General features: G+C 39.3%; 3 protein-coding genes across 6 annotated transcripts in view; 1 reads left to right on the top strand and 2 right to left on the bottom strand.

Annotated features, from left to right (window-relative positions):
* LOC135583125 (uncharacterized) overlaps positions 1-474 on the top strand; it is a 5,810-nt gene extending 5,336 nt beyond the window's left edge. For both annotated transcript variants that reach the window (XM_065172963.1, XM_065172964.1), the window contains one exon: positions 1-474. This exon is cut by the window's left edge and continues 72 nt beyond it. In XM_065172963.1, coding sequence (XP_065029035.1) covers positions 1-215 — 215 coding nt within the window. In that variant the 3' untranslated portion in view covers positions 216-474.
* A 31,446-nt stretch (positions 475-31,920) lies between these two features.
* Positions 31,921-37,096, bottom strand: LOC135652740 (uncharacterized). 2 transcript variants are annotated; one of them, XM_065173940.1, is made up of 10 exons: positions 36,810-37,096; positions 36,031-36,167; positions 35,769-35,942; positions 35,253-35,489; positions 35,067-35,167; positions 34,926-34,998; positions 34,577-34,645; positions 34,357-34,464; positions 32,629-32,754; positions 31,921-32,174 (listed from the first exon to the last, which is right to left on the bottom strand). In XM_065173940.1, exons 1-10 carry the CDS (start codon positions 36,964-36,966, stop codon positions 31,980-31,982), a joined length of 1,377 nt encoding a protein of 458 aa, XP_065030012.1. In that variant the 5' UTR covers positions 36,967-37,096; the 3' UTR covers positions 31,921-31,979. The 2 variants fall into 2 exon arrangements, with proteins under 2 accessions (XP_065030012.1, XP_065030013.1); XM_065173941.1 differs by lacking the exon at positions 34,577-34,645.
* Positions 37,097-38,157: 1,061 nt separating this feature from the next.
* Positions 38,158-41,130, bottom strand: LOC103971246 (protein BUNDLE SHEATH DEFECTIVE 2, chloroplastic). Of its 2 annotated transcripts, XM_009385222.3 has the most exons (5): positions 40,896-41,129; positions 40,797-40,826; positions 40,658-40,727; positions 39,375-39,471; positions 38,158-38,381 (listed from the first exon to the last, which is right to left on the bottom strand). In XM_009385222.3, the coding sequence occupies exons 1-5, from the start codon at positions 41,055-41,057 to the stop codon at positions 38,294-38,296; spliced, it is 447 nt and encodes a 148-aa protein (XP_009383497.1). In that variant the 5' UTR covers positions 41,058-41,129; the 3' UTR covers positions 38,158-38,293. The 2 variants fall into 2 exon arrangements, with proteins under 2 accessions (XP_009383497.1, XP_009383498.1); XM_009385223.3 differs by lacking the exon at positions 40,797-40,826 and having other exon boundaries at positions 40,896-41,130.
* Positions 41,131-64,455: the final 23,325 nt, after the last annotated feature.

Below are 64,455 nucleotides of genomic sequence, written 5' to 3' on the forward strand. Positions count from 1 at the left end.
CTCGTCATCCCTCACGCTTCAAGCTGTGGACAGCTATGATCGGATGTGCTCTTGCAATGCTTTTGGAGATTTACGACTTCCCTCCTTTTCATGGATATGTAGATGCTCATGCTCTCTGGCATGCCACCACCATTCCCCTCACATACCTCTGGTGGAGCTTTATCAAGGATGATGCTAAATTCAGGACATCCACTCTTGTGAAAAAGGTCAAGTAAGTTCTTTCTGGCCGCCGCCTCATACATGAACCTCAAACACTGGACCTCATCAGTTGTCGAATTGTAATGGTCTCTGTTTCTCCACGAGAAATTTAATTCTAATTATCTTAGTGGACTTCTTTCTTGTTTATTTCTATAAATTTTGTGTTATTGTTGAAATGAAGTGCATTGTTCATTTACTTTCCAAGCTAGTGCTGAATGACTTTGTCCTCTTTTATGTTTTTGATTTTAATTGACTTATTCTGTTTATTTCTATGAATACTGTCCTCTTGTTGAAATGAAGTACATTGTTCATTTCCTTTTGAAATTAGTGCTGAATGACTTGGTTCTCTTTTATATTTTGCAAGATAAAATGGCAGGGAAGAACTCAATTTTGCATAAACACCAACCATGCATCAATACAAATTCTACTCTATTAGATAGAATCAGCAGAGAGCTTACACTGATTACATACTTGAAAGAAAGCTTCAGAAGGGAAAATGACACTGCTATGCTTTATACACATCTAGATTAATGTGATTGCAAAGTTAAAATACACACTTGTAAATGTATCTGTGGGAAAATATCTAAATATACACCAGTCAAGCTTCGTTCCGTAATTGACATATAATACAAACGATGTTAGCTTTCTGTGTATTGTCTGAATTGGATTCATCAATTGATACTTGGATTTGTAAGGGGGAAGAAAAGAAAAGGGTGGTCACAGCTACAAGTGTGGAAAAGGGTCAGAAATATATAAAAATGGTGTATCCTGTGCACGGGTTCGCGTCGATATGGAGTCTTGCGGAGGGGAGGGTTAACATATGCAGTCTTGCTTTTGTAGGAGTATATCCCAGTGTTGGGATATGATTTGTTTGCTAACTTTAGATATCAGGATTTGTTATGGTTCTCAAATATCCCAACCAACCAACCCATGCATGCATGAATTGGTTAGTCCCATGCATGCATGAATTGGTTAGTCTTAAACGAGTCGCGAAGTGAATAACGAACATACCTTAAAAGAGCGGAGTCAAAGGGCTCAAAAATCACTAATTTGTGGAAAGTCATCTAACCAGTTCAATTGCAATCATACGTATAAAGCGATCGAACAGGTCCAATCGACAATGAGGGGTTTCATGCAATATTAACAACGCAATCAGTATCAGTCCATTCCATCGTCTACAATCGTTTTGTTTTGTGTTGTGCCCATGGAAATACTCCCTTTTATCTAAAAAAGATAGGTATTATGTCATTTTATTTTATTATATCGTGTTAGAGAAAAATATTATTAACATCTTGGTCAATTCAACGTAGTCCGAATCCATATGTATAGGATTGTCCGAAGTACCTCCACGGTGGAAATGACGAGCTTATAAAGTGTCACCTTCATGAAGACCGAGATCAAAGAAATTTTTTTGATATAATCCCTCCGATGCTCAAGTTAGTAACCCGAGGTATACGAGTGTGAGTAATTTCCAATTATCCTTTTACTTTGTGTTAAAGATCAACTCTTATATCTAGTCAAGACAAGAAGAAAGCTTGCGATTATCTTTCTGATCATAAATGATAAGAAGGAAGTTTGTGATTATCTTTTTAGTTATAAATGACAAGAAGGAAGTTGGTGATTGTTTTTTTTGGTCATAAATGATAAGAAGGAATCTTCGTCTTCTCCTCTCTTTAGGCATCATGTGGTGGTGATGTGTCATATGATTAGTCGACAATGTATCTCCTATCATTTGTTCCCTCCCTCCCTCCAAGGCGTACTGCGGGGCTCTTTCGAGAGGGGCTCAAAGTGCGACATTTAGTTCATCCGACACAAGAGCATTTGAGATTTTCTTTCGTGAGTTAGGTTTTTTCTGACTCGTGTGCCTTGGGCATATTTTGCCCTACGTTTTTGCTATGATAGATTCCTCCTCATGCGGTTCGGGTTGTCCCGACTCACACACCTTGAGCATATTTGGTTTTGCGCCTTTGTCGTGACGAATTTCTCTTGACACAGATCAGATTTTTTTGACTAATGTACCTCAGGCACATTTGTCCTTGCGCCTCCACCGTGATGTATTTCTTTTTATGCAGGTTATATTTTCTTAACTTATTCACCTCGAGCACATTCGACATTGTGCCTTCATTGTAGTGGATTTCATTGTAGCACATTCGACATTGAGCACATTTGGCCTTGCACTTTTGTCATGATGAATTTCTCTTCATATGAGTTAGGTTTTTTCGACTCGTGTCTCGAGTACATTTGGCCTTATGCCTCTATCGTGATAGATTTCAATGCTTTTTGAGTCATTCATTTTGCACGTTTTGGATCCTTTGTTTGACACATTATAAATCTTTTATCCGATGTTTTTCTAATCCTTAATTCAATGGCGTCCCTTTGGAAGGGACACTTGTCTCAATCGTGAGAGGAGATAGATCAGCTTCCTCCCTATAAATCCCTCTTCACCTTACGGGTGAGGTTCATTCCTCCATTAAAACCTCTAGAGACTCTTTAGAAATCTTCTCTGCTTCGTTCTAGTTTCCTATATGGTAAGTTGGTCCTCGAGTCTCTTGTAGTCTCGGCGGTTCAGCAACAAATTGGTCTTCTGTCATTCTGCTCTTCTATCTCCTCAAGTTGAGATGTCTCTCCTTTCTCATATAAGTTCCTCTCGATCTATTAGCCACCAGACGATCGAGGTCCATGCTTTAACTTTAGACAACTTAAGGGTGGAGGAAGTTATGACCACCCCTTCGTTGGGGGAGGTAGTTCCGATGAACCCGAAAGTTATTCGGGACTTAGAGTCTAGAGAAAGCTCACATGACTATGATTCAGTAGTGAGTGCATCACTTTTAGATAACTTGCGAGTCAAGTATTCTATCCTAACAAAGTTCGACTTACAAGTCCCCTAACCCAGTCAATGTCCATTTGACCCTACGCCGATGCCTATTTGCTTGTCCTGTGATACCCTTGATGCAGGAGTTCATTTTTCCCTCTACTTAGTGATAGTGTCTTACATACAATAGTGAAAAATATCATACTTGGAAATCTAGACAGAGCATCATATGCGTAGCGAAATAATAGAAAAATAAAATCCTAGATTTCTTAAAGAAAAAGGTTTTATCATCTTATGAAGATTGATGCGTAAAACCGAAAACGTAAAGTGAAAACCACGTGTGTCAAGATAGATTTGTTATCTAGGGAGATCGTATATCCCTGTAAAATCCCAAATCCATAGAAGTGGATGAAGGAGGTCAACTACACTCCTCTCTAGCATTGATTCACACGGTAGATGCTGTTAGGATCAAGAGCGGCACTAAGAGGGGGGGTGAATTAGTGCAGCGAAAAATTTTAAAAATTTACATTTTGATTAAAACCGATTCCGATGAAAATCATTTCGTAAGGAGTTTAACTTGAAAGCGTATGTGACTGTAGAGAAGGCAGTAAGAAGGTAATGTAGCTTGTAGTAATGAAACTTGCACAAATTGAAAAGCAAACCATAATTCAGAGTGGTTCGGTTTTTGTGACCTACATCCACTTTCGGATTCCTCCTCCATCGAGGTCACCTGTGTCTACTAAAGACCTTCCTTCAATAGGCGAAGACCAACCACCTCTTACAGTGCTTTCTCCTTTTCACGGGTTTAGGAGAGAACCCTTACAAGTCTCACACATCTCTTGAATGATCTCAAAACTTAGAAAGGGAGGAGGAGAACTCTAGCACTTGTTTACAACATTTTTACACACCAACAACTCAAGATTATCTCAATGCTTTCATGCCCTTTCATGCAGAAAAGGATGAGGTTTTTATAGGCCCAAATGGCTTAAAAAATGGAGCTAATAAGTGTCTAATCTCGGATTTCCGGGGTCCTAGCGGTACCACCGCCATTACTGGGCGGTACCATCGCTTGACATTGGGCGATACCACCACTTGACAGAGCTCGGAGACCGAGCTCTGGCGGTACCACCGCCTAACAGGGGTGGTACCACCGCTGGCAGCAATAACTGCTGGCGGTACCATCGCCCAGAAATCCTGGGGGGCACTGCTTTCCAAACGGTGTCACCACCGGCCAAGAATTCAGGGGCTGAATTAAGTGCTCAATTCGACCCAATTCAGCCCTGTTAAGGGCCCAGTTGGCCCCTAATTAAGTTAGTGGGATCACCTCCTAATCCTAAATTAATTTATACTCTAACTATGATAACTAAGACAAAATTACAGTGCTGCTTGTTCCGGTGCGTTAATTGCTCTTCCGGTGAGCTTCCGACGTACTTCCGGCGAACATCCGACGAACTTTCGGCAATGTTCTGGTGGACTCCCGGTAAGCTCCTGGACTTTACAATGATTTTCTCGGCAAGTTTTGATGAGCTTCTTTGGCAAGCTCCTGGACTTCTCGGTTGGTTCCGGCAGAACTTCCGACAAACGTTCGGACTTCCATCGAACTCTCGAACTCCCAATGAGATCTCGATCTTGACTCTGGCACAAACCCTACTTTATGTCTTGCTGCTATTGTAGTTAATCCTGCACACTTTTCTTAACATATAAATTAGGCCAAACAATTTACAATTGACTTCATCATCAAAATTCGAGATTCAACAATCTCTCCCTTTTTTATGATGACAATCAATTGATAACGAAGTTAACCTTAACTCTCCCTATCTATAAGCCATACTAGAGAAAAGACATTCTTGAATTCAAGGCCTTTGAATTCAAGAAACAAACCGGTAAGATAAGTTTATTAAACTTATCAACATGCACATCATGATTTCTATCATGATCTAATATTCTCAAAATGATGTCAAGGCATGATATCCATTTTCAAGTATGATATTTCAAATATGAAAGATGACAAGATAGCAATTCATCATTCTATGGTAAGATATTAATTGTAAAATAGCAAATTAAGTTCTAGATATCTTACCATAATGAAGAAAATTTTTCAAGCAAACATTTCAAGTATATATGATGAAATACATTGCATGCATTTGTCATCAATTTACCACATTTTGGTATTATTTCTCCCCCTTTGTCATCAACAAAAAGGAGAACGATTCAACAATGCAAGTGTGGTAGAAATTCATGCCACATTTCAATTTGTATTTGACGATACTAATCATATCATTCAAAAGTTCTCACATTAAAAGTTATAAACATTTAAAGAGATAGCTTCCATTAACTTCTCCCCATTTTTATCATCAAAACTTTGCATGAAGAAGAGAAGTAAGGAGGAAATCTATTAAGAACGAATTTTGTAAAATTATTTGAATCAAGTCAAAAACGATAACAAAGTTTCATTAAATCATGCTTCAATTTTCATAAGGATCAAGATATTCATGTGAAATCAACTCCTCACTCTTGTAAGTGTTCATCTCATAAAAAAAATAAAAATTCTTCCTTCATTAAGAAATAATTCATGTGAAAGAATCATCATATGAAGGATAAAAGAAATTCTATGAATAAACCTTCATAATGAGAGGAACATCACATCAAATTCATTTCTCATTAAAAATTCACAAGAGATAAATCCTTGAGAGATGCATTTGTCAATGAAATCCATGGAGTGATTGAGTGTATCAAAAATCATTAAGTGATAGAGCAAGGGTATGAAGTAAACTTGATATCAAGGAAGATAAAAATGAAATAAGTTCATGAAAGCTCCATTTATGAGATACAAAAATATAGTTCGGAAAAGATATACATCAAATTCATGCATTTGGACAAATTAACATTCCTAACTCTCTTATAATAAAATCATATTATTCTCCACTTAAAGTTTTGTAAAGATATCGGCTAATTGATATTTTGTATCAATAAACTCTAGGATTACATCATGATTATTAACATGATCTCGTATAAAGAGATGCCTAATATCAATATGTTTAGTTCTAGAGTGTTGAATGAGATTTTTTGTTAAACATATTGCACTTGTGTTATCACATTTTATGAGAATGTTTTTAAGATGAATCTTATAATTCTCTAAAGTATTTTTCATCCACACAACTTCGGTTGCAATGTACTCAGCTTCGGTTGTAGATAGTGCAACCGAGTTTTGTTTCTTGGAAGACCAAGAAACAAGTGCGTGTCCTAAAAATTGACATGTTCCGGATATACTTTTTCTATCTAATCTATATATAGCAAAATCCGCATCCGCATCCGCATATGCAATTAGTTCAAAGTTCTCAGATTTTGGATACCATAATCCTAGATTTATGGTACCTTTAAGATATCTAAGAATTCTCTTAACTATTTTAAGATGAGATATCTTAGGATTAGATTAAAACCTAGCACAAAGACCTACAGTAAACATGATATCTGGTCTAGTTATAGTGAGGTATAGTAAACTTCCTAACATACCCCTATAAGCTTTTTGATCAAAACTTTCTCCACTTTCATAAATGTCTAACTTAGTGGAGATACTCACGAGAGTATTGAGAGCCTTTGAGCTATCTATATTAAATCTTTTTAGCAAATCTAAAGCATATTTTGTTTGACTAAGAAAAATACCACTACTTAGTTGTTTGATTTGTAAGCCTAAAAAGAAAGTTAATTCCTCCATTAAACTCATTTCAAATTCAAGACTCATACTTTTATCAAATGATTCACAAAAAGATTCATTCATGAAACCGAAAATAATATCATCAACATAAATTTGAATAATAAGAAAATTATTTTTAAAATTTTTGATAAATAATATAGTATCGACCTTGCCTTTAGAGAAATTATTATGAATTAAAAATGAGCTAAGTCTCTCATACCAAGCCCTTGGGGCTTGTTTCAATCTATAGAGAGCTTTAGTCAATTTAAACACATGATTAGGAAAATCATCATTCTCAAATCCGGGCGGTTGTTCAACATAAACTTCTTCGGAAATAAAGCCACTAAGAAAAGCACTTTTAACATCCATTTGAAATAATTTAAAATTATTACTACTAGTATAAGCAAGGAGCATTCTTATGGCTTCTAATCGAGCCATAGGAGCGAAGGTTTCTTCGTAATCAATACCTTCTTCTTGGTTTAAACCTTTGGCCACTAATCTAGTCTTGTTTCTAACCACAAATTTATCTTGCTTGTTTCTAAAGACCCATTTAGTACCAATAACTAAATGGTCATTTGGCCTAGGAACAAGCTTCCACACCTCATTTTTCTTAAATTGATTTAACTCATCTTGCATTGCGATGACCCATGAATCATCTTTCAAGGCCTCCTCAATGCATTTAGGTTTAATTTGGGAGAGAAAAGTAGTGTTTGCACAAAAATTCTTAAGAGAGAAACGAGTTCGAACCCCTTTAGATGTATCTCCTATGATTAGCCTCTTAGGATGAGCATCTACATACTTCCAATTCTTGGGTAAAAATGTTTCGGAAGTAGATGCATCCAAGTTGCTAGATGGAGAAAGGGTTTCATTTAAATTCAAGGCATCAAAATTAACATCATCATCAAAATTATTTTTCTTAACTTCGGAAACTTCATTAAAAACAATATGAATAGATTCTTCTATAATCAAAGTTCTTTTATTAAAGATACGAAATGCTTTAGAAATAGAAGAATAGTCAAGAAAAATTCCTTCATCGGATTTAGCATCAAATTTTCCTAAGGCATCTTTTTCATTCAAGATAAAACACTTACACCCAAAAACTTTAAAATATAAAATATTTGGTTTTTTTGTTGTTCCACAACTCATAAGGAGTTTTGGTCAGTAAGGGTCTTACTAGAACTCTATTCATGACATAGCATGCCATGTTTACGGCTTCGGCCCAAAAATATTTGGGTAGGCTATGTTCATTTAACATGGTTCTTGTCATTTCTTGTAAATTTCTATTCTTTCTTTCTACTACTCCATTTTGTTGAGGATTTCTTGGAGTAGAAAAGTTATGGTTATATCCATTAGATTTATAAAATTCTTGGAAATCACAGTTTTGAAATTCACCACCATGATCACTTCGAATTGACGAAATCATAAAATCATTTTCATTTTGAACAAGTTTACAAAACTTAGAGAAATACCTAAAGCATTCACTTTTGTGTGTCAAAAAATAAGTCCATATGTATCTACTATAATTATCCATGATGATAAATGCGTATTTGCTACCTCCTAAGCTTGATGTAGAAATTGGTTCGAACAAGTCCATATGGATCAATTGCAAAGGTCTAGAGGTGCTTATTTGGTTCTTAGGTTTGAAGCTACCTTTTATTTGTTTTCCTAGTTGACATACATCACATACATTATCTTTGACGAACTTGATACAAGGAATTCCTTTTATAAGTTCTTTAGATGAAATTTATGAGATTAGTTTCATGCTACCATGACCTAATCTCCTATGCTAAAGCCAAGCATCGTCATTTAAAACCGAAAAACATATTTCATTACAAAGATCATTAATGTCAATAGTGTATACATTATTTTATTTTAGAGCAATCATATATGTGTTTTTATATGGTTTTTCTATAATACAAGCATTAGATTCATCTAACAATATATCCTTTATCATACAATTGACTAATGCTCAAAAGGTTATGCTTTTAAGCCATCAACTAACAATACATCTTCAATAAAAAAGTTGGATGTGTTACCTATAGTTCCTTTGCCAATGATTTTACTCTTATTGTTGTCTCCGAAGATGACATATCCTTCGTCTAGGCTAGTGAGCTTAGAGAATTGAGATGGATCTCCGATCATATGCCTTGAGCATCCACTATCAAGGTACCATCTCTTGCTCTTAGCTTGTGATGGTATACGTTTCTACAAAAGAGGATGATTTTTAGATACTCATTTGACCTTGGGTGCCTTAAAATCAATCAGCGTAACTTATCATTTTGCATGGAATCCTTTACGGTTCCTTTAGGAACCCAAATCAATTTGTGTGGACTACACTTCTTAAATGGATAATGATAAGCTATATGTCCAAGTTTGCAACAAAAGTTGTATTTGTTTTGGGGAGAAATATGCAAGATAGGGCCTTTAACAAAGGTGGTTAGATTTTGGTAAGAGCTACTCACAAATCCGATTTAACTTCTTTTATGAACGTGACCCTTATTGGCAAAGATCATGTTCAAGGACTTGATACCAATCTCAAATTTTTCTAAGATTTCTTTGAGTAGCAAGTTTTCCTTTCTAAGTGTTTTTACTTCATGACATTTAATACATGGAGCTAAACTATCATTATGCTCAACTTTTAATCTATTGTAATCACTAACAAGAGAATCATGCTTCTTTTTTAATAATTTATATTTTTTACTAATTGATTTGCATTCATCAAATAAATCATGAAAAGCATTTAATAGTTCATCAAATAATAAATTTACATAAATTGAACTTGTTATCTCATCTCTAATGGCCATTAGTGCATATTGAGTAACTTGCTCGGTGTTGGTTGGCTCCTCCTCTTCGGATGCACTTGAATCATCCCATGTTGCTTTGAGAGCCTTCTTTTTTGGTGTCATCTTCTTAGATTAGGGACATTCGCTCTTGTAGTATCCCGGCTTCTTACATTCATAGCATATTACTTAGATCTTTCTTGGGTTCAAATTTATTTTTAGTGTCATTTTTAAATTTATTCATTCTTATGAATTTTTTAAATTTCGTTGTTATAAGTGCCAAGTCTTCATCAAAGTCCTCATCATTTGAGTTTTCTTTTAAGTGATCTTCTTGGGTTCTTAGTGTCATATCCTTCCTATTCTTTAGAAGGGTGTCCTTAAGCTTTCATGAGCTTTACAAGTCATCTTATAGGTCATTAATGACCCAATTAGTTTTTTGAGAGGAAAATTATTTAAATCTTTGGCCTCTTGAATGGTCATGACTTTAGGGTCTCAACACTTTGGAAGGGATCTTAAAACTTTATTAACGAGTTCAAAATATGAAAAACCTTTACCAAGTCCTTTTAGACCATTGACAACATCCGTAAATCGGGTGTACATATCTCCAATGGTCTCACTCGGTTTCATCCGAAATAACTCATAAGTGTGCACTAAAAGATTAATTTTTGACTCCTTCACTCTACTAGTGCCTTCGTGAGTCACTTCAAGTGTGTGCTAAATATTAAAAGTCATTTCACAAATCGACACTCACGTGAGTGATGGTCATAGGTGCCCAGCAAGCCAATCATAGGTTAATTTTTGACTCCTAAGCCAATCATCCGTAAATCGGGTGTACATATCTCCAATGGTCTCACTCGGTTTCATCCGAAATAACTCATAAGTGTGCACTAAAAGATTAATTTTTGACTCCTTCACTCTACTAGTGCCTTCGTGAGTCACTTCAACTTGTGCTAGTCATAGGTGCCCAGCAAGCCAATCACGTGAGTGATGGCACGTGTGACTTGATACAGAATTTTTTTGCTTATTATATTTTGGCGTATATCACTTTATAACTATTGCATATATATATATATATATATATATATATATATATATATATATATATATATATATATATATATATATATATATATATATATATATATATATATATATATTGTAATGTCCTTGGATTTGTGCAACGGGAATCGGATCGTGATGAGATCACGATAATGAGATCGATTCACCTTTAAACACATATCCTAAATAATCCCGATCATAGGTTACTCGAGAGGGACATCGTGATAACCGAACAGACTGGTGTGCTATATACCCGTCCATATGATGGATGCAGCTGGTCTCATAGCTGCTCGTGTAGGGACACTAGGGATACAGTACAAGTGCTCATTGGAGAATGAGTTTACTGATTGACCTGCTTACGGAATGCTGGATGGTTGATGATTGTTGGGAAATCTTGGGGGCGACATCATATGCAAAGCGGAAGAACAAGAAAACAAAATCCTCGATTCCCAAAGAGATGTTGTCGTCGTGCGAAGATTGGTGCGCAAAATCCGCGAAACTTAAAACTGCGTATAGAGTAGATTGTGTTACCTAGGGAGATCGTATATCCCTGTTTCCTTGCAGATCCTTAGGAGAGGGTGAAGGAGGTCAAGCGTCCTCCTCTCTAGCGGTGATCCACACAGCAGGGCTGCGGCGACGCTCCTCAAAACTCCAAGCCTGCTCTGAGGTGGAGAGGGGGAGGAGAATAGGATAAGGCAAGCAAAGGCTCTAGCCTATGAGGCTCTGAATCCCTCCTATTTATAGAGGTCCCCTGTCAAACCCTAATGGGTCATTCCCTAGTGGGTATTGGATCTACATCTAATAAGACAAGGGCTCTGTCGAATATCTCATATCCGAACCTCTACTTATCGCAATGCCTATCATATATGTGTGACCCTCTAGGCCCAATATCGAGCTGGCCGTGAGTCATACCTGTCAGAACTCCTTCTAACTCAGTGAATTATTATCTCTGTAATAATTTACTTGACTCATCGACTACGGACGTACTAGGCCACTACGCCGTAGTCCCCAGACGATACAGGGGAATCCAATCCATTGGACCTGTCTGTCCTCAGTTACCATATACCTATAGTCCCTCATCCCTCTAATATCCCAGAGACCGTATATCGAGCATGGTGCTGTCAGACCCATACGGTTTCTACTCGAGTCTCGCTCTAATCGGATTCTCCCGGAGAACTCTTTATCTCTCAACCCGAATGACCCTGGCTAGGGATTTGTTTGAGCAAGAACACATGGGATATTCCTCTCATAACGCCGAGAGTGGATGATCCTCTATCAACACTCAATAATCCTCGTAAAGTCGACTACCACTCCCAATGACCAGCTGTACTAGATCTGGGACAGCCAAACCTATAAATATGGTATCAAAGAGTGGAGCACTCATACAGGACATCCTTGGTGTCTCAAGTCTAAGGACCAAATACACCACTAGGACTACGAAATCGTTGTCTGACAATAAGGCATCATCAACCATCCAACATTCCGTAAGCGGATCAATCAGTGAACTCATTCTCCAATAAGCACCTGTACTGTATCCCTAGTGTCCCTACACGAGCAGCTATGAGACCAGCTGCATCCATCATATGGACGGGTATACAGCACACCAGTCTGTCCGGTTATCACGATGTCCCTCTCGAGTAACCTATGACCGGGATTATTTAGGATATGTGTTTCAAGATGAATCGATCTCATTATCGTGATCTCATCACGATCCGATTCCCATTGCACAAATCCAAGGACATCACAATATATATATGCATATATGCAATAGTTATAAAGTGATATACGCTAAAATATAATAAGCAAAAAGATTATGTATCAAGTCACACGAGCCATCACTCACGTGATTGGCTTGCTGGGCACCTATGACTAGCAATGATGCCTTATTGTCAGATAGCGATTCCGTAATCCTAGTGGTATATCTGGTCCTTAGACTTGAGACACCAAGGATGTCCTGTATGAGTGCTCCACTCTTTGATACCAGACTTATAGGTTTGGCTGTCCTAGATCTAGTACAACTGGTCATTAGGAGTAGTAGTCGACCTTACGAGGGCTATTGAGTGTCGATAGAGGATCATCCACTCTCGGCATCATAAGAGGAATATCCCATGTGTTCTTGCTCAGACAAATCCCTGGCCAAGGTCATTCGAGTTGAGAGAGAAAGGTTTCTCTAGGAGAATCCGATTAGAGCGAGACTCGAGTAGAAACCGTATGGGTCTGACAGCACCGTGCTCAATATACGGTCTCTGGGATATTAGATGGATGAGGGACTATAGGTACACGGTAACTGAGGACAGACAGGTCCAATGGGTTGGATTCCCCTGTATCGTCTGGGGACTACAGCGTAGTGGCCTAGTACGTCCATAGTCGATGAGTCGAGTGAATTATTACAGAGATAATAATTCACTGAGTTAGAAAGAGTTCTGACAGGTATGACTCACGGCTAGCTCGATATTGGGCCTAGAGGGTCACACACATATGATAGGCATTGCGATGAGTAGAGGTTCGGATATGAGATATCTGACGGAGCTCTTGTCTTATTGGATATCCAATAAGCCCCTAAATTATTGGATCCCATGGACGAGATCCAATAAGAGCCCATGAGAGATTATTGGATAGAGATCCACTAATCTAAAAGGCTTGGGTTATTAGATGCAGATCCAATACCCACTAGGCGAGGATCCATTAGGTTTTGACAGGGGACCTCTATAAATAGGAATGATTCAGAGCCTCATAGGCTAGAGCCTTTGCTTGCCTCTCCTATTCTCCTCCCCCTCTCCACCTCAGAGCAGGCATGGAGTTTTGAGGAGCGTCGTCGCAGCCCTACTATGTGGATCACCGTTAGAGAGGAGGACGCTTGACCTCCTTCACCCTCTCCTAAAGATCTGCAAGGAAATAGGTATATACGATCTCCCTAGGTAACACAATCTACTATATACGTAGTTTTTTAAGTTTCGCGGATTTTGCTCACCAATCTTCGCACGATGACGAACATCTCTTTGGGAATCAGGGATTTTGTTTTCTTGTTCTTCCGCTACGCATGTGATGTCGCCCCCAAGATTTCTCAAGAAGTGGTATTAGAGCCAGGTTGTTCGTGCGTATGATTGGTTTTGAACTGCGTGTGTTCTGTTTAGGAAGAATTTTGACGTCAAAATCGTTGACGCAATAGAGAGAAAGGGCAGTAACAGTTGCTGTCCTCGATCTACGTGCGTGTAATGCAGCCGCAAGCAAGCGGCACAGGGGCTGCGTTTGCAGTAGTCAGTCGGCGGCCTGCTTGCAGTAGGCTTGCTGCCGGCGGGGCTGGCAGCCCGTGGGCAGAGGCGTCGCTGGGTAGTGGCGACTGCCACCGCTGCTCCCGCGGGCGAAACCCACCCGCAGGGGCGGCCGGTCGACGGGACAGCATCGCTTGCGGAGGCGGCGACGCCCGTAGGGGCGCCCACCTGTTGGGTCAGCACCACCTGCGGGCGCTGCCCGCGGGGGCGCCCACCTGCAAGGGCAGAGCCGCCAGCGGGCGTGCCGTCTGCAGGCGAGGGCAGCGCCTCGCCCTTTGCCGCACAGCCTACCGCCGGTGAATTTGAGAAATTGCAGTTTTATGTTTTGTCTAAATTACGAAAATACCCCTATAAATTCATAAATTCCCTATATGTCCCTGATTTCATAAAATACTAATTAATTAAAATGTTTAGTTGATTATTATTTTTATCATTATCTAGTAGTCCTACATGATGATGATTATTTATACATATGATGTATGATGTGTGGACGGATGATCATGGACCGTGTGATGTGTGTACTTATGATTGTTATTATCGAAGTCTACGAGCCTCCATTATATTTCTCGTTTATTGTCGGGCCTGCGTGCCTATGATTAAGTTGTAATCACATGAGGAGGCGCAGTGGGAGTGTGGATGCGATAGTGGGACCCACGAGACGGACGATCGCGATGCATGAAGATGCATCAAGATGTCGACGGAACCGACGAGGACGAGATGGACAAACACAGGGCATGGAGATGCACCGTTGCACACATAGATCTTGATATGAGTGATTAGGCCTACTGGCTCGGGCCTAATCACATTAGGTTGTGGTCCATGATCATCTGGTGTGATTGCTTATACACATACTAGATATATATATATATTTGCATGCGATGTAGATATATATTAAATATGTATATGTGTGACATGTCATATTAGGAGACCAAATCATAGAAACATCTCTCTCGAATATTAAGTTGGTAAACGTGAGGCAATTAGATTGACCCATGTGGACTTCCATCATTATAAGTAGGAATTGATTCCCGGTGTAGGTTGAGTTGGTCGAGTCCCTCGAGACTCACCTATATCGTGATTCGCTATCTTGCTTACGACATAGAGATGTCACCGGTGACCTAAGGGCATGGTATGCTTGGTCGAGTCCCTCGAGAGTATATCATCAAATCAGACTTATCTTGTAACGAAGGTGTTGACTTAACTGAGCATCATGGTTGGTCGAGTCCCTCGAGGCCATGGTGATTCGGAGGCCGAATAGGACGGGAATCACAAGGAGTTATGATCGGCAAGAGTTACCTACCTTTTATGCTTATTGTGATTGGTCGAGTCCCTCGAGGTTACACTAAGACGCTGATTGGATCCTGATCCCCACTATAAGTTTGCCGGAGACTTCCGTTTCATGTGCTGAGGGTGTCGCGTGACTCGTTAGTAAAATAGTGGGAGCATATTAAGATAGAAGTCCATATCTTGATAGTTTATTTCTTGCAAAATCTGCATGTTATTCATTTTTGCTGCATCATTATTTTCAGAAAATATCGCTTTCAAATCCCTTACGTGACATACTTGATGTCAACCCCCTCACTGGTCCAAATTATACGGATTGGCTCCGTAACTTGAGAATTGTTCTCACGATGGAGAAAATCGTGTACGTCCTTGATATAGTGATGCCTACGCCCGAAGAAGGGGCAAGCGAGGATGAGATCGCTCGCTACGTGAAGTACATTGATGACTCCACTCTTGCTCAGTGCTATATGTTGGGCTCTATGACTCCTGAGTTATAGAGACAACATGAAAAGATGGATGCCAGATCCATTCTCCTATATGCTTGCAAATTGTTTGAGGAACAGGGAAGGACTCAGCGATATGAGATATCCAAGAGCCTCTTTCGCGTTAGGATGACTTAGGGGACACCGGTTCATAACCATGTCCTAAAGATGATTGAGTGGATAGAGAAACTCACAGGTCAAGGAATGGTCCTAGAGGATAACTTGTGTGTAGACATTGTACTTCAATCTCTACCAGATTCTTTTTCACAGCTCATAATGAATTTTAATATGAACAAGCTTGATGTGACTCTACCATAGCTCCTCAATATGTTGAGGGAGGTAGAGAGTACTATTAAGAAAGAGAAGTCAGTTCTCTATACTGGTGAGACCAGAAAGAAAATGAAAGTAGAAAGGTCCCTTAAGAAGGGAAAGGGCAAGGGCAGACCAGGTAAAGCAAAGGTTGCTAAGAAAGACCCAACAAAGGACAAAGGCCAGTGCTTCCACTGTGGTAAATATGGGCACTGGAAGAGGAACTGCAAAGAGTACCTTGCAGAAAAGGCGAAATAGAAGCTTGGAGAAGCTTCAGTTACATTCATGATCAATCTCCAATTGTCAAATTTTTGTGATAGTGCATTGGTATTGGATACCAGTATTGCTTATCACATCTACAATTTATTGTAAATTCTAGCAAAGCCAATGGGAGATTGGCGAGAGGAATATTGCATAAAGGTTTGTTTATGCTAGACACTACTTCACATATCATGAATGTAAGTGTCTAAGAGGAAACGAGATTAGGTGAACAGTGCATACTTATGACATTGTAGGCTAGGTCACATCTATGAGGGAATGATTCAAAAGTTGCTAAATGATGGATATCTAGATCCATTCGACTATATGTCATATGCAACTTGCGAGCCTTGCCTTCGTGGAAAACTGACCAACTCTCCATTTAGTGGAACTGAAGAGAGAACCACTGAGCTGTTGGAACTCATACATAGTGATGTATGTGGACCCATGTTAACTCATGTCATTGGTGGTTACTCCTACTTCATTACCTTTACTGATGATTTCTTAATGTATGGATATGTGTACTTAATGAAGTACAAGTCCGAGGCTTTTGAGAAATTCAGAGATTATAAGAATGAGGTGGAGAACCAGACTAGAAAGAGTATCAAAACTCTTCGATCAGATCGAGGAGGTGAGTACTTAAGTACATAGTTTACTCAGTTTCTCAAGGACCAAGGGATATTATCCCAATGGACATCTCCTTATACACCTTAGCTCAATGGTGTCTCTGGAAGGAGGAATCGTATGCTATTAGATATGGTACGGTCCATGATGAGTTTCGCTGACCTACCCATCTTATTCTAGAGATATGCCCTAGAGACCGCAGCTTATCTTCTGAACAGAGTTCCAACTAAGTCGGTAATGTCTACACCATATGAGATATGGAAAGGGAAGAAGTCTGATCTTAAGGTTGTTAAGATTTGGGGCTGCCCTGCCCACGTTAAAAGACACAACCCCGATAAGTTAGAATCAAGGACAGAGCGATACAAATTTGTGGGATACCCCAAGGAAACTTGTGGGTATTATTTCTATCATCTCGAGGACCAAAAGGTCTTTGTAGCTAAGAGAGCAGTGTTCCTTGAGAAGGAACACATTCTTGGCGTAGACAGTGGGAGAATGATAGAGTTGAGCAAGGTTGGAGAACCAAGCTCAAGCACCACTCTACAGCCCGAGTCTGTTCAGGTACCTAATACACAAGTTTTAATTTTACGTAGGTCTGATAGAGTATCTCATCCTCCTAAGAGATATGTGGGACATATTAGAGGAGATGATGTTAAGGATATTGATCCTCAGACCTACGAGGAGGCTATTATGAGTATAGACTCCGGGAACTGGCAAGAAGCCATGAATTCTGAGATGGATTCTATATACTCCAATAATGTTTTGAACCTAGTTGATGCGCCCGAAGGTATTGTACCCATCGGTTGCAAGTGGATCTTTAAGAAAAAGATCGGAGTAGACGGAAAGGTAGAGACCTATAAAGCAAGGCTAGTGACTAAGGGGTATCGTCAAAGGTAAGGTGTTGACTACGACGAAACCTTCTCACTCGTAGCAATGCTAAATTTCATCAGAATTCTATTGGCTATTACAGCACACTATGATTATGAGATCTGGCAGATGGATGTGAAAACCGCATTCCTTAATGGGAACCTTAAGGAGGAGGTGTATATGATGCAACATGAGGGATTCGTGTCCAAGAACTACCCAAATAAGGTGTGTAGGTTGCTTAGATCCATTTATGGACTAAAACAAGCTTCCCGAAGTTGGAACATAAGATTTGATGAGGCAATCAGATCTTATGACTTCGTTAAGAACGAAGATGAGCCTTGTGTGTACAGGAAGGTAAGTGAGAGTGCCATCACCTTTTTGGTGTTATATGTGGATGACATCCTGATCATTGGGAATGACGTAGGAATGCTATTAACAATAAAGGCTTGGTTATCTAGACACTTCTCCATGAAAGACTTAGGGGAAGCATCCTATATCTTGGGGATTAGAATCTATAGAGATAGATCCAAGAGGATGCTTGGCTTGTCCTAGTCCAGGTACATAAAAACCATTGTCAAATGGTTTAGCATGGAAAATTCTAAGAGAGGTCTCATACCGATGAGATATGGGATATCGCTTTCTACGAGTATGTCCCCAAAGACTCCAGAAGAAAGGGCGAACATGGATATGATATCTTATGTGTCAACAATAGGGTCTATCATGTATGTTATGCTATGTACTAGGCCTGATATAGCGCATGCTCTGAGTGTCACGAACAGGTATCAAGCGGATCCAGGTTTGGAGCATTGGAAAGCAGTAAAGTGTATCCTTAAGTACTTGAGAAGAACTAAGGATCTTTTACTAGTATATTGAGGTAGTAGCCTTAAGGTTGAAGGCTACACAGACTCAAGTTTTCAGTCTGATGTCGATGATAGCAAGGCAAATTCAGGGTATGTGTACACCTTGAATGAAGGAGCAGTGTACTGGAAGAGTTCCAAGCAAGATACTACTGCTGACTCGACCACAGAGGTGGAGTACATTGCTGCATCAGATGCAGCAAAGGAGGGAGTCTGGGTGAAGAAGTTCATCACAGTTTTGGGAGTTATGCCGGATAGCGAGAAGCCGACTTCCTTATATTGCGACAACTATGGGGCGATTACTCAAATAAGAGAACCCGGGTCTCATCAGAAGTGTTCTGTGGAGGTTCCAACTTATCAGAGTGATCGTAACCCAAGGAGATGTAGCAGTGGAAAGAGTTCCATCCGAAGATAACATTGCAGATCCACTAACAAAGCCGTTGTCTCAGATTGTCTTTGAGCGTCATAGGGGTCTGATGGGGATCAGACACATAAGTGATTGTCTTTAGGTCAAGTGGGAGATTGCTAGTCATAGGTGCTTAGCAAGCCAATCACGTGAGTGATGGCACGTGTGACTTGATACAGAATCTTTTTGCTTATTATATTTTAGTGTATATCACTTTATAACTATTGTATATATATATATATATATATATATATATATATATATATATATATATATATATATATATATATATATATATATATTGTGATGTCCTTGGATTTGTGCAATGGGAATCGGATCGTGATGAGATCACGATAATGAGATCGATTCACCTTTAAACACATATCCTAAATAATCCCGGTCATAGGTTACTCGAGAGGGACATCGTGATAACCGGACAGATTGGTGTGCTGTATACCCGTCCATATGATGGATGCAGCTGGTCTCATAGCTGCTCATGTAGGGACACTAGGGATACAATACAGGTGCTCATTAGAGAATGAGTTCACTGATTGATCCGCTTACGGAATGCTGGATGGTTGATGATACCTTATTGTCAGACAGCGATTCCGTAGTCCTAGTGGTATATCTGGTCCTTAGACTTGAGACACCAAGGATGTCCTGTATGAGTGCTCCACTCTTTGATACCAGACTTATAGGTTTGGCTATCCCAGATCTAGTACAACTGGTCATTAGTAGTGGTAGTCGACCTTACGAGGGCTATTGAGTGTCCATAGAGGATCATCCACTCTCGACGTCATGAGAGGAATATCCCATGTGTTCTTGCTCAAACAAATCCCTGGCCATGGTCATTCGGGTTGAGAGAGAAAGGTTTCTCCAGGAGAATCCGATTAGAGCGAGACTCGGGTAGAAACCGTATGGGTCTGATAGCACCATGCTCGATATACGGTCTCTAGGATATTAGATGGACGAGGGACTATAGGTACACGGTAATTGAGAACATATAGGTCTAATGGATTGGGTTCCCTTGTATCGTCTGGGGACTATGGCGTAGTGGCCTAGTACGTCCGTAGTCGATGAGTCGAGTGAATTATGACAGAGATAATAATTCACTGAGTTAGAAAGAGTTCTGATAGGTATGACTCACGGCCAGCTCGATATTGGGCCTAGAGGGTCACACACATATGGTAGGCATTGCGATGAGTAGAGGTTCGGATATGAGATCTAATAAGCCCCTGAATTATTGGATCCCATGGACGAGATCCAATAAGAGCCCATGAGAGATTATTGGATGGAGATCCACTAATCTAAAAGGCTTGGGTTATTAGATGCAGATCTAATACCCACTAGGCAAGGATCCATTAGGTTTTGACAGGGGACCTCTATAAATAGGAGGGATTCGTAGCCTCATAGGCTAGAGCCTTTGCTTGCCTCTCCTATTCTCCTCCCCCTCTCCACCTCAAAGCAGACCTGGAGTTTTAAGGAGCGTCGTCGCAGCCCTACTGTGTGGATCACCACTAGAGAGGAGGACGCTTGAGCTCCTTCACCCTCTCCTAAAGATCTGCAAGGAAACAGGGATATACGATCTCCCTAGGTAACACAATCTACTCTATACGCAGTTTTTTAAGTTTCGCGGATTTTGCGCACCAATCTTCGCACGACGACGAACATCTCTTTGGGAATCGGGGATTTTGTTTTCTTGTTCTTCCGCTGCGCATGTGATGTCGCCCCCAAGATTACCCAACAACTTGTTTTTATCTAATACACAAAACAAGGCATTCATAGTATTGGCATTTAAAGTAAAAGTCTTCTTCTCCATCTCATTCCAATCGTTCATTGGAAGAGAAGACTTTTGAAAACCATTTTCAACAATGTTCTAAAGCTCAAAATCCATTGAAATTAGGAAGATCTTCATTCTAGTCTTCCAATATGTGTAGTCTGTCCCATTAAATATGGGCGGACGTGTAATTTAATGACCCTCTTGGTTGCCGACAAATGTCATCTCTCTTGGGTTTTAAACCAAACGAGAGTGAACCTTACTCTGATACCAATTATTATGATCAAGAGTGGCACTAAGAGGGGGGGTGAATTAGTGCAGCAGAAAACTTTTACGATTTCAAATGTCTACGTTTCAATTAAAACCGATTCTGACGAAAATTGTTTCATAAGGAGTTTAACTTAAAAGTGTATGTGAGTGTAGAGAAGGCAGTAAGAAGGTAATGTAGCTTGCAGTAATGAAACTTGCACAAATTGAAAAGCAAACCAGAATTTAGAGTGGTTCGGTCTTTGTGACCTACATCTACTTTCGGATTCCTCCTCCGTCGAGGTCACCGACGTCCACTAAAGACCTTCCTTCAATAGGCGAAGACCAACCACCTCTTACAACGCTTTCTCCTTTTCACGGGTTTAGGAAAGAACCTTTACAAGTCTCACACCTCTCTTAAATGATCTCAAAACTTAGAAAGGGAGGAGGAGAACTCTAGCACTTATTTACAACACTTTTACACCCCAACAACTCAAGATTATCTCAATGTTTTTGTGTCATTTCATGCAGAAAAGGGTGGAGTTTTTATAGGCCCCAATAGCTTCAAAAATGGAGCCAAAAAGTACTTGACAGGGGCGGTACCACCACTGGCAGTAATAACTGCCGGTGGTACCACCACCCAAAAATCCTGGGGGGCACTACTTTCCAGGCGGTGCCACCACCGGTCAGGAATTCAGGGGCTGAATTTGGTGCTCAATTCGGCCCAATTCAGCCCTGTTAAGGGCCCAGTTAGCTCCTAATTGAGTTAGTGTGATCACCTCGTAATCCTAACTTAATTTACGCTCTAACTATGATAACTAAGATATAATTATAATACTGTTTGTTTCGGTGCATTAATTGCTCTTCCGACGAGCTTCCAACGTACTTTCGGCGAACATCCGACTAACTTTCAGCAATGTTCCGATGGACTCCCAATAAGCTCCTGGACTTTACGATGATCTTCTTGGCGAGTTCCGATGAGCTTCTTTGGCAAGCTCCTAGACTTCTCGGTTGGTTCTGGCAAAACTTCCGACAAACGTCCGGACTTCCATCGAACTCTCGAACTCCCAATGAGATCTCAATCTTGACTCCGGCACAAACCTTGCTTTATGTCTTACTGCTATCGTAGTTAATCCTGTATACTTTTCTCAACATATAAATTAGATCAAACAATTTACAATTGACTTCATCATCAAAATCCGAGATTCAACAGATGCGGTGAAGACACTCCTCAAATTGCCGCTTAATCTTCCTCTCCACATGTACCATATGATAAAGAAGGGGTCGACCCTTCTTGTTGTCCACATGCCCCAAACTGGGGTTGTCGATTGAAGAGGAGAGGGAGAGAGGAGAATAGGAGGTGACAACCAAAAAGGGTTTGGCCTATGCTCCTTTGGTTCCCTCATATTTATAGAGGTCCATGTCAACTTGACCAGAATAGATCTTACCATATTGGGTACTGGATCTCCATCCAACTACTCAAGTATCTTAGATTAATGGATCTCTACCCATTAATCTCTTATTGGTTCTGATAGGATCTTATTTATAAGATCCAATAATTCATGGGCTTACTGCATATTTAATAAGATAGGGCTCCAATGGATATCTCATATCCGAACCTCTACTCGTCACAACACCTATCATATGTGTGTGATCCTCTAGGCCCAATATCGAGCTGGTCATGAGTCATATCTACAAAAACTCTTTCTGACTCAGTGAATTATCATTCGCTCAACTCATGACTACGAACGTACTGTTGAATCTCGTATTTTGATGATGAAACCACTTGATATGTGTTTATGATTTAAACTGTATTTTGAGCGATGCAGGTCTACTCGATCAGGTTTAGACAGTTGACGCAGGAGGAATTGACGTTGCGCCGGAAGAGATCACGTCAGGATATTGGATGGCTGAATGCTTCGGACGTCGGGCATCGGACCAAGGAGAGCGAAATTATGCCAAGGATATCGGGGTTGCAGAGGTCAACCGCCGATTGGGCAACAAGCCGCAAGAGAGGACGATGCACCGAAGAATCAGACGAAGCGCCAACTAATGACGTGTCGGGCAACAGAATGTCAATTCGCGTTGTAATAATTGTCTAGATCGGAGTTGAGTTTTGGTTTGTGTGTGCAGGATTAACTACGATAACGATGAAGACATAAAGCGAAACAAAGTGCTGGAGTCAAGCGCGAAGGATTCGTTGGGAGTTTTGAGAGTTCGACGGAAGTCCGAAGGTTTGTCGGGAATATTGCCGGAACTAGCCGAGAATGAGTAGGGAGCTTGCCGAAGGGTTTTTCGGAAGCTCGCCGGAAGGTTCGTTGGAAGTTCGCGGAGCTCACCGAGAAAGATCAGAGCTTACTGAAGAAGCTCGTTGGAACTCGCCAAGATCAAATCGTGAAGTCTAGGAGCTTGCCGGGAGTCCGCAGAATGGTTTCTGAGAGTTTATCGGAAGACCGTCGAAAGTTCGCCGGAAGCTCGCCGGAAGAAGTCTTGACTTACGGACTTTGTAATAGCTTAGAAAATGTCTCTTAATTAGTAGTTAGCGTGTTAATTAGGGTTAGGATTAGGTGTTAATCCTATAACCCAAGTAGGGGCCAATTGGGCCCGAGTTCGGACTAGTTTGGGCTAAGTTTGGAGCCCAACCAGTGAGCTGAATTGGCCTAGGCGGTGGCACCGCTTGGCTGGGCGGTGGCACCGCCAGCATCGGGAACATAAGATAATTCAAATTTTTGGAGCCCAAATTTGAATCCTCTTGAGGCCTATAAATACCCCTCAAGTCTCAGCTGAGAATACAACTTTTTGAGCAGCAAGTGATTGAGAGAAAAGTCTTAGAAGAGTCTTTGCTAGTCTTGTTTTCAATTTGCTAGTGTTCACCTCCTTCTTTCTTGCTGAAAATCTATAAGAGAGTGAACCGCTTGTAAAAGTTGTAAGAGGGGTATTTATCCTTCCCTTTCAAGAGATTTGCTAGTGGAAGGTGGGAGCCTCATCGAAGAGGGGCCTCGCAAGTGGATGTAGGTCATTTGACCGAACCATTGTAAAATCGACGTAATCTCTGGTTTGTATTTACTTATTGTCATTCATATTACTGCAAACCATTTGCACTTTAATGCTATACTGCTTTGTCTCCGTCTTACTTATCTCTTTAACTTAAAATGCAATCGAAACGGTTTTAAACGAAAACATTGCTTTTATCGTACGAAGTTTCCGAAAAGTGTTTAAATCGTCAAAAGTTTATCACACTTTACCGCTGCACTAATTCACCCCCCCCCCTCTTAGTGCCGCTCCTATCCTAACACGTACTAGGCCACTACGCTGTAGTCCCCAAACGATATAGGAGAATCCAATCCATTGGACCTATCTGTCCTCAGTTATCATGTATCTATAGTCCCTCACCCATCTAATTGTTAGTCACAAGTGCCCTACAAGTCAATCATGTGAGTGATGACACGTGTGACATGACACATAGTCTTTTTTGCTTATTATTATTATTATGATATTTTCTCACTTTATATTACTTGTTGCATAAATATATTGTTATATTCATGCATCTATGCAATAAGAATCAGATTATGATGATATCACAATAATGAGATTGATTCACCTTTAACTACATACTCTAAATAATCCTGGTCATAGGTTACTCAAGAAATACATTGAGAAAACCGGACAAACTGGTGTATTGTATACTTATCCATATGATGTAGGTAGTTGATCTCATAGCTACTCATGTGAGGATACTAGGGCCGCTGCTCATTAAAGAATGAGTTCACTATTGATTCGCTTATGGAATGCTAGATGATTGATGATACCTCATTGTTAGACAACGATTCTGCCATCTCAGTGGTGTACCTGATCCTTAGACTTGAGACACCATAGATGTCATGTATGAGTACCCTACTCTTTGATACCAGACTTATAAGTTTGGAAGTTTCAGATCTAGTATAACCAATCATCAGGAGTGATAGCTAACATGAGCTATTGAGTATCGATAGATGATCATCTGCTCTTGGTATCATGAGGGGAATATCTCATATGTTCTTGCTCAAACAAATCCTTAGCTAAGGTCATTCAGATTGCGAGGGAAAGAGTTCTCCGGGGGAATCCAATTAGAGCAAGACTCGAGGAGAAATTGTATGGGCCTGACATGCTTGGTATACGGTCTCCGAAATATTAAATGGATGAGAGACTATAGGTATATGATAACTGAGGACAGATAGGTCCAAAAGATTGGACTCCCCTATATCGTCTAGAGATTGCGGCATAGTGGCCTAGTACGTTCGCAGTCGATGAGTCAAGTGAATTATTATGAAGATAATAATTTACTGAGCCGGAAGGAGTTCTGATAAGTATGACTCATGACCAGCTCGATATTGGGTCTAGAGGGTCACATGTATGTGTTAGGTGTTGCGATGAGTAGAGGTTCGGATATGAGATATTCGTCGAGCCCCTATCTTATTAGATATCCATTAAGCCCATAAATTATTGAATCATATATATAAGAGCCAATATAAGCTAATAAGAGGTTATTGGGTATAAACCCACTAATATAAGATGATTGAGTAATTGGATGGAGATCCAATACCCAAAGGGTAGGATCCATCCATTAGGGTTAAATTGACAAGGGGCCTCTATAAATAAGAGAGAACTAAAGGGTCATAGGCTAGGTTTCTTGATTGCCACCTCCTATTCATATCTCTCATTCTCCTCCTCAGATAGCAAGCGTGGAGTTATAGGCAGCGATTTGAAGAGCGTCTTCACAGCGCCTACCATGTAGATTACCGCTAGAGAGGAGAACGCTTGACCTCATTCATCCTCTCTCACATATTTATAGGAATTTAAGGATATATGATTTCCCTATGTAACACAACTATCTCACATGTGGTTTTCAATTTTGTTGATTTTTGTGCATCAATCTTTACATGACGATGAAAACCTATTGAAAAATTTGGAAATTTTATTTTATATTCTTTCACTACGCATGTGATGTCACCCCTAGATTTCCCTACACTAATATCTCAAAGACTGTATACCGAGCATGGTGCTATTATGCCTATATGATTTCTACCCGAGTCTTGCTTTAATCAGATTCTCTTAGAGAACTCTATCTCTCTCAATCGGAATGACCCTGGTTAGGGATTTGCTTGAGTAAGAACACATAGGATATTCCTCTCATGACACCGAGAGTGGATGATCCTCTATCAACACTCAATTGCCCTTGTAAGTTGGTTGTCACTTCTGATGACCAACTATGCTAGATTTGGAACTTCCAAACCTATAAGTCCGATATCAAATAGTGGAGTACGCATATAGGATATCTATGGTGTCTCAAGTCTAAGGACCAAATATACAACTAGGATGATAGAATCGTTGTCGGACAATGAGGTATCATTAACCATCCAATATTCCGTGAATGGATCAAGCAGCTATGAGACCAACAGCCTCCATCATATGAACAAGTATACAACACACTAGTATATTCGGTTATATCGATGTCTCTCTCAAGTAACTTATGACTAAGATTATTTAGGGTATATGTTTAAATGCGAATCAGTCTTATGATCATGATCTCATCACGATTCGATTCTCATTACATAGATCATGGACATCATAATATATACAGTAGAAAATATAAAATGAGAAAATATCAATTAATAATAATAAGCAAAAAGAGTATGTATCGCGTCACATGTACCATAACTCACGTGATTGGCTTGCAAGACAACTATGACTAGCAATCACCTTCTCATATTGTGCCCAACTTGTGGTGTTATCTAATAGTGCTTATTGGAGAATGTTGGTGTATCGACATTACTTTGACCCATAAATATTTCACGGCTTGTTTTCGATTATGCAAGGGAAAAAGTGGCTACTGCTTGACCACTTGTGGGGGCTTTAAAGTTAATGGAGCCCTTCCAACCACAAGGGTTGGAAGAAGCACTTCTTTTCGTAGTTTCGAGTTGAGAGTAGGGGTTTGATCTCACTTGATCGACATATTGCATGGATGACACCCCCTTTTGTTATCAGATGAGGAGATGGGTTAAGTGTTTCGATTTAGGGATATAATCTCTTCCTCCGAGGCCATCCAGAAAATGGATGAGGATTGATCGATTAATGTGGGTCTTAGCTCAGCCTCTCGGAGTACGACCTGAACCTCCTATCACTTCACCTCATCCCTCTTTTTAATACTCTATAGCCTTGTGATTGTGATCCTTTAGAGACATGAATCTCCATTCCTTGAATAGGAAGGTGCCTAGCATGCACTTTCTCGGGGTTCATATATATTCCCCTTTGATGTACATTGAATCCGAGAAACTTTAGTTGGCTCCTAAAGCATACTTGGTTAAATTGAGGTGCACATTGAACTTCTTTAGAACTTGAAGCATCACGATTAAGTTCGCAAAGTGTGAGTCAACTATTTTGCTTTTGACTATCATATATCTAAATATACTTTGATGTTCCTTTTGATCTAGTACTTGAACATCTTGTTCACCATCCTTTGGTACATCGTGCATGCATTTTTCAACTTGAATGACATGACTTGGTAACAATATGTGCCTTAATTGGTAATAAAGGAAGTATGTTCCCGATCCCTTGATGATATCCTTATTTGGTTATATCCTGAGAATGTATCCATAAAGGTGATGAGCTCATGACCTGAGATAGCATCAACCAACTGATCAATACGAGGAAGAGGATAACTATCCTTCAGACATGCCTTGTTCAGATCAGTATAATCAACATATATTGTCCAATTTCCATTAGACTTTTTAATGAGTATGACATTGGCGAGCCACTGACGGTATTGCACCTCGGTAATAAATTCTACTACTAACAGCTTATCTACCTTATTGTTGATTATTTGCTGGTGGTCAAGGGTAAATTTATGAGGCTTTTGTGTCACTGGTCATGCCTCAAGAGAAATGTTTAAGTAATGTTGGCATACATCTAGGTTTATTCCCAGCATATCTCTTGGTGACCATGCGAACACCTTATCATTCTCCCTAAGGAGATTGATGAGTTACACTTATTTCACCTTGGGAACTATCACCCCAACTTTGACAACTTGATCGGGACGGGCTTTGTCCAAGGGTGCCTTGATTAATGATTCCACCGGTTCTGGGTGCGAGAAGGACTTAGCAAAACTTTGGGGATCCACAAGTGGTGCCTTGAATCGTGCCTTTTTTAGTAGGGAGACCATTGTAAGGTAATACTAGCATGACTCCCTTGGGTTGCTTCTTAGCTCTCTGATGTCAATCCTCGTTAAGAACTTCATCACTATATGATAAGTCGACACCACCGCTCTTAATCTGTTTAACATGGGTCGACCTTTGATCGTGTTGTTTATCAAGGGGATATTGACCACCATGAATCTGGTTGTCACGTTTTGGAGTATGGCTCATCTCCAAACGTGACGTGTAGGTTCATATTCTGTGAGGGAAGATTGAGTCATCGGTGAACCCCATTAGTGAAGAAGTCATAGGGGTGAGGTTGTTAGTCGAGAGCCCAAGTTTTTGGAAAGTGTTATATGAGTGAATATCAACAGAGCTACCTATATTAATCATGACCCTCTTCACTTGGGCATTGTTCATCCTCACAAAGACTACCAAGGTATCATCATGGTTCAGGTCGAGATACTTTATCTCTTCCTATTTGAAGATGATTTTCGGGTCATCTCTCCTCCGTAAGCACTTTTCAATAGTAGTCGGGCGTAAGCTTTATAACCCAAGGAACTATTTCCTTATTAGGCAAGTCCACCAATGATGACGTCAATCTATTTTTCCATTAATTTCTAAGGTCGAAGTAAAGGTTCTCGGTGCCTTTGGACAAATTGCCTGAGGAGTCTCCATGAATGAGTACTTTAATATGTTCTTTCAAGTCACAATAATCTTCAGTGTTATGGCCATAATCTGAGTGGAAGGGATAATAGTTAGATTGATCTCTCTTTGCCAACGAAGTTTTTATTGATTGAGGGTCTTTTAAAAGTTTCTTCTCTTTTATTTATAAAAAGAATTCAGTCCTAGTCGTATTAAGGGGGGTTGACTTGGGTCTTGAGCACGACAACTCAAGTCAATCACTTTCTCGTCGCAATGACCTTGGGGTCAACGAGGATTATAGCTGATCTTGTCTTGGCCTTTTGCATGTCTTTTCATGTTTACCCGAGATAATTACCTCGACAATGATGTATTGATTGGCTCATTGGAGTACTTCGGGTATCATCGCTAGTGGTCTCTCTACCAACAACTAAAAAAGACAAGAAGACTTGAGTCTCATTATAAAAGTCTATATTTTAAGTGATGAATGAACATCTTGCATGCCTTAGATCTTATTGGTGAATTGAGCGATGAAGTTCGAGAGCGTCTCCTCTTCCTCTTAAGTCCAAGAAGCATTATCGCTAATGACTTTAGGTATATATTCCCAAGGAAATGAAGCTCAAACTCCTTAATGAGCTGAACAAGGGAATTTATAGAGAGCGGCTTCAAACAGGTGTACCAATCTTATGTCGAGCCTCTTAGTGGAGTTGGGAAGGTATGATACATCAGGGCATCCGAAGTATCGCATAACAACATTTGAGCGTGAAAAGTAGCGATGTACTATGGTGGGTTGGTATTACTGTCAAAAGCTTCCAATGATGAGAGATAGAAGCTAGTTAGGATTGGCTCCTCCTTAATGTCTTTGGTGAACAACGATTGACCTGAGATGGGGTTGGTCGATCGTTCCCTTTTAGATTATTGGAATTCTCATTGTATTTCTTTTGAGTACTGGTCCATTTGCCATAGCTAGATCCTCAGAGAATCATTTGTCGAATACGTCGATTGGGTTTGGGATTCAGATGTAACAGAGTGACGGTGTGGCGATCTGTTGAATTCCATAGTTGGGGAACGAGGTACTTGCTCGACCGGTGGTTTGATGGGCCTCAAGTGCTCTTAAGATATTGGTAGTGCATCGGGTGGGGGCAAGAGCAAAGCAACAACTTGCATCATACCCATTAGCATATGCACATGTTGGGTACGATTTAGGAACACTTTATCGGGGACGAGTAGGTGACTCGGGGTCGCCCTCCGATTGTTGAATGGGTGCTAGTATCGTGTCGGCGTTTGCACCGAGATGGATGCATCCATGTATGAAAAGGTTGCCTACTATCCCCTTGAGTGAAAGTATTGTTGGTTGGGGATAGGGTTTCCTCTCTCAAGCATTTGTTGAGAGGGTTGGTAGGCAAATGTTCCTGTGATATCGGGTCTCTCCTGTAGCACCAAAATATTAGGGAAAAATATCATTGACATCTTGGTTAGCTCAATATGGTCCGGACCCGTATATGAAGGGTTATCCGAGATGTCTCCGAGGTGAAAACAATGAGCTTTTAAGGTATCACCTGCATGAAGATCGAGATCGAGAAAGGTTTCTCAACCCGATCCCTTCGACACCAAGTTAATAACCCGAGGTGTATGAGTACATGTGTGAATAATTTCCAACCATTCTTTTTCTCTTCTTAAAGGCCAACTTTTATACTTACTCGTAAATGACAAGAAGGAAATGTGTAATTGTCTTTATGATGATAAATGAGGAAAAGAAAGCTTATAATTATCTTTCTGGTCATATTTTGGTAAGAAGAAAGCTTGTTGTGATTGTCTTTCTCGTCAAGCTTCCTCTTCTCTCTCTGTGTGCACTATGTTGTTATGATGATGTATTGAATGATTAATCGATAATATCTCTTATCACATTTGAAAAATAATTTTATTATGTTTCTAGCTTCTTCTTTTTTTTCAATCCATTCTGTGAGAAATGGTTAATATTTATTTTATTTTATTGAAAATAATGAAATTAGTACGTTAGCAAGAAAAATAAATAAATTTGGGAATTAGTAACCTCAAAAGGATCAATTTATCTTAAGCTTCTACATTAAAAAATTTATTGTCATTATCCAAGTCGAATTTGGGTCTTACCGATCCTCACCAAAATAATTTACACGTCCTTTGTGGTACCGTTATTTTCCTCGACCATCATATCAAAGTATGTGATTAGAATTTATCGAAACATGATGACCAACCCGTTATAAATCATTGTAGCATATTATCACGTTCCTTTCCCACATCGCTTCATCATCAATCATTGCACAGTGCGAAAAGGTTGCTGTAAGCTATATCGAAAATGGGATCAACTATGCCAAGAACTCGAACCCGATTTTGGTACCCATCTTATATCCCATCTCAAAATCCAATTAATATCTAGTCGATAGGGAATCACAATGGATAAAGTACTCCCAACTCAATAACAAATCAGACTATCTATTCAAGTATCAAAACCCAATTAACAAACACCTTAAGCTAAGAGGACTTAACCTGCGATGGATAAACATGACATGCCATCCCTGCATGCAGGCTCTCAAATGAATATATGCACTCTGTACTCCCTGACGAACATAGAGTGCCGTGCAATAGGAATTTGGAGTTAGACGGCTCTTTTTTTTTTTGGGGAAAAAAATGACTGTTAGATTAAGTTGGTCAGTTGTGGATATTAGAAATATGAGTTTGAACAACCCATCCCACCAAAAAAATTAACTCTACTGGTCTAAGAAAATATATCAGTCAACTGTTCCCTCTACACATTTGGTTTATGCAACACTAACAGCTGTAACCTTCTTGAATGTAATTCGAACTCGTGTGTCATTCATCCCACCTATGGGCATCTAACTTTGCACAAATATCTTTCTCCAAATTTAACATTTTCTGCATCTTTCAGATGTAACTCAACATTTAAAAAGAGGTAAAGAAAGCAAAACTAGAGTAAGAAGATTCCATGACAGCTCAAAGAATTAAATGTCATCTCATTGCACAATTAATACCTATCAACAAGTGTTGCAATGATGCTTATGATCAAATAGGACAATATAAGAAAACCTAAAAAGGATTTAAAATGTTGTTGTGCTTATATGCCAAAATAAAATTAAAAAAAAATAATTAGGGGGTAGTCCAGCTTTTCTGATCCAAATAAACTGAAGCAGATAAAAAGTATAATAATCATCAGTGGGAAGAGTCACATCATTTTGCTTCAATTAGAAATCAAAACCAAGGTTTCTTGCCTTGCAGCATACCCATCAACTGCTCAAAGACTTGACAGCCGCTATCACGGAGTCCGGAGTGCATATATTCATTTGTCACCCACAGCCTGATCCCTGAAATCTCAGAAGCTGTTTCCATTGCCAGTTTGAAGTTGACGTACATGTCTTCATAATAAACAGCAGCAGCAACAGGAACCTGCATGAGGTATGAATTTTGGTCACAACAGCAATAAGGAAAAAAAACTAGTAGGAAAGAGATACGAAGTGTACAATTATGATCATCAAAAGCATGTGCAAGTACATATGCATGGATGGTTCTGTTTTAGTTCAATGTATATATCCCTGTCCATTACATGTTAATATCACATACAATGCTTTCTGACACAGTAAAGCAAAAAGAACTATACTATCTGAAGTCTGAAATAAAGATTATTGCTCCCAGCAAAACAAACTAAGGTTCACGCATGTCTGTGTCTATGAGCGTCAAAAGCCAATAGAAGATACTGTTTAAGCTCATCTATCTGTCTATGATTATTCTCGATGTCCATAAAGTAGGAACTTTGCTCTCTCAAAGAATAATAATTGCTCCTAAATAAAACAATAAACAATCAATAAAAGATCTACGGAAAAAGCATGTCAAAGTATCAGACCTTATTGTTGTTTAATCTACTAATGTCGTACAATGGTGGCCAATCCTTCTTCTCAGCCAACAAATGAGCAGCTTCCTTAAAATGTTCTAAAGCATGGATCTCCTCAAACATCCATGGAAATATCATCTGTATGGAAAACCCAAAGAAAATATTAAGATTTAGCAAAAACAAAGATATAACCATACTATATGACTAATGACTTTCTTTGTGTAAAAATATTTCTGGAAAACCCTGACAAGTTTCGCAATGATGTTAGTAACTTAGCAAGCTACAGGAAGCTTGCTCAAAGAGCATCAAAAAGGTCCAAAGGTTCTCAAAATAACATGTTACTTAGAAAGGCAAATGTATAACAAACAGATGCACAATTAACTCTTATCTATTTAGCAAAGAGACAGTGAATTGTTATTTTTCTTCAATATAATTTATACATCAAATATAACTACTCTTAATTGGTACAAGAAATTTTTTTTCATTCCTTAATTTGCTAAAGTCACAATGTCTTAGTAGTTCACTGTATATGTAGTTGAGGTTTAAAACCCTGTAATTGGAAAGATACATGTACACATGTTGTATCTGCAAGCTATATCCTTTGATTAAATTATTTCTCCAAGACATGATGAAACAGCTAATGACTAGGCTTTCCGATCAAGGACTTCAGTGCAATCAAAGCAGGTAGAGCCTGCAAGAGGTGGAATTACAAACTCAGTGACTAGCTTAATCTTGCTCACTTTCGATGTAGAACTAATCGGAGTATTATAATTTCTCCCACTCAAGGGCTTGACGTCCTCATTAAAGTCCAACATATCCCAGATCAAACTCTGACATGGTGCTTGTGAAGCATAGCCTAGTGGTGGCTCCACGCCGTGATGAGTCTTCTAACTCTATCGATGGATAGCACTTTCTTACTCGAACCCCCTCACCATGCCTAAACACTAGGTCAGTTCTGATATCAAATGTCACGACCCAGGCCTGATAGGTTAACTGGCTTATCAACCACGTTTGGTCGAGATTATTGGTCAAAATGTTTAAGCTAAAATTGATAGTAGTATACTTATTAGACTCTTATAAATCAATCTTAATCTTACTCGTTATTGGGTGATCATGATTAAAACGAGCAATTGAAACAATCATAAATTGGACGGTCGCTATTAAGACTGAGTTGTTCTGTAGGTCTTTTCAACATATCTCTAGGGACATTTACTTGATGCAATAACGTATTACCAGCAATAAGTCTATGAACAAAAATGTTAGGTTAAACTCTAGTTAGCTAGCCCCTTTTACTATGAAATACATCATTTAGGCTCATCCAATAATTTTCATCCACCTAGCTTCAATAGCCCGACCTAAAACTACCTGAAAGATAAAATGCTTTGGCCTTCATGTGCAATGCCTTCAGTTCAATTAGCTTGCTACAACTCTGAGGTTATGCATCAAGCAGGATCTTGATAAAAATATGGATCAAGGAAAAATTGAGCACAATAAAATACCCACAAATATATTGACAAGCAAAATATATATTTTTTTGTACTTTAACTTAATCAATATTTCTTTGTTGCACAACACTTAAATGCATTTATGGGTTTGGGTTTCACAAGTCAAGCCAATCCACATATGTATTATCTCTACTTCAAAGAAACTTGACTCCATGAGTGATACTTCTGCTAATAAAGATTCAGATGAATCATGAATTTTCAAAAGATGCCTAGCCTTTCGATGATCAACACTTACCTCTCCAGTAAAAAACACAGGACGACCTTCTTTTGCAGCTCCGACTGGATCAAAAATGCTCTCATATTTGCCCCTTATTTTTTGAGCAGACCATTGTGATGGAGCGCCCTACATCAGAAAGAGGAATAAGCAACAAAAAACAAATTGCAAGAACATGTATTAAGTTACAACATCTGGTTAACTAAAGGAAGTTTTTAGTTGGAGGTAAACATTTGGTTACCTGGCAGAAGATTGATTCATGCAAAAGAGCATAGAGTGGGTTTGTATCAAAATCTAACCAGCTCTCAAACTGCCAGAAGGATATTAAGTCAACTATTGTAAATTGAGGACTCTTTCATTTAATTCTGAAGTGGGAAATGATTAAACCAGAAACATGCACAACTGAATACAACACGAGGATCCATGAACCATGGAAGCATCAGAGTTTTGTTTTCCTTCATAGCTTTCGTCCATTTAAGTGTGCACGTACAATAAAAAATAGTTCAAAGAAGAATGTGCACATGTTCAAATAGATTAACAATATAAAAAAAAATGCAAAGATGGGAAAAAGGGCAAAGAATGATATTTACAGCCTTCAAAAAATAATAACTTATGCGCTTCCCCGTGCCCGGAACTAGTTCAGGATCCCAGACCATCTCGAACCTGTAGTAAAAAAATGTCAGACCAAGCTGCAAATGCTAACAGATATTAAAAATGAAATGGTTTCTTACATGTAATGCAGACGTTCAAAACCACCACTAGAGCCTAAGCCAGCAAGGCCAAGAGTTTGCAACCCTTTCGGGGTTAAAATACCTCCAGATGGAAGAGGCACCTAATCGGATATAGAAACCTTATATGCTCTAGTTAAAGCATTACTATAATATTAAAAAGATTGCAATTATAAGAAAACAACTAACCCCTCCACCTTCAGCTTTGGCCAGATAAGTCACAAGATCACAAATTACTTTAACATCCTGAGGGAACCGCTTATAGTACTTCTCATTTTGATGCACAACCTGCTCAAAACAGGCTTTGTATACAACATCTGCAGTGCAACCCTTTCCAATTGGTGGAAGCCCACCAGTTAAAAGAACAGATTTGAGGCCTTCTGGAGCAAAACTCAAATAGGTAACGGCACAAAAGCCACCGAAGCTCTACACCAGTAAAAGACATGCAAAGTAACTGAGCTTTATCAAAGTATTCATTTCACATATAAAATCATCAGAAGCTGAAAAAACTAGATAGTTCTATATGATAGGCCAAGAAATGTAATAGATTTAACATTGCCAATATCTCAGGTTATAAAATTTCACACAATCATCTTTGAATAAACATGACAATCAAAATGGCAGGTCCGAGAATCATGGTGTAATATATATTTGGCACATGAAGCATTCAATAACTCTAGAAAACATTCATGGCAGAATTTATACTTGCCCTAACACCATCCAGGTTCCAGAATTTGGTACAAGATGTGTGCGAATAAACTCAGCATCTTTTACTATATTATCTGCTCGAAAATATTGCAAGTACTCAACCAACTTTGCTGAAGATGGGATTTGCAAAAGAGATGACACTGTTAAGGGAGTCGATAAACCTGTTCCTCTCTGACAAGGAGAGGTAAAATCTGAGAAATATGAAGTGAAATTAAAAAAAAAATAAAAGATTGAAATTCTTTGAAACCCTAGATCATGCCTGATCAAGAAAAACAACTCTATATTCTTCACATGCTCTCTTCAGCCATCCACTAGCCTCAGTAGGCCGAGGGCTTTCAAATCCAGGTCCACCTTGTAGGAACAGTATGTAGGGCAGTTGTTGCTCTTCCTTCCCAACTACAAAATAAATGGAGATATGAGTTACAGACGATGGAACATCTTAGAATAGGGACTAGTAAATGCTCGCTCCTATGGTGCTTGAAAGTGACGTGTTAACAAGGCTTTGGGTGGAAGCCCCACAACAGCACCTAAAATTGGCTTGCTTCTTGCACTGAAGCCAATTCAGAAGCTAAACCGTCCACGAAATGACTTCATCAATAATTCAACCAAATCTTCTCCTAAACACGTACCGCATCAAGTGATCAGTTATTCTAAATTTCATCCTGTAGTCGATCCAACTCCTGATTCGTTCTTTCGATGGCTAGAAAGCGTTCAACAAGAATTCCATTTGCATATGATTCAGAAATTCAAATAGCAATAATCACTACACCCTTTGCTTTTCCACTAATTCAGAGAAAGCAGAGTGTAGATGGATTCTCCAGAAGGCAGTGGACTGTCACACATCTAGAAAGCGAACCAACTGGCGATCAAGAAGAACATATTGGAGAGCATTTTGCAACGACGCGTTACCCTTCTACTAATTTCTGCTAATGCTGTAGATGCAGAGATAGAGGAGAGAAAAGATAGATTCTGTTTAAGGCAGTGGAGTACCACACAGCCATTTCATAAAACCCTATTATTCTAAGAAGGACACGTTACCGGCGACAACCTCACGGGCAAAGACGGTGATACTAGGGCCGGAAGGGGCGGCGTAATCGAGTGGGACGGTGAAGCGATGGTCACGGAGGCTGAGATCCGGGACGGAGTACCAATCCCCAGCGATCTGGTGCTCCCGATCGGCGGCGGCGGGGGCCATCACCGTCGTGTAGAGATGTGGCGAAGGAAGGTGGTTTCGGTGGCGCCTCAGAGAGAGGAAGGGCCGAGCCGTTCCGCACAACGCCACGGCGCGCGTCAGTTATATCAGCCCTCGATCGACGAGCTAGCGAAGAGATCATCAGTTACGTCACCGAGAGCGGCCGAGCTGACACGTACTGTTCGCATCGTTCAATGTGACGGAAACACTTACGTAGTTTATACTAAACCATCTAATACAAGGAAAGATGGGCATTGCATTACGAGGTTTATTATCATGGATTAATCGACTTTACATGATTAGATGCTCCTTTTATGGTAGTAATACATGCGTGACTTCGCCATCCAAAGTCGCGGCCGCTTCATTTCTTCGCACGTGTGATGCTCCATGGACGATGGACAATGCATGGGGACATGTCAATTGCTATGTCCATAAATGATGAACATTAGATTTTATTTTTCTAGTATGTTGCTATCTCTATATGCAATTTGAGATCTAAAATTGATACGAATTCACAAGATAGAATCATATCTAAAATAATCAAGATTAGTTGCGATAGAACATGTTAGAATGTTTTCTTCCTTAGGATATAAAGTTTATCTATAATGCTCACAATTTTTCAGTGGATATTAGTAATATTAGTTCACCGTATGTTTGTTTTCGTCTTCAAAATTTGTAGCACTTGATATCAAAATATAACAATATATAGAATGTGTATTTGATTATGATTTGAATCAGATATCAACTCAACAATACTCTTAGCGAATTACTTCGTTTTGCACAATTATAAACATACGAATCGTATGATTAATTCAAAGCCGAAGCTATTCAAAACAATCAAAAATATCTTGAGATCTCAAAAAATGAATAAAAGCTTTGTAACAACCTACACTGATTCAAGACTAATTACAAATTATCTGTTGCAATAAGGATTTTGTACTTACGAAAATAAAATATTTAATCTTATTTTTCCTTATACCATAACTCTGCTGATAAAAATACTACCCGTGCTTAATGATAAACCCTATAATATTTTCGTCAATAGATTTGACGACGTGAAAGAAACGAAATTAAATATTTTATTTTTATAATTATAAAAATCTCAATATAAGTCTTGAAACTAAAAATAACTAATCATAAGAGGTAATATATAATTAACCGCTTATTATAGCAGCATTTATATGAATTCAAGAATTGCTTGGGAAACCTGAATAAACTTAAAATTCAAATTCTTTTACAGAAGTTTCAGGAAAACTGGGCCAGAAGTTCAACAAGTGAAGCATCGATTTCCACGAGGAATCACAACATGACCATTGAACATCTTAATAAGCTACGTACAGGTGTCATCCAACGTGCTCATAAAGCCACCTATAAAACCAGCGCCATTGCAGTTTCCACATAAGATGTCCTTCTTACCTCTGCAAAGATGAAGGATATAAGCATCAGCAGTGTAAGATCCAATAATTTTCACTCTCAAAACAGAATTCACTACTCTAAAAAGTTAGCAAAATGAGGTGCAGCCCTGTTCGGTTTATTCTGAAGTAGTAAAATGAGATATGGGTTACAAGACTGAAGCGCCTAGCAACTGTACCCTAAGACCAAACATTCAGATAACTACAAAGACAATGCACAGGAAAGGTCAAAGACAGGCAAGGTAAGGTTGATGCTTAGTGTCGTATTGGCAATGTCAGCGCAGATGCCAAGTTGATCGCCAATGCTCCCACCTATGATTCAGTCGTGAACCAGGTTCAACTTTAACTTGTGATCAAGACATCTCCTATCCATGAGCCAACCAAAAAACACAAGCCAAAAGATTCTATCAAGACCCAAGGTGACCAAGAAATTGATTTTATGGAAAAAGCATACCACTGCATCAGGTTGATCCTATCAAGGGTATGTAATATATACATAAGCCTAAGAAAAAGAATGCCTTTCAAGACCAAAGGCAATGCCAAAAATTGATTCTCAAGAAAAGGTATACCACTGCATTAGGTCAGATCAGATAATTTTTCACCCCAGGAGAGTCCGTTTGGCACTCTATATTAGGTTGATTTTCTGTTTACAATCCTTTTCATATGAAGGTCACCTCAAGATCTGCACACAACTGGAATTTGTTTTAATTTCACTTTTCCAAAATGATCATAGGCAATAAAAATGTTTCCTCTATCTCCAAACATCAAAGTAAATCACAATTACAGTTCATTCACTCTTTTTCATATTTTTCATCTGCTAAACTCACAGACTAAAGTACAAAATAGCAAGCACAACCAATCTAATCATATGACTAATCTATTGTCTAATGCTCTTGAAATTTGTCTTTCATCAGATCAATGTACTACCCATGTGTGTAAGAGAATATTATCGATGTGCCTGATAGAGGAAGTGCTGCATTTATTCGATCAACCACCTACCTGCAAAGCCAACACAGTGCTCCAGCTTTAAATTGCCCATTGAAGTGATCGACAGAATTCACACCAGTGCCTTTGCATTGTGTGCACAATTTTGCACCTGTTATCAGATATGGTATAAGCAGTTTGCATTTTTTTCCAAAAGAAAGAGAAAAAACTATATTGATAAGCTAAGCAAAACGAATACAACCCAGCATGTTCGTGTCACAGCGAACCAAAAAAGCCAAATCGGAAGGTAGACTTCCCGAAAAACATCACAAGCAGCTGTTCAAGCAAAATTAGCCAGCCAATTGGCTGGCCTATTTTAAGCAGTTAGCATTTAGCATCCAAAGATTCAATATGTACCAAATAACACTAAGGCCCTTTTTAACAAAGTGATATCTTTAGTGAAGTAATTGTTTGTAGTTTGTTCGTGTACTTGACAGATTATATCAGGAGTTGCAAAAATTACAGCACTTTAATAATAGCCAGTTAAATACTATGGACAACATGAATTCTTCAATACCAGAGATTTAAGGATCATTTTATGTTCCTCTTTCTCTTGTTGTAACTTTATTAGATGATTATCGTCACAATGAAATCTTTTGATTCCTTCCTTCCCTATGCATATGAATCTGAAACTACTAAAGAAAAATCATCTAAAGCACTGATCGTGTAACCATTCTAAAACTGTGTGTAGGGGTAAAAATGACATGAAAAAGAAAATAAAGAAAAAAAAAACGTGAACGAGATTGCAGCTGTCATAAACATATACGTGAATTGGAACTTCTTCCATCATGTTCATAATCAATGAACCAAACAAGAATCCACCAAGACAAATCAGTCTGAAAACCATTGTTTTTTAAATCAAAATGAAATGGAATATCAAGCACAAAACAACCAAAGTGTCAATGGATATGTAGTTAATTAGAGCTCCTAAGAGATCTAACAATAAAAATCTGAATTTGTATACCATGTTAATTTCTTCTGGACAAGTCGCAAAGACAAGATCAAGTTACATTGAATGACAAACTACAAGAAATAGCTTCTAATAGCAATTCAATATATTTTGCTACTTATAATAGCTTCTAATAGCTTATAATGCTTGCATTACGTCAAAATCTAACATGCTCTGCGTCGTAAAGTTAGACAACTGAGGTTGAAAGAATAGGAAAAAAACAGCAACAGAAAAGATAAAGCTGCCATCTTCACTTTTTTCACCTACAGATGAATGAAAAAGAGCTTCTTGACATAAATAACACATCCAAGATCAAGAAAAGTCAGGAAACCCAGGGTCAATCACTCACCATTCCCCTCACAATCAGCACATATGAGGCTTTTCAGTTTCGTGGCCTTATTAGAATCACTCTCTGTAGCCTGCCCAGGAAGAAGCTTGAATGAAGCAGCAGCGAAAGATCAATCCAAAGGAGCTCAAACAGCACTCACCTTAGCCTTATTAGAATCACTCTCTGTGGCCTGCTCAGGAAGAAACTTCAATGAAGAAGCAGCGAAAGATCAATCCAGAGGAGCTCAAACAGAACTCACCTTAGCCTTGAGAGATTGAAAGCTAGGGTTGACACCACGGGAGATGGGGTTTGGGAAGAGGAGATTGGACTTGAGAGAAATATTAGAACAGGAACCAGAAGGCTTCCGGTGGGGTGAGTCGACGGAGCCCACGATGGTGGCGAAGCACACGATGCTCGCCATGACAATGGAGGAGGATGACGCAAGGAGAAGGGGTGGTGGGAATCGGCTGGGGGTTTCGGCGGCGGAAATAAGATGAGGCGGACTGTCCTTGTATTTACTTCGTTTACCACAGGAGATTTAAATTGACCGATATACCCTTTTGTTGTTTCTCGTGTATTGGGTAAAAAGGTAATATGATTGGGATATTTTGGATTATTATTTACAACTTTTACTATTTATAATTTTCTTTTAAAATCTTTTAATATGTTGAAAAATATGAAAAAAAGATAAAAACACTATGGAAATAAATAACAAACACAAGATCAAGAATACTATAGAAAATATATTTAGGCTTGAAATGTGTATAAACACTTTCTTAAAAATAATATTTGTATTATCTTCTCAATAAGATTCCTATGGGTTTGATGCAAATAGTTTTAGTAGATATGATAAGCCTTTAGAACATCTGCATTGAGTAAATAATAAAGAATCTTCAAAGAGGAATTAAAGAATATCTAATTCAATCACTTGGAGAGTAAAGAAGAAGAGTGTGAAAGAGATGTCTACATTATCTACCCTCAAATACCTATTTATAGATTATTTTTCTCAAAAGACACAACCTTTAAAAAATAACTACCAAAATAACTACAAAAGAAACCACCTTTTCAAATAAATCTTTTGAAAAGAATTTTTTTTTCTTTTTAATTTGAACAATTTTATAATAATCCCTCACTTGTTCAAATTTAAAATTTTCTCCAAGCGATTAAATAGTATTTATGAATAAAGTAATATATCTTTCGATTTGAATATTACCTTAGTGTAAGCATCATAAAGTGAAGTTAAGTTTTAAATTTATTATTCCTAATGACAACACTAGTGATATCACACATATAAATACAGCATCCTTGTATTCCTCATAAAATCTCGCTCAGCCCTGATATGGCCTTGGGCTCATCCAAGTTCATGAACTTTTATAAGAGAAAACTCCAACTCTCAACCGAAGCGGCACCACTTCTAAGTTTATATAGGTGAAGTTCTTATAGTATCTTTGTCACTCTTTGAGATACTTGTCCTAACTTGACTGAACTTCATTAAGGGTATAATTAATTCAACCCTCATTCAGTGACAACCAGCACTTTAACATCTTTAGATGGGACTCGTTAAATATTTCAAAATGCTAAACCACTCCACATGTCAATGACTTGTTCTTACCCTTTGAATTCTTCATTACTCATTTCATAATGTTGAGTAAGGTTGCTATCATTGGTGGATCTTTTATTTAAGGAGTTTTAGCCCCATCCATTTTGATGTTGATCTTACAACTTCTCTTATAAGAGGTTTGGTGAATGGATCATCTTCCACTTACAAAACAAGAGGAATTATTTTTGCCTTTCATACACGAGTGCTTCTCCTTAATTTATGAGATTGCTCTCTAACCTTTTGTGAACTTGATTGATGTCCAATCAAAGGAATATTAGGTTGCTCACCAACCTTTTAAGATGTCTCCATTAGTGACTCTTCACTAGTTGGAGGATGAATATTATTACTTGAAGTTATTAAATGTTCAAAGAACTCCACATCTCGAGATTCTTACAATATGCAAGACACCCTACACTTTAAAATAACCAATGTTAGGTTGTCTTCATTTCCATAACTCATATGAAGAGATCTTATTCTTTTTAAAGGAAATTCTATTTAAAATATGACATGCAGCCAATAAAGGTTATCCCCACAAATTATAAGATAATTTAGCATGTAATAATATAACATTAATCATCTCTAGATAAGTTCTATTATTTCTTTCTACTAATCCATTTTGCTCAAGTGTTCTAGGTGCTGAACATTCATGAATTATACTATGTTGTTCATAAAACAAGTTAAATTCATGAGGAAAGTATTCTCCTCCTCTATCACTTCTTAAAACTTTAATTTTCTTCCCTAATTGATTTTCAACTTCTGCTTTATATGCCTTAAAAGCATTAAAAGTATCATTTTTATGTTTCAATAAGTACATATGTGAATCTAGACATATCATATATAAAAGTAATAAAATATCTATTACCTCCTCTTATTAATATGTCATTTAATTCACATATATCAGAATATAATAAATCTAACAAATTAGTATATCTTTCAATACTTTTGAAGGGTTTCTTCATCATCTTTGATTTAATACAAATTTCATATTTATTAAGATAATCAAAATGATAATTTATTAAGCCACACTTAACCATTCATCTAATGGTGCTAGTTCAAATATGTGCTAATCTATCATGTCATAATGAATAAGAATCAATAATAGAAATAGAAGCAATATCTTTATTAAATTTAGAATCATTGTCAATCTATTTGACCATTCCCTCAGCAAAATAGCATTTTCCAACAAAAGTTCCATTACGAGATAAAATTAACTTCCCGAATTCAAATATAAATTTAATTTAGGTTTGCCAAGGAGATTCCCACTCACTAAATTTCTACTCATATCTGGTATATGAAGAATATTAATAAGAGTGACTTTCTTACCCGAAGTGAAAGTGAGTTCCACATTTCCCTTGCCAATCACCTTAGAACAAACTTCATTTCCCATTTAAATCTCTTGCCCTTCTGTAACTTCTTTGTAAGTTTTGAAGAGTGTCTTATCATAGCAAACATGGATGATAATACAAATATCATACCACCAATCATAAACCTTGCCAAATATGGCATTCACTTCGCTCATCATAGTGATTATATTATCATATCCCTCAATGGAGTTGACTTCTGGTTTCTGGCCCTTTTTAAATCTGCAATCCCTAGCAAAATGATCAGGTTTTCCACAAACAAAACATCCTCTACTCTTTGGCTTCTTAAATTTTCTTTGATCCCTTTTGGGGCCAAAATGATTCTTCTTGTTTTGTTTGCTTTTGTTGAAATTTTTAGGCTGATTCACAACATTTGCTTTTATATTGCCAAAAGAGTTCTCACTCTTGTCTCTCATCCTCGATTCGAAGATATTTTTTAATTTGCTCCAAAGTGATATCCTTAGAGTCATACAAAATCTTCTTCCTATACTCTTTCCAAGATGAAGGCAACTTGGCTATTACAGCCCCTACTTGAAAAGGTTCAGGAAGTTCAATTTTTTCAGCCTTCAATTGATTAACAATGACTTGCAACTCATGCACTTGTGCCAAGATTAGCTTGTCATCCATATACTTGTAATCAAAATATTTAGAAATTAAAAATTTCTTTGTACCTTCTTCCTCGGCATAATACTTGAATTCCAAAGCATTCCAAATTGCTTTTGCAGATGGTTCTACCATATAAAGATCATAAAACCGGTCCAAAAGAGCATTGAGAATATGTACTCTACATATGACTTCATCTTCATTTCTTTTCTTTTGTTCAGCCTTGACTTCATCGGTGTCATCGTCGGTTGAATCAGGAATTGGTCGAAGATTAGGATCAAGCACATAGAAGATCTTTAAAGCAGCCAACATGAACTTCATCTTATCTTGCCAATGGATAAAATTCGTTCCATCAAAACAATCCAAACGAATAAAATCTTAATTCAATAATTTGATGGTATTTGTAGCCTCCATGGTGAATTTGTATAAACTCACAAAATATCGTTTTTAGATTATTGGAAAAATACGACAAAGAAGAGGATAAAAACACTACAGAAACAAATAACAAATACAAGATCAAAAATATTATAGGAAATATATTTAGGCTTGAAACATGTATAAACATTTTCCTAAAAACGATATTTGCACCCTCTTCTCAATAAGATTGCTATGGGTTTGATGCAAATAGTTTTAGTGGATATGACAAGCCTTTAGAAGATCTGTATTGAGGAAATAATAAAGAATCTTCAAAGAGTAATTAGAGAATATCTAATTCAATCACTTGAAGAGTAAAGAAGAAGAGTATGAAAGAGATGTCTATATTATTTACTCTCAAATACCTATTTATAGTTTCTTAAAAGATACAACCTTTGAAAAATAACTACCAAAATAACTAAAAAAAACCATCTTTTCAAATAAATCTTTTGAAAAGAAATTTTTTTTCTTTTTAATTTGAATAATTTATAACATAATATGTTTAAACTATTCCTTTACAAATAAATGTAAATATCATATGTTTCTGTTGTAGTCGAAGATATCAAATTGTGGAAAGAGGGATAATTGGTGTTGGAGGAGATCGATAGTGATAACATTCATAACAAGCAAAGTCGACGCCAAAGGAGGAGTGTTGATAAAGTATAAGGCAACATAAAATATAGGAAAATAAAGAAGCATCGACGAAACACATGACAATAAAAACATAGAGAGGGAGGGTCAATGAAATATAAGATAATAAAAAAACGATAAGATAAGTTATCAATAAAGCATGAGATAATAACGAGCATGCCAAAGGAGTGTCAACGAAGTATGATTGAGATAGCGTTGTTGAAAATAACGACAGCAAAGATTGTGAGAAAAAAATAAAATAGTAAAATCGATGTTAATGATATTATAGATAATAATACAATATTTTATTATTTTTAATAAAATTATAGTGGTTGTCAATAGTAAATAGTAAGATGGAGAGCAGTGTTGAATCTCGTATTTTGATGATTAAACTACTTGATATATGTTTATGATTTAATCTGCGTTTTGAGTGACGTAGGATGCCTCGATCAGGATGAGACAATTAAAGCAGGAACATCATGTTGTGCCGGAGGAACATGTCAGAAGATTGGACGTCGGGCCGGTGGATCGGTCGACGTATCGACAGAAGGCTTCGGGCCGTGGACTCGGGCAGCGGGCCAAGAAGAGCGGGTATTGTGCCAAGGATATCGGGGTTGCGGAGTCAACTGGCCGATTGGGCAATAGGCTGCAGGAAAAGACGATGCGCCGAAGAATCGGACGAAGCGTCGAGGGACCAATGACATGCCGAACAACTTGGTTAATTGCTTAGGATTAATTGTCTCGATCGAAGTTGTTGTTTTGAGTGTGCAGGATTAACTACGATGGAAGTTAGACAAGCAGCAGGAGTTGCGCCGGAGTCAAGTTGGGAGTTCGAGAGTTCGACGGAAGTTCGGACGGTCGTCGGAGGTTCTGCGAGAACAGATCCGAGAAGTCCAGAAGCTTGCCAAGCGAAGCTCGTCGGAACTTGCCAAGTGGATCGTCGCAAAGTCCAGGAGTTTGCCGGAAGTCCGCATGAGCATCACCGAGTGTTCATCGGATGATCGACGGAAGTTCGCCGGAAACTCGCCGGAAGAAGCGATTGACGCACCGAAGCAAAGCTGCAAAAATTGTCTTAGATCTAATCGTAGTTAGCACGTTGATTAAGTTGGAAAATGGGAGGTGATCCCATTAGCTTAATCTTGGGGCAATTGGGCCCCTGAAAGACTGAAATTGGGCCGAATGGAGCTAACCATTCGGACCCTGATTGCACCAGGAGGTGCAACCGCCTAGGCCAGGAGGTGGCACCGCCTGGGCTAAGCCTCCCAGCGAGACTGGGCGGTGCAACCTCCCCAGCCAGGAGGTGGCACTGCCTGAGCTCAGTCTTCGAGCAAGACTGGGCGGTGCAACCTCCCTGACAAAGAGGTGGCACCGCCTGAGCTCGGTCTTCGAGCTCTGGCAGAGAGGTGCAACCGCCTCAGTCAAGAGGTGGCACCGCCTGGGCTCACTCTTCGAGCTCTGCCAGGCGGTGCAACCTCTCCAGTCAGGAGGTGCAACCGCCTGATCCCGGAATTCCGGGATTTGATCGTTTTGAGCTCCAAATTTGAATTGGGTTGGGGCCTATAAATACCCCACCCATTCAGCACTGAAAGAATAGAACACACACTCGAAATCTTGCTATCTTTCTGTGTTTCTTAGAGCTCAAAACTGCTAGTTCTCCTCTTTCTATTCTTCAAGTTTGAGTTGTAAAGAGAGGAGAGAAAACTTCTGTAAGGGTTGTCTCCTAAGCCCGTCAAAAGGAGTGAATCTGTATGAGGGTAGTTGGCCTTCGCCTATTGAAGGAAGGCTTCTAGTTGACGTCGGTGACCTCGTCGGTGGAGGAAGCCAAAAGTGGAGTAGGTCAAGACTGACCGAACCACTCTAAATCTCTGGTTTGCGTTTATTTTGAGCACTTATCATTACTACAAACCTCCTACATAGCTACTGCTCTCTACGCCTTTACGAACAAGTTTCTAAGTGCTGATCTTTCCTAATCTGCATTCAGACGTAAATCGGTGTTTTCATACGTTACAGTTTACGTTTACGTTTTGATTCTGCAAAACTGTCTTCTGCGCTTTTACGAACGAAGTTTCTAAGTTCAGATCCCTTTAAAACTGCATTTAGACGTAAAACTACGTTTAGACGTAAAACTGTGTTTTTGACGTAAACTGCGCAAACTGTGTTTAAATGTAAAATTGTGTTTTAGACGCAAACTGCGTTTAGACGTAAAACTACGTTTAGACGTAAAACTGCGTTTAGACGCAAACTACGTTTAGACGTAAAACTACGTTTAGACGTAAAACTGTGTTTAGACGTAAAACTGCGTTTAGACGCAAACTGCACTACGCTTAGACGCAATATGATCTTAGACGCAAACTGCGCTTAGACGCAATCTGTATTTAGACGCAAATTGCATTTAGACGCAAACTGCGTAAACTGCGCTTAGACGCAAACTGTGTTTAGACATAAACTGCACTCAATCATAAGTAATCTTAGAATCGGCTTTTGCATCAAAATAGTTTTTATCGAACGAACGCAGCTTTCGTTTTTAACGCTAAAAGATTTCTGCTGCACTAATTCACCCCCCCCCCCCCCCCCCCTCTTAGTGCTCTCGATCCTAACAATTGGTATCAGAGCGGGGTATTTCTCATTTCGGATTTACACCCGAGAGAAATGGCTCTTCAAGAGGGCTTTTCGGTCTTTCGTCCACCGTTCTTTAACGGATTGGACTACACTTATTGGAAAACTCGAATGAGAGTTTTCTTGATTTCTCTAAATCTGGATTTATGGAATATCGTTGAAAACGGTTTTCAACTTCCCTCTAAACCGATGAACGAATGGTCGGATTTAGAGAAGAAGTATTTTTCTTTAAACGCAAAGGCTATGAATGCCTTATTTTGCGCTTTGGACAAAAATGAGTTCAATCGGGTTTCTTTGTGCGAAACGGCTTTCGATATTTGGCGCACTTTTGAAATCACGCATGAGGGAACTAGTAGAGTCAAAGACTCGAAAGTTAATATTTTACTACATGATTTCGAGCTTTTTCATATGAAACCAAGCGAAACCGTTGTTGACATGTACACCCGTTTTACGGATGTCGTCAATGGTTTAAAATCACTTGGTAAAAGCTTTTCGGATTTTGAACTCGTTAACAAAGTTTTGCGCTCACTTTCTAAAACTTGGGATTCAAAAGTAACTGCTATTCAAGAATCGAAAAACTTGAACCAATTTCCACTTGAAGAACTAATTGGTTCATTGATCACATATGAAATGACGTGCAATGCACGTGAAGAACTTGAGAACCACCTTCCAAAGAACAGGAAGGATTTGGGACATAGAACATTTGAAGACCACTCGAGCATAAGCTCAAGTGATGGTGAACTTAAACTACAAATGAAACAAAAATTAAAAAGTAAAAAGAACGGAACTACTTGCTTTGAACGCAAGAAGAAGAACAAAAATTGGGATGAATCGAGCTCCTCTGAAGACGAGGAAAAAATCAACAAAGGCGAGGTGGCAAACTACGCCTTTCGACGCTGAGGTAATCAAAATGCCTCTAATTTACTTCAAAATTACATGATGCTTTTCATGATGTATTTTTCTCTTTTAGTTTAGAATTAATTTTCTTAAAAATTACATGTTAAAAAAAAAAATTTATGATCATACTAAGTAATTTCGAAAATGATAATATTGTATATTTTATGATAAACAAATAAAATGATCTTGATTGAAAATATGAAATCATGGTTAAGAAGTAATAATGTGCATTACGTTGATTTCCATTGTTATTTCTCGATTTTGATTAAAGATCATGTTTGATTTGAAGAAATGCATAATGATGAAATTAAATATTTTGATTAACAATTTTATGCATGAGATTTTAAGCCGATGATAAGCATGTGTTATTCTCATGAGTATATTTGAAAAACTATGGCAAAAATGTCCTCGAATGCATGAACGTGTTAAGATTATTTTTCGGACATTTTTGATTCAATGTTCAAAACACTTAATTGCCATGATGATTTTACACTATAACATGTTGGAAATTATATGTTTTGGATACATAAATTTTTATGATCATGAGCATGTTTTATCTTCATAATTGAACTTGAAAATCTATAGCAAAATCTTATCCGAATGCATGAAAGTACTAATTTCATTTTCGGATTCACTTAACAATTGGTATCCTAACAATCGGATTTTCTCATACACTTTTGAAAAATATTTTTCTAAAATGGATTTGATGAAATGATTCCTGCTTATAAATTCCATCTTGAAATATGAATGATAGTGTCTTTGCTTGCAAAGATTTGTTTCACATACATATCTCCTATGATTCATGTGCAGAAAAAGAATTTATAAATCATAATACAATGAGATTTCTTATGCAAAAATAAAGTGCTTTTGTGATTTTTTGCTAAAGAGAATAATTATTAAAATCATGATCTTGATAATTATAACATGAAGCTCTTTATAAATCAAGATCGTTCATTATGCTCCCTACATTTATCAAAAAGGAGTTCTTCAAATGAAATGCAACTTGTCTTTTGATTTCATGATATTTTGTGAATTTCGAAATTAATTTTAATGACTTGATTATGAGTTTCAAGTTGACGATTTGATTTGAATAAGTTATGTCTAAATCATAATCATGATCTTGCAAAATTTAAATCACAAATAATATCTTTTGGTATTCATGAATTGATACTCACAATATGAAAGTATTGGTATTCATGACTTGATTTTGATTGAAACATTACATGCTTAAATTAATCATTCCTCTATGTTTCAAAAATTCTTTAAATGCCTTATGTGATGACTGAAAATTAATTTGCTTTATGATGAATCACGAATCATGACTTGATCTATGATATTGAAATATTTTAATCATGATTCTTGGTTATATAATTCCTTTGCCCTATTAAAAGGATTTGTTGAATGGATCATGTCCTTTTTGAACTTTCTTGATATCATGACAAGATTTTGTAATATGGCCTGTATAATAATTAAAAATTTTTGGCCATTGATTACTCCCTTCTTTTCGACAAAAACAAAGGGGAGAAAGCTTTTGCTAGTTAGAACATGCAAAGAAAAGCAAGTGCAATCTTGCACATGAAGCAAGTGTTGAATTGCCATGATTGAACCTAAGAATCTTGCTATGCTTTTGTGCTTATATGTTGTGATGAAAATATAGCTTCATGTTATAAAAACTTGCATATATTTTAAAATAGCTAGAGCTACTTCTCCTTTTGTTGATGATAAAGGGGGAGAAATATATGAATTGATACTATAAGTGCCATATTTGAATTTTCATCATGTTAAGATATCAAGAACTTGCATCGTAATTCTACTTGATGATATCTTGCCATGTGATGAAATGCTACGATTTGTTGCTAAAATGATGCATGCAATACTTATGCTTTCTACGTAATGTATTGCATATGATATGAACCTTGATTAAAATTGCCTTGATTTGAATTCAAGGTTTATCTCAATTATGAAATTTTGAAATAAGAATGATTACTCACCTTTGTCATGATTTAGAAATTGACAGAAAGGGTTTTCCCTTCTTTTTGACAATGACTAAGGAGGAGATAACTTGCTAGCACAATTAAAAAAAAAAGGAAGGCAAAAATTACAAAAGAGAAGAAAGAGCTTGTTATCTTGAACATCACAAGCTTGCCAAACAAAAATTTGCAAAAGTGCTATCTTGCCTATCTCAAGAAGCAAAACTTGCATATCGTAAAAATTTGCTAGCTTACAACTTGCATATTTCAAGAAGCAAGAGTTGCCTTCTTGAACATCTCTAAATTGCTAGCTTGCAAGTTCTAAAATGTTGCAACATTGCTAGCTTGCATAAAAGTGCTATCTTGTATGCTGTAAGACTTACATATCTAAAACTTGATAGCTTGAATGTTCTAAGCATGATGTAACATTTGCTAAATTTTCTGGCTTCAAAACTGCATGATGATAAAACTTGATATTATGTTTTTCATGCAATGAGTTAAAACTTACATCACAAACACTTGATTGTGGTACTTCTCCTTTTTGTTGATGACAAAGGGGGAGAAGTATGTTGATGACATCACATGTTATGCATAAGTTTATGATGACATGTTGCTTGGATTTTTGAATCCAAGAGTTTCTATCAATATGGCATATTGATAGGGGGAGTTTGTTTAAACTCTGGGAGTTAAGGTTAACTCCATTTACGATGACATGTTGCTTAGATTTTTGAATCTAAGAGTTTCTATCAATATGGCATATTGATAGGGGGAGTTTGTTTAAACTCCGGGAGTTAAGTTTAACTCCGTCATCAAGTAGTTGTCATCATCAAAAAGGGGGAGATTGTTGAATCTCGTATTTTGATGATGAAACTACTTGATATATGTTTATGATTTAATCTGCGTTTTGAGTGACGCAGGATGCCTCGATCAGGATGAGACAATTAAAGCAGGAACATCATGTTGTGCCGGAGGAACATGTCAGAAGATTGGACGTCGGGCCGGTGGATCGGTCGACATATCGACAGAAGGCTTCGGGCCGTGGACTCGGGCATTGGGCCAAGAAGAGCGGGTATTGTGCCAAGGATATCGGAGTTGCGGAGTCAACTGGCCGATTGGGCAATAGGCTGCAGGAAAGGACGATGCGCCGAAGAATCGGACGAAGCGTCGAGGGACCAATGACATGCCGGACAACTTGGTTAATTGCTTAGGATTAATTGTCTCGATCGAAGTTGTTGTTTTGAGTGTGCAGGATTAACTACGATGGAAGTTAGACAAGCAGCAGGAGTTGCGCCGGAGTCAAGTTGGGAGTTCGAGAGTTCGACGGAAGTTCGGACGGTCGTCGGAGGTTCTGCGAGAACAGATCCGAGAAGTCCAGAAGCTTGCCAAGCGAAGCTCGTCGGAACTTGCCAAGTGGATCGTCGCAAAGTCCAGGAGTTTGCCGGAAGTCCGCAGGAGCATCACCGAGGGTTCATCGGATGATCGACGGAAGTTCGCCGGAAACTCGCCGGAAGAAGCGATTGACGCACCGAAGCAAAGCTGCAGAAATTATCTTAGATCTAATCGTAGTTAGCACGTTGATTAAGTTGGAAAATGAGAGGTGATCCCATTAGCTTAATCTTGGGGCAATTGGGCCCCTGAAAGACTGAAATTGGGCCGAATTGAGCTAACCATTCGGACCCTGATTGCACCAGGAGGTGCAACCGCCTAGGCCAGGAGGTGGCACCGCCTGGGCTAAGCCTCCCAGCGAGACTGGGCGGTGCAACCTCCCCAGCTAGGAGGTGGCACCGCCTGAGCTCAGTCTTCGAGCAAGACTGGGCGGTGCAACCTCCCTGACAAAGAGGTGGCATCGCCTGAGCTCGGTCTTCGAGCTCTGGCAGAGAGGTGCAACCGCCTCAGTCAAGAGGTGGCACCGCCTGGGCTCAGTCTTCGAGCTCTGCCAGGCGGTGCAACCTCTCCAGTCAGGAGGTGCAACCGCCTGATCCCGGAATTCCGGGATTTGATCGTTTTGAGCTCCAAATTTGAATTGGGTTGGGGCCTATAAATACCCCACCCATTCAGCACTGAAAGAATAGAACACACACTCGAAATCTTGCTATCTTTCTGTGTTTCTTAGAGCTCAAAACTGCTAGTTCTCCTCTTTCTATTCTTCAAGTTTGAGTTGTAAAGAGAGGAGAGAAAACTTCTGTAAGGGTTGTCTCCTAAGCCCGTCAAAAGGAGTGAATCTGTAAGAGGGTAGTTGGCCTTCGCCTATTGAAGGAAGGCTTCTAGTTGACGTCGGTGACCTCGTCGGTGGAGGAAGCCAAAAGTGGAGTAGGTCAAGACTGACCGAACCACTCTAAATCTCTGGTTTGCGTTTATTTTGAGCACTTATCATTACTGCAAACCCCCTACATAGCTACTGCTCACTACGCCTTTACGAACAAGTTTCTAAGTGCTGATCTTTCCTAATCTGCATTCAGACGTAAATCGGTGTTTTCATACGTTACAGTTTACGTTTACATTTTGATTCTGCAAAACTGTCTTTTGCGCTTTTACGAACGAAGTTTCTAAGTTCAGATCCCTTTAAAACTGCATTTAGACGTAAAACTACGTTTAGACGTAAAACTGTGTTTTTGACGTAAACTGCGCAAACTGTGTTTAAATGTAAAACTGTGTTTTAGACGTAAACTGCGTTTAGACGTAAAACTACGTTTAGACGTAAAACTGCGTTTAGACGCAAACTGCGTTTAGACGTAAAACTACGTTTAGACGTAAAATTGTGTTTAGACGTAAAACTGCGTTTAGACGCAAACTGCACTGCGCTTAGACGCAATATGATCTTAGACGCAAACTGCGCTTAGACGCAAACTGCGCTTAGACGCAAACTGCATTTAGACGCAAACTGCGTAAACTGCGCTTAGACGCAAACTGTGTTTAGACATAAACTGCACTCAATCATAAGTAATCTTAGAATCGGCTTTTGCATCAAAATAGTTTTTATCGAACGAACGCAGCTTTCGTTTTTAACGCTAAAAGATTTCCGCTGCACTAATTCACCCCCCCCTCTCGGTGCTCTCGATCCTAACAAGCAGTAGGTGGCTTTTCCTTCTCTATCATCCTAGCAAGAGGGTTGCTACTTTAAGATCTGGATCCTTGGCATGCAGACATAAGTATATTCTTTTGTAGAGGAACAGTTTGCAAAAAAGCAGTATTTGATAGCTTCTAATTTAGAGTTTTTCTTAAGATTTCAAATCTAGAACAAACTGATCTCACTTTCGAGAGTTAAAAGTGGTAGGGAATATTCCTAGCACATGTTGTCAATTGATAGTCACCATGGAATCAGCGTGGAAGATAGCTCAAACTCTCATCCGACGCAGAAAAGTACTGAGATGATGGGTGACGCTCTATCGGTTGTACCTCGTTAGCTCCGATCTGCACAAGACTATAAGGATCGACAGTGTTATAGGAACTTGTGTTAAGATTAATATGCTAGTAAGAGTCGGGTGAGTGAAATAGTACAGTGATAAAAATTACGATTGCGATTCAAAATCTTTCCAAGTTAGTAAAAATATAATGAAGAAATCGTATCGAGAAGATATCGACTTGAAGTAAATGAACAATGTAGAGTGCAGTTAAGTAATGAAAGTAAATAATAAGAAAAGAACTCACCAAATTTATAGTTGTTCGATCGTTGTGACCTACGTTCACTAATGGTTTTTCTTTAATAGGCAAAGACCAACCACCTTCTTACAACACTTTCTCCTTTTTTGGGTTTAGGAGACAACCCTTACAAAGGGCATACCTCACTAGAATGATCACAAGACTTTGAAAGGGAGGAGGAGGATACTTAGCACTTTTACAATACTTTCATACCTCAACACTTCAAGATTTTATTCATACTTTGTTACTCTTTCATGTAGAAAAGAGTGGGGTATTTATAGGCCCCAATGGCTTCAAAAATGGAGCTAAAAAGTGTCTCATCCCGGGTCTCTGGATACTAGCGGTACCACCACCTACAGACTGACACTGGTCGGTTCCATTACCTAGTATGGGCGATATGACCACTTGACAAAGCTCGAAGACTGGACTATGGTGGTACCACTGCTTGGCAACATTAATTGTTGACGGTACCATCGCCCAGTCTGGGTGGTACCACCGCCCAGACTACTTGGGAGACTGAGCCCCAAGCAGTTCCACCGCCCACCTTGGGTGGTGCCACCACTTGGTATGGCTCCAAGTGGTCAAGTGGGCCATTTATCCAGCCCAACTTAGCCTTATTTTGGGCCTAGTTAGCCCTTAATTAAGTTAGTGAGATTACCTCCCAATCCTAACTCAATCTAAGTTCTAACTATGACAATTAAGGTATTAACTAAGTAATCTTTGTCCAATATGTCAATTATTCTTCCGATGAAATCTCGACGAACTTCTAGTGAACTCTTGGCAAGCTTCTAACACATCGTCCGAATCTTCGATGTATCGTTCGATCTTTGACTTCGGCCCAACATCTTCTTTATACCTTATTTATTGTTATTGTTAATCCTACAACACTTATCTCAACACATGAATTAGATCAATAATTTATCAATTAATTTCATCATCAAAATCCAACATTCAACACCTCGAATAAGCTAGTTCATACCGTAGGGAGTGCATGGGTCAATTGTTGAATCTTGAATTTTGATGATGAAATTAATTGATTAGTTTATGATCTAATCTCCGTTTTGAGTGATGCAGGACTAGCTTTGATCAAAGAGAGACAAATTGATTGAAGCAAGAGAAATCAAATGTTGGGTTTGTTGGAAAATCTTGGGGGTGACATAACATGTGCAGTGGAAGAACAAGAAAATAAAATCTCCAATTTTTCAAAAAGATGTTCGTCATCGTGCGAAGATTGGTGCGCAAAAATCCACGAAACAAACTGCGTATAGAATAGATTGTGTTACATAGGGAGTTCATATATCCCTGTTTCCTTACGGATCTCTAGGAGGGGGTGAAGGAGGTCAAGCATCCTCTTCTCTAGCGGTGATCCACACAGTAGGGCTGCAACGACACTCCTCAAAACTCCAAGCCTGCTCTAAGGTGGAGAGGGGGAAGAGAATAGGAGAGGCAAGCAAAGGCTCTAGCCTATGAACCACTGAATCTCTCCTATTTATAGAGGTCCCGTGTCAAATCCTAATGGATCCTCCCTTAGTGGGTATTAGATCTGCATCCAATTATCCAAGCCTTTTATATTAGTGGATCTCTATCCAATAATCTCTCATGGGCTCTTATTGGATCTTGTCCATGGGATCCAATAATTCAAGGGCTTATTGGATATCCAATAAGATAGGGGCTCCAGCGGATATCTCATATCCGAACCTCTACTCATCGCAATGCCTACTATATATGTGTGACCCTCTAGGCCCAATATCGAGCTGGCCGTGAGTCATACTTGTCAGAACTCCTTCTAACTTAATAAATTATTATCTCTATAATAATTCACTCGACTCATCGACTACGGATGTACTAGGTCACTACGCCGTAGTCCCTAGACGATACAAGAGAATCCAATCTATTGAACCTGTCTATCCTCAGTTACCATATACCTATAGTCCATCATCCATCTAATATCCCAGAGATATCAAGCATGGTGCTGTCAGACCCATACGATTTCTTCTTGAGTCTCGCTCTAATCGGATTCTCTCGGAGAACTCTTTCTCTCTCAATCCGAATAACCCTGGCCAGGGATTTGTCTGAGAAAGAATACATGAGATATTCCTCTCATGATGCCGAGAGTGGATGATCCTCTATCGACACTCAATAGCCTTCATAAGGTCGATTGCCACTCCCAATGACTAGTTGTACTAGATCTGAGACATCTAAACCTATAAGTCTGGTATCAAAGAGTGGAGCACTCATACAGGACATCCTTGGTATCTCAAGTCTAAAGACCAGATACACCACTAGGACGATGGAATCGTTGTTTGACAATAAGGCATCATCAACCATCCAGCATTCCGTAAGCGGATCAATCAGTGAACTCATTCTCCAATGAGTACCTGTACTGTATCCCTAGTGTCCTCACATGAGCAGCTATGAGACTAGCTGAATCCATCATATGGACGGGTATACAGCACACCAATCTGTCCGGTTATCACGATGTCCCTCTCGAGTAACCTATGACCGGGATTATTCAGGATCTATGTTTAAAGGTGAATCAATCTTATTATCGTGATCTCATCACAATCTGATTCTCATTGCACAGATCCAAGGACATCACAATATATACATGTATATATGCAATAGTTAATATAACGTGATAAATGCTAAATTATGATAAGCAAAAAGATTCTGTGTCAAGTCACACATGTCATCACTCACGTGATTAGCTTGTTGGGCACCTATGACTAGCAATCTCCCACTTGACCTAAAGCCAATCACCTATGTGTCTGATCCCCATCAGACTCCTATGATGCTTAAAAACAATTTGAGACAATGGCTTTGTCAATGGATCTGCAATATTATCTTTGGATGGAACTCTTTCCACTACTACATCTCCTCGCGTTACGATCTCTCTGATTAAATGGAACCTCCTTAGAACATGCTTAGATTTTTTATGAGACCTGGGTTTCTTCGCTTAAGCAATCACCCCATTATTGTTGCAATATAAGGAAATCGGCTCCTCGCTACCTAGCATGACTCCCAAATCTATGATGAACTTCTTCACCCAGACTCCCTCCTTTGCTGCATCTATTGTAACAATGTACTCCGCCTCTGTGATTGAGTCAGCATTAGTATCTTGTTTGGAACTCTTCCAGCACACTGCTCCTCCATTCAAGGTGTACACATATCCCAAATTCGACTTGTTATCATCAACATCATATTAAAAACTTGAGTTCGTGTAGCCTTCAACCTTGAGACTACTACCTCCATATACTAGTAAAAGATCCTTAGTCCTTCTCAAGTACTTAAGGATACACTTTATTGCTTTCTAATGCTCCAAGACTGGATCCGCCTGATACCTACTCATGACACTCAGAGCATGTGCTATATCAGGCCTAGTACATAGCATGTCATACATGATAAACCCTATCACTGAAGCATAAGGTATCATATCCATGTTAGCCCTTTCTTCTGAAGTCTTTAGGGACATACTCCTAGAAAGCGATATCCCATATCTCATCGGTGTGAGACCTCTCTTGGAATTTTCTATGCCAAACCTTTTGACAATGGTTTTCATGTACCTGGACTGGGACAAGCCAAGCATCCTCTTGGATCTATCTCTATAGATCCGAATCTCCAAGATATAGGATGCTTCCCCTAAGTCCTTCATGGAGAAGTGTCTAAATAATCAATCTTTTACTGTGGATAGCATTCTTACATCATTCCCAATGATCAGGATGTCATCCATATATAACACCAAAAATGTGATAGCACTCCCACTTATATTCCTATACACACAAGGCTCATCTTCGCTCTTAACAAAGTCATAAGATCTGATTGTCTTATCAAATCTTATATTCCAACTTCGGGAAGCTTGCTTTAGTCCATAAATGGATCTAAGCAACCTGCACACCTTATCTGGGCAGTTCTTGGACACGAATCCCTCAGGTTGTATCATATACACCTCCTCCTCGAGGTTCCTATTGAGGAATGCAGTTTTTACATCCATTTGTCCGATCTCATAATCATAGTGTGCTGCAATAGCCAATAGAATTCGGATGGATATTAACATTTCTACGGGTGAGAAGGTTTCATCATAGTCAACACCTTGCCTTTAACGATACCCTTTAGCCACTAGCCTTGCTTTATATGTCTCTACCTTTCTATCTACTCTGATCTTTTTCTTAAAGATCCACTTGCAACCGACGGGTACAATAGCTTCTAGTGCATCAACTAGGTTCCAAACCTTGTTGGAGTACATAGAATCCATCTCAGAATTCATGGCTTCTTGCCATTTCCCGGAGTCTATACTCATAATAGCCTTCTCGTAGATTTGAGGATTAATATCCTCAACATCTTCTCCTCTAATATGTCCCACATATCTTTCAAGAGGATGGGATACTCTGCCGGACCTACGTAAAGTTAAAACTTATGTGTTAAGTACCTGAACAGACTCGGGCTGTAGAGTGGTGCTTGAGCTTAATTCTTTAACCTCGCTCAACTCTATCATGCTCCTCCTATCTCCACCAAGAATGTGTTCCTTCTCAAGGAACACTGCTCTCTTGGCTACAAAGATCTTTTGGTCCTCGAGATGATAGAAATAATACCCACAAGGTTCCTTGGGGTATCCCACGAACTTGCACCGCTCTGTCCTCGATTCCAACTTATCGAGGTTGTATCTTTTAATGTGGGCAGGGCAGTCCCAAATCTTAACGACCTTAAGATCGGGCTTCTTCCCTTTCCATATCTCATATGATGTAGACACTATTGACTTAGTTGGAACTCTATTCAGAAGGTAAGCTGCGGTCTCTAGGGCATATCCCTATAATAAGATGGGTAGGTCAGCGAAACTCATCATGGACCATACCATATCTAATAGCATACGATTTCTCCTTTCAGAGACACCATTGAGCTGAGGTGTATAAGGAGGTGTCTATTGGGATAATATCCCATGGTCCTTGAGAAACTGAGTAAACTCTATACTTAAGTACTCACCTCCTCGATCTGATCGAAAAGTTTTGATACTCTTTCCAGTCTGGTTCTCCACTTCATTCTTATACTCTCTGAATTTCTCAAAGGCCTCGGACTTATACTTCATTAAGTACACATATCCATACCTTGAGAAATCATTAGTAAAGGTAATGAAATAGGAGTAACCACCAATGGCATGAGTTGACATGGGTCCACATATATCACTATGCATGAGTTCCAACAACTCAATGGCTCTCTCTCTCCAATTCCACTAAATGGAGAGTTGGTTAGTTTTCCATGAAGGCAAGGCTCCCAAGTTGCATATGACTCATAGTCGAATGGATCTAGAAATCCATCATTTAGCAACTTTTGAATCCTTCCCTCATGGATGTGACCTAGCCTACAATGCCATAGGTATGCACTATTCACCTCATCTCGTTTCCTCTTAGACACACTTACATTCATGATAAGTGAAGTAGTGTCTAGCATAAATAAACCATTATGCAATGTTCCTTTCGTGAGGATCTCATCATCTAATAATATCGAACAACCATTATTCTAAAAAACTAATTTATATCTACTAACTGTCAAACATGAAATGGAGATAATGTTTTTGATAATAGAAGGAACAAAAATAACATGCATCTAATGCAATAAAAGCTCCACCAGGCAGATGTAGGGTGACCTCGCCAACAGCTATTACAACAACTTTTGCTCCATTGCCTATCTTGAGGTCCATCTCGCCTTTCTCTAGTCTCCTAGGCCTTGCCAGAACCTGCAACGAATTACATATATGATAAGCACTACCGGTATCCAATACCTATGTATTATCATAAGAGTCTGACAAATGGAGACTGATAATGAATGTACCTGAAGCTTCTCCAAGCTTTTGTTTCGCCCCCTCTGCAAGGTACTCTTTGCAGTTTCTCTTCCAGTGCCCATTTTTGCCATAGTGGAAGCACTAGCCTTTGTTATTTGCTGGGTCTTTCTTAGCAACCTTTGCTTTACCTGGTTTGCCCTTGCTCTTGTCCTTTTTAAGGAACTTTTCTGCTTTCCTTTTCTTTTTGGTCTCACCAGTGTAGAGAACTAGCTTCTCTTTCTTAATAGTACTCTTTGTCTCCCTCAACATATTGAGGAGCTCTGGGAGAGTCACCTCAAGCTTGTTCATATTAAAATTCATTATGAATTGTGAAAAGGAATCTGGTAGGGACTGAAGCACAATGTTCATACATAAGTTATCCTCTAGGACCACTCCTAGTCCTGTGAGTTTCTCTATCCACTCAATCATTTTTAAGACATGGTTCTAAACTAATGTCCCCTCAGTCATCCTAGCTCGGAAGAGGCGCTTGGATATCTCATATCACTGAGTCCTTCCCTGTTCCTCAAACAATTTGCGGACATGTAGGAGAATGGATCTGGCATCCATCTTTTCATGTTGTCTCTGTAACTCAGGAGTCATAGAGCCCAATATATAGCACTGAGTAAGAGTGGAGTCATCAATATACTTCACGTAGCAAGCGATCTCATCCTCGCTTACCCTTTCCTCAGGCATAGGCATCACAATATCAAGAACGTACATGATTTTCTCCGCCGTGAGAACAATTCTCAAGTTACGGAGCCAATCCGTATAATTTGGACCAGTGAGGCAGTTGACATCAAGTATGCCACGTAAAGGATTTGAAACTGACATTTTTTGAAAATAAAGATGCAGCAAAAATGAATAACATGTAGATTTTGCAAGAAATAAACAATTAAGATATATGCTTCAATCTTAATATGCTCCCACTATTTTACTAGCGAGTCACACGACGCCCTCAACACGTGAAATGGAAGTCTCCGGCAGACTTCTAGTGGGGATCAGGATCCAATCAACGTCTTAGTGTAACCTCGAGGGACTCGACCAATCACACTAATCCCAAAAGGTAGGCAACTCTTGCCAATCACAACTCCTTGTGATTCCTGTCCTGTTCGACCTCCGAATCACTATGGTCTCGAGGGACTCGACCAACCATGATGCTCGGTTAAGTCAACACCATCATTACAATATGAGTCTGATTTGATGATATACCCTCGAGGGACCCGACCAAGCATACCATGTCCTCAGATCAATAGTTATATCTCTATGTTGTAAGCAAGATAGCGAATCGCGATATAGGTGAGCCTCGAGGGACTCGACCAACTCAACCTACACCGAGAATCGATTCCTACCTATAATGATGGAAGGCCGCGTGGGTCAATCTAATTGCCTCACATTTACCAAATTAATATTATCGAGAGAGATGTTTCTATGATTTGGTCTCCTAATATGACATGTCACACATATACATATTTAATATATATCTACATCGTATGCAAATATATATACATATCTAATATGTGTATAGGCAATCACACCGGATGATCATGGACCACAACCTAATGTGACCAAGCCCGAGCCAGTAAGCCTAATCACTCACATTAAGATCTATGTGTGCAACGGTGCATCTTCATGCCCTATGATCGTCCATCTCGTCCTCGTCGGTGCATTTTTATGCATCGCGATCGTCCGTCTCATGGGTCCCGCTATCGCATCCACGCTCCCGCTGTGCCTTCTCATGTGATAACAACTTAATCATAGGCACATAGACCCGACAATAAACGAGAAATATAATGGAGGCTCGCAGACCCTAATAATAATAATCACAAGTACACATATCACACGGTCCATGATCATCCGTCCACACATCAAACATCACATGGATAAATCATTATCATGTAGGACTATTAGATAATACTAAAAAATAATAATCAACTAAACCTTTTAATTAATTAATATTTTCTGAAATCAGGGACATATAGGGAATTTTTGAATTTCTAGGGGTATTTTCATAATTTGAACAAAAGATAGAAATTGGAATTTCTCAAATTCCAAGTGGCAAAACTATCTTTTTGCCCAAAACCCTAACCCCCTTTCTCCCTTTCCCCTACTGTAGCCACCGCCGCCACCACCCTATCGGCGGTAGGCTGTGCAGCGGAGGGCGAGGCGTTGCCCTCGCTTGTGGGCGGCACGCCCGCTAGCGGTGCTGCCCCGCCGGGCCGCCACCTCTGCGAGGTGGTTTTGCCCATGGGAGCAGCGGCCGCAGGCGCCACTGCCTTGCGGCGCCTAACCCCGCGGGAGAAGCGGTTGCAGGCGCCGCTACCCCACGGCGCCTCTGCCCGCGGGTCCAACACCCGCAGGCGCCACCGCTGTAGGCAGCCTGCCTGCACGAAGATGGCGGCAAGCAGGCAACCATCCTTGAGCACAGCAAGGGCAACAACAATTACTGCCCTTTCTCGTCTATTGCGTCAACAATTTAATGTCAAAATTCTTCCTAAACACAACACAAGCAGTTTAAAACCAATCATTCACACGAACAACCTGGCTCTTGTTAGGATCGAGAGCACTAAGAGGGGGGGGGGGTGAATTAGTGCAGCGGATATTTTTCAGCGATTAAAAAACGAAAGCTGCGTTCGTTCGATAAAGACTATTTTGATGCAAAAGCCGATTCTAAGATTACTTATGATTAAGTGCAGTTTACGTTTAAACACAGTTAGCGTCTAAACGCAGTTTGCGTCTAAATGCAGATTGCGTCTAAACTCAGATTGCGTCTAAGCGCAGTTTGCGTCTTAGCGCAGATTGCGTCTAAGCGCAGATTGCGTCTAAACGCAGATTGCGTCTAAGCGCAGATTGCGTCTAAACACTGTTTGCGTCTAGGAGCAGTTTAAGTAGAAGTATAAAGACAATGTGCTGCTGTTGTACAGTTCAAAAAGTAATCTGCAAAAAACAGATTTACGTCTAAACGCAGATTTACGTCTAGACGCAGATTTACGTCTAAACGCAGATTTACGTCTTAAACGCAGATTTGCGTCTGAACTTTGAAACTCGTTTGTATACTCACAGAAGGCAGTATGCAGTTGAAATCAAGACGTAAACGTGAACTGAGATCTGATGATTGTGCGAGGAAAGCCGATTTACGTCTAAATGCAGTTTTACGTCTAAATGTTGAAACTCGTTCGTAAAATTGCAGAGGACAGTTTGCAGTTATCACTAGGATCAAAATGTAAGTGTAAACTGCAAAGAAACTCATTCGTAAAAGCACGGAAGACGGTTCTGCAGAATCAAACGTAAACGTAAACTGTAATGTACGAAAATACGAATTTACGTCTGAATGCAGATTCGGAAGAACAGCACTTAGAACTTGTTCGTGAAAGCGCAGAGAGAAGTAGTAATGAAGGAGGTTTGCAGTAATGATAAAGTGCTCAAAAATAAACGCAAACCAGAGATTTAGAGTGGTTCGGTCAGCCTTGACCTACTCCACTTTTGGCTTCCTCCACCGACGAGGTCGCCGACGTCAACTAGGGGCCTTCCTTCAATAGGCGAAGGCCAAACTTCCCTTTTACAGTTTCTCTCCTTTTGACAGGCTCAGGAGACAACCTTTACAGACCTTTCTCTCCTCACTTTACAACTGAAAACTTGAAGAACAGAAGGAGGAGACTTAAAGGCTTTACAACACTTTTGAGCTCTTAGAATCACAGAAAAGATCAAGATTTCGGTGTAGGTCTGTATCTTTTCAGTGCTGAATGGGTGGGGAATTTATAGGCCCCAACCCAATTCAAATTTGGAGCTCAAAACAATCAAATCTTGGAATTCTGGGATCAGGCGGTTGCACCTCTTGACTGGAGAGGTTGCACCGCCTGGCAGAGCTCGAAGACCGAGCTCAGGCGGTGCCACCTCTCTGCCAGGGAGGTTGCACCGCCCAGTCTTGCTCGAAGACTGAGCTCAGGCGGTGCCACCTCTCTGTCAGGGAGGTTGCACCGCCCAGTCTCGCTGGAAGGCCTAGCCCAGGCGGTGCCACCTCCTGGCCTGGGCGGTTGCACCTCCTGGTGCAATCAGGGTCCGAATGGTTCATTCCATTCGGCCCAATTTCAATCTTTCAGGGGCCCAATTGCCCCAAGATTAAGCCAATGGGATCACCTCCCATTTTCCAACTTAATCAACGTGCTAACTACGATTAAATCTAAGACAACTTCTGCAGCTTTGCTTCGGTGCGTCAATCGCTCCTTCCGGCGAGTTTCCGGTGAACTTCCGTCGATCATTCGATGAACCCTCGGTGATGC

Source organism: Musa acuminata, chromosome BXJ3-11 (genome assembly GCF_036884655.1).
Source record: "Musa acuminata AAA Group cultivar baxijiao chromosome BXJ3-11, Cavendish_Baxijiao_AAA, whole genome shotgun sequence".
Taxonomy (NCBI): domain Eukaryota; kingdom Viridiplantae; phylum Streptophyta; class Magnoliopsida; order Zingiberales; family Musaceae; genus Musa; species Musa acuminata.

Excerpts from the sequence above, each read along its gene's own strand:
- LOC135652740 (XM_065173940.1), bottom strand. The coding sequence starts at position 36,966 with ATGGCCCCCGCCGCCGCCGATCGGGAGCACCAGATCGCTGGGGATTGG. Across the intron at positions 36,168-36,809 it reads TGCCCGTGAGGTTGTCGCCG|TTGGGAAGGAAGAGCAACAA; the intron begins GTAACGTGTCCT and ends TTTATTTTGTAG. Across the intron at positions 34,465-34,576 it reads ATGAATCAATCTTCTGCCAG|GGCGCTCCATCACAATGGTC; the intron begins GTAACCAAATGT and ends TTTCTGATGTAG.
- LOC103971246 (XM_009385222.3), bottom strand. The coding sequence starts at position 41,057 with ATGGCGAGCATCGTGTGCTTCGCCACCATCGTGGGCTCCGTCGACTCA. Across the intron at positions 40,728-40,796 it reads GTGATTCTAATAAGGCTAAG|GCTACAGAGAGTGATTCTAA; the intron begins GTGAGTGCTGTT and ends CTTCCTGGGCAG. Across the intron at positions 39,472-40,657 it reads TGCTGATTGTGAGGGGAATG|GTGCAAAATTGTGCACACAA; the intron begins GTGAGTGATTGA and ends ATCTGATAACAG.